This window comes from Nelumbo lutea, chromosome 8 (genome assembly GCF_056320005.1).
Source record: "Nelumbo lutea isolate HS-2025 chromosome 8, American lotus-T2T, whole genome shotgun sequence".
Taxonomy (NCBI): domain Eukaryota; kingdom Viridiplantae; phylum Streptophyta; class Magnoliopsida; order Proteales; family Nelumbonaceae; genus Nelumbo; species Nelumbo lutea.
Window position 1 is genome coordinate 25,511,322 of NC_142691.1, and position 72,089 is coordinate 25,583,410.

The following is a 72,089-nucleotide window of genomic DNA, read 5'->3' on the forward strand; positions in this document are numbered from 1 at the left end:
AACCCTATGTTGTATGTTTTCAATCGGTTTATTTCTTTTCTTTTCCTTTGGTGCGTGTATGTGGTTTTGGAATAAAACAATGTATTTTCAATTGTAAGTTGTCTTTTTTTTTTTTTTTTTTCTATTGTTTTCCTCCCCGAGTGTATATGCTCTTTATCTGAAAAAATAAATGGCTTGTATTTTGTGCTTACTTACCTGACAATTGACATATTCAAATGTTGTTTTAAACATCATCTGGTATAATGACGACAAGAATATGAGAAAACCCAGTGAGTTAGACGTTTATTTGGCTGTTGTATTTATAATGCTTAGAGATTGATGTATACATGGCTCTTGTAAGTGTTATAATAGAATACAATAGATAAGTGTAATCAACAGAGATGCAAAGAGATAAGGATGAAACATATCGACTGCCTTAATGAGGCAAACAACACTGACATTATCACACCAAATCAAAGGCAGTGTAAGCAATTGAACATCCAACTCATTAAGCAAGGAACAAAGCCACAATATCATTGTTGGTTGCTCGGTGTCGATAACTTAGTGTTCATATACTACAACAAATTTGGGAAAGAGCAGCAGTTGAGAAAGTGGCTATAGGGCGAATGTCACTATAAGGCTGCATTTGGAATCAATGTAAAACATTATCGGTGTACAAATACAGTGATGGCTATAGGGCAAATTATAACAATATCATTTGTAGGATCTTTAGATCCATTTATCTAGTTGTGACCGGTCACCGGACTCACCAGTAACAACTAGTCATTCTAATTTAAACATTCTATGACAAACTTACAATTTGTTAATTATGCAATTTTTTTTTCACTGTTATAATTAAATTTACATTACCGTATTTAAAGGACGCAAACCTTTTTCTACCTTTTCTACTTAATTAAAGTGGGGTTAAAACTTAAAGTTAAAACCCATGTCCACTGCACGCCTTAAAAAACTTGATGGAAATCCATTAATGGGCAGTCCCATCAATTCTTCTTTCTATTTTAACATCTGTTCAATCTTTTTGGACCCAAACCTCCTTTACCCCCTTCATCCAGTCCATCCTAACTCCTCTTATGGCTACCTAGATGCAATCCACCTAATATATATGGATAAATATTTATATGCATATTTAGCATGGACCTATTGACCAACCTGAGCCTCGTCTTGGCCCAGCCCATCCGACTTGCACCCCAAGATGCAAGTGGTTAGTGGTCAACAGTCTAGGTTTCATTGAGGTGACCTGTAAAGACCATGAGCCCACGAGCCAGTTGATCCAACTCAATGCCTTGTTTGATAGCAACTTGTTGACTATAAAGGAAAAAAAATAAAAATAAAATCAGAAAAAGGTTTATACATGTGATAGATTTATAACTTTGGCTCCGAAAATTTATTTAAAAGAATTTCAAGATACATGCCCCTACCAAATTATCAATTACTCATGAAATATTTCAATGGAGGCCAACATTTTAAAAAATGACCCGAAAATGAAACTGTTCTAGTCACTGATTTTTGGATTGACGGTCTGATCGTTCAGTTCGAATAAATAATTCGTTCTAATAAACAAATTAAAAAAAATAAAAAAAGTCAAAAACTATTGAATAGGTCAATGGATCAATACTTTGATCGTCTAACTCAACGGATTATTGACTTTTTCAATTATTTTTGGCCAAAGACCAAATTTAGGATAAAACAGAACCGGTTGCCCAAACGATTCCTGGACAAAATGATCCAATCATCCAGGTCAAAAGTGGTTTAAAAACCTTAATGGAGACCAAGATATAAAAATGATGGTATCGTTGAATATTATATCAATCATATATGATCTTATTATAAAATTATACACATGCAAACATTGTAATTGTAAAGGATGCAAATTCGAGCCGTAGAAGTACATAATTGTCATAGCATTAATAACATTCAACTAAATTTTGTGGTTTTTTTTTTTTTTGTTACAAGCCAAATTTTGTGGTGTTGAGCCACTTCAGCTCTATCTCTCTATCGATAATCGTATGCAGGGCCCAAGGTTAATTATGAACTTGTGAAAATTATTGTATCTTATATACTATTTTTGTCAGTTTTTGTCATGGGGGATAATTTTAGGTATCTGTCAAATGGTGTCGTTGTTCAGTGAGAAAGGCTCCATGTTGCACAATATAAGAGGGCCTGGTTGCCCTGGTCTACCTGTAAGACGAAGGATTGACGGGAAACAAATGAAAAAGGAGAATGACGGTTCAGCCCAGGGTTAGAATTTATAGACTAAAAGTACTGCTGGATAGGTGTTAGATGGAATTGACGTTAATTCATGGGTGATGTAAATGTATAGAATGTGGGTTGTTGACATTTTAAATGTTTATAGCTTTGTAGTGGAAATCAAAAATTTGCAATGGGTCTGTCTGTTTTTTTTTTTGCAAATGAAAAAGGACAGGTGAGACTGTGATTTCCTTTTATTTATATAACTCCTTCTTACGTGGCCCATGGCCCTCATTATTGAGATCAGCTTCTATCAGAGAAAATCTGTGCCCACACCGATCTAACAGTCATTCCCAACCTTACATTAGGAATATCTCCCCATAAAATAAAGCACATCAGTATGGAGATATTCTCAATGCGAGGTAGTAAAAGTTATTGCATCCCTTCAGAGGTTTTTATAGGAGCTTCGATCCTAAGGGCCTAGAAGACTAAGAGTTGACGGGAAAACAAATGAGAAGGGAGAGATAAGAGGCAAATGTCACTTTCTTAGTCCCTGATTGGGTAGTGATGAATAATGAATTGCATTTTATGCGGATAATTAGAGAGTATTTATAGCCCCTTCTTAGGTGGCCCTCACTAGGGGCGTTCACGGTTCAGTTAATCGTGAGCATATTTTTTGAATCAAACTGAACCGTTCGGTTTTTTTAATTATTTGAACTGAAACCAAACCGATGCAACTAGTTAACCAATGGACCGATTAACCATGTTCAATTTTTTTTGATTTTTTTATTACTCAAAATTGAAAAAGGTGAAAAAGCTTTGGAGATGGGAATTTGAGAGAGATGAGTGATTGAGACTGAGTGAGTGTTGAGTGAGAGAGAGAGAGAGAGAGAGAGAGAGAGAGAGAGAGAGAGAGAGAGAGAGAGAGAGCTGAGAGATGAGAGTCAGAGAGTCAGAGAGATGATTGAGAGATGAGAGAATGAGAGCCGATGAACATAACTAAGAGAGATTAGAGTGAGAGACACCATCAGTCGGAGGCTGGAGGTCAGAGGACGTCGTCCGTCGGTAGGTTTGGCCCATTGGGGAAGAAGAAGATAGAAAATGTGACAAAGTCTGAGAGAGAGAACAAAGTGAGAGACACTGACTCATTGAGACAATTGGTTCGATGTTGGTCGGAGGCTCAGATCCAAGAGATCACCGGACGTCGGTGATTAAGTCAGAGGGCAGAGGCCGTCGATCCGTTGGAAAAGAAGAGAACTGAGAGTCTGAGAGAGAGAGAGGGGGGGGGGGAGGAAGGCAAAAGGCGGAGGAGGCCAATATTAGGTTAAATTCGATTTTAAAAATATAATATATAAATTATATACATTATATAATATATATTATTAGTATATACCGATCGATTCAGTTAACCATCGGTTTTTTAAAATGTTAACCAAAACCAAACCAAAATTAGCGGTTTTTAAATAATATCAAATCGAAACCGAAGCGACTGGTTCGATTAAGGTCATTTTTTCGATCGATTTGATTTTTTGGTCACCCCTAACCCTCACTATCCAGCAAACGTTGTTGTATCCCCAAACTTTATCAGGAGGGATCTTCAACATCTTTCCTGGACTTTCCATCATGGAAATCCGGATCTCTACATCTACTCATAGGATACTGGGATGGTCAGATCAGAAAAACTGGGAACCGATTACTTGATTGGTTTCGTTTTATCCAAAGGCTCAAAACTGTTTTTTTTTATGATAAAAAAATCGTTGATTTCGTCAATAAACTGCTGATGGAGGAGGTCAAACCATCAAACATCGATTCAAACAACCATTTAGGTCATTTTTCATTTTATGATTTCCTATCGAGTCCAGTTTTAAAAACCTAAGATGTTTTTAATGTACAGCTATAGTATCCTATCGATAGGTGTGGGTAGGAGATCCAAGCTCAGCTCAAAATGTCATTCATTAGAAGGACTTCAAAAGGGAAAGAACAAAATATATTAGGAATAGGAGAATTTACAAACGAGCAACCCAGAAGCCATGAGCATCTTGGGGTAGAGAATCCGGGAGAGTTCAACCATGAGAAACAAAGGGGGCAATTCAGCCTCATATGGAGTATCGAAAATTTTTGAGAGAAAATCAACTGCCTCACTCCCTTTTCTATAAACATGGACAAAAGATACAACTTCAAAATCAAGGTACCCCCAAACATTCGAAGGAGGGGAGCTCACCCCATTCAAACAACAGCTCGGCACAAAAGCAAGCCTAAGGCGTGACATGTGGTAAAAGCAACTGGCCTACCTTGCAACAGTTCAGGACATACTTCGCCGAACTGGCCCACCTTGTAATAGTTCGGGATACGCCTTGCCGCACTGGCCTGCCTTCTAACAGTTCGGGATACACTTTGCCGAACTGGCCTGCCTTGTAACAGCTCGGGATACACCTCGCCGAACTGGCCTGCCTTGTAACAGCTCGGGATACCCCTCGCCGAACTGACCTGCCCTATACATACGTTCGAACTCAGGACTTCGCCTCGCTCACCACTCCACATCACCTTCAGGGCACCAAAACCAAACAAACCGTACTATGCCTGACACTGAGGAAGTTCGTACCCAAGGGCGCCGCACCTGACTGACTTGGGATCTGACGCTTGACGGTCGCACTCTAAACGGCCACCTGCCGCCGCTACCTGACACCGCCATCTCTAGTTAGAGAGACAGTTAGGCAGTGACGGTTCTGTCCCATCAAAAGGACGACAGTCGAATTGATAGACGCAAGGGTAATCATACTCGACCTGACAAGGGCCTCGGACGAGTGGGCGAAGTGATTATAAGAGCCCCCTGCCCCCAACAAACAAGGTATGTGAACTTTGCGCTATCTGGTCTACACTTTGACTTTGAAAAATTACTGACTTGAGCTTTGGAGTTATCACACCGGGTTCCCCACAGATTTCTCTCATCTTTCCCGTTTCAGGCTCCCCGACGCTCCAGCTCAGAGGCGAGTTCATTGACAGCTAAGACCGGCCGGATTGCGCTCCATCAATTGGCGCCGTCCGTGGGAACGCTTCTAAAAGCCTCCCTCTAAATCTCTTTTACTTACCCTTCTTTCAAAAACTCCAACACCCACTCCAACACCGAAATGGCCTCCTCCAGCAGTGCCAGACGTGGAACCAAAACAGCCACTACCGGAGAACAACTTCATGTTCCGGCGGTGTGCATTGGGCAATTCACCATCCCCCTTTCAGTGGATGGGACCCCAAGTTTGAATGTGCCACATGCGGTGGCACCTCTGAACACTCCCTCGCTGAACATCCCTCTTCCACTCCCCATCGAAACGAACTTCGCGGAACCAACTGCTGTCCCACTGACAGCCCGCCAAAACCAGATAGATGATCTGATGCAATGCATGCGGGCAATGCAGGCCCAAATGCAGCAATTTCAGCAGAACCAACTCCAGCAACACCAGGTGTTGCACCACCTCTCCCATCACCATTATCAACAACAATTCCCTCAGCTACCCTTGAACCAGCCACTCCCCCCCGGCACCCTGTTTCAAAGCCGGTCAAGGCCTCCCCTCAAGGTGGACAACCTCACCAAGGAGAGGCTTCCCGACCGCAGAACCCCCCTAACAGTCAGGCCTGCCTCGCAGCCTGCGGGTGGGTCAAGAACCTCGCCAACAAAGTCACCTCGGCGCTCCAAGCCCGAGTTCCCACCCACGGAGAACCGCTTCAGCGCCTTAGCAACAGGCCAGCAATCCGGGCCCATTGAGCTCGACAACACGGAGGCAAACAGCGCCAGCACCAGGCCCACTCAAAGAAGGCGCCGACGAAGTCACCGAACTGCTACCCGCGTGCTACCCGAGCTCAGAGGCAAGGAAGAAACGAGCTCGGGCGAGGTAAAAACTGTCCCCATTCTCTCAGTTCCTTCCCCCCTTTCAAAAGAACTTTTGGCAGTCCCCTTGCCTAGAGATTTCAAACTCCCTTCTCTGGACAAGTATGATGGGTCCTTTGACCCCAACGACCACGTCGACGCGTTTCAGTCGCAAATGCACCTCGCTAGGGCAAGCGAGTTGTGCATGTGCGTGGCCTTCACCACCACCTTCAGAGGGGTGGTCCGCACCTGGTACTGGAACCTAGCTTCTGGGTCAATAAGAAGCTAGTCCCAGTTCGTGCAGATCTTCACTGCGCACTTTGTTACCAGCAAAAGGTGTCCCAGAACCGAGGAAAGTATCCTTGGGGTAATCTAAAGAGAGCGAGAACCCATCCGGAGCTACATCAAACGGTTCAATGAAGCATGTTTGCAGATCCCTCGGTTAGACCCAGCGGTATAGCTCGCCGCGGCCAAAAGAGGGGTGGCGCACAAAGAGTTCAAATGGCAGATGGTGGCCAGCCAGCCATCAACCGTGGCCGATTTCCTCAAGCTCGCGGACAAGTTTTTGAGAACAAAGGAAGAGATCAACCAGAGAAATGAAGGCAGGGTTGAAAAAAGAAAAAGAGAAGGCGAGCCCTCCAACCCGGCGACAGAAGAGGCCATAACCGAGAGGCGAAGCCAAGCCAGCCGTCCCGAGATCCCTTAGCAGTTCGGACTGATTACACGCCATTGAACACGAGGCGGACCAAGATCCTGATGACGATCAAGGACGCCCCTTACGTAAAGTGGCCACCTCGCCTGAAGAGCAACCCCAACGAGAAGAACAAAAATTTATATTGTAGTTTTCATAAAGATCACGGTCATAGCACCGAGCAATGTAATAATCTCCGCGATGAGATAGAAGGACTCATCCGTCGGGGGTACTTAAGAAATTTTGTACCTTATGACAATAGTAATAAAGCAGGTCGGCAAGGGCAACACGGGAAGGATGTCCCCGAGCCGAGCAACAGACCGTCTGAAGCCTTGCAGCAACCTCCCCCAGAAGAAAGGCCAGTCCGGGGAACCATCCACGTGATAGTGGGCGGTTCGGTGGTGGCAGGATGCACTTCGATGGCAGCAAGGACGTCAGTTCGCGAAGCAGCCTGAGAGGAGCAGAACCCCCCCAAGAGGCCAAAGAAGGAAGAACCGATTTTTTTTACAGAAGATGATGCGCAAGGTGTTCACTACCCCCACGACGACGGGCTCGTCATAAAGCTAAGGATCAGCCGAAGTCCGGCGCGTACTGGTAGACTCAGGCAGTTCGGCGGACATACTATTCAAATTGGCGTTCGACCAATTGCAGTTGCAGAAAAGCGATTTGAAACCCGCTCACACTCCTCTGGTAGGCTTCAACGGAGAGGAAGTTAGGTCGTTGGGAAAAATAACAGTACCTGTGGAAGTCAGCACATGGCTGTGCGCGGTAAGACTCAACCACGATTTCCTGGTGGTCGCGACCCCCTCCCCATACAACGCCATAATAGGGCGACCAATTATGCATATTTTGCGTGCAGTGGTCTCCACCTATTATCTGGCAATGAAGTTCCTCATGGACTTCGGTGTGGGGGTAGCACGGGGCGACCAACTTGAGTCCCGCAAATGCTATGTTGCCACCCTGAAGGGAAAAACCAAGGCAGCCAACGATCTCGAACTAGAGCGACCTGCAGAGCAGGGCGAGGAACGAGCTTCGCCCACTGAGGAAATAGTCGCAGTCCCGGCCTCGGCTACAGATCCGACGCGAACACTACAGGTTGGTGCCTCCGTCAACTAGCCTTTGCAAACTGAACTGGTGAGTTTCTTACTCCAAAATTTAGACATTTTTGCATGGTCCGTGACAGATATGCACGGTATTGACCCCGGCCTTATAACTCACAAGCTTAACACTGACCCTGTAGTCAGACCCATTAGATAGAAGAAATGCAACTTAGCCCCGAAGCACTGGAGGGCGGTCGACGAAAAAGTCGAAAAGCTCCTCGCAGCGGACTTCATAAGGGAAGTTCATTACCCGAGCTGGGTAGCCAACCTAGTGCTGGTGAAAAAAGCCAACGGCAAGTGGTGTATGTGCGTCGACTACACCGACCTGAACCGAGCTTGCCCAAAAGATTGCTTCCCCCTGCCCCAAATTGACCGCCTGGTGGATGCGACCTCGGGACACGAGCTGCTAAGCTTCCTGGACGCCTACTCAGGCTACAACCAGATTAAGATGGACCAGTCCGACCAAGAAAAAACCAGCTTCATTACTAAGTTCGGCTTGTACTGTTACAAGGTCATGCCCTTCGAGCTAAAGAATGCTGGTGAGACCTTTCAAAGACTTGTAAATAAACTTTTTCGGCCTTTAATTGGCACGGAAATCGAATGTTATGTAGATGACATGGTCGTCAAAACACAGTTTTCGCGAGAATTAATAAAAGACTTGGATTCTATCTTCCAAATTTTGTGTCAATATAACATGAGACTAAACCCAAACAAGTGTGTCTTCGGTGTCACCTCGGGTAAGTTTCTAGGGTACATTGTCAACCGGTGCGGTATTGAGGCCATCCTAGACAAAATAAAGGCCATCCTTGATATGAGACCACCTCGGAAAGTAAAAGAAGTTCAAAGGCTAAACGGTCGCATAGCCGCTCTGAGCCGCTTCATGTCCAAGTCGACAAACCGCTGCCTGCCTTTCTTCAAGGCAATCAAAGGCAAAGGGTTCGAATGGGCCCGAGATTGCCAGCTCGCGTTCGACGAGCTAAAGAGTTACCTCGCCACCATACCAACCTTAGCTAGACCCGAGGAGGGCGAGGTCTTAGAACTATACCTCTCGGCGAGCGACGAAGTGGTCTGTTTGGTATCAGTAAAACAAGTAGATCGGGTCCAGCGGCCCGTCTATTATGTTAGTAAAATTCTGCAGGGAGCAGAAACAAGGTACCCGCAGATAGAAAAATTTGCCTACGCACTGGTGATATAAGCTCGGAAACTTCGCCCGTACTTCCAAGCTCAAACCGTCATCGTCTTAACCGACAAACCCCTAAGACAAGTCTTATTGAAGCCCGAGGTCTCCGGTAGGCTGACGAAATGGGCCATCGAACTTAGCGAGTACGATCTCCAGTACAAACCACGGACCGCAATTAAGGCCCAAGCTTTGGCAGATTTTATCGCCGAGTGCACTTTCAACCACGAAGCCCTACAGGTTGAGCCCGAGGTCCCTAGTTCGGGCGAACCTGGAGCTCCCGAGCCAATAGAGTCTAAACCCTGTGAAGTAGCAGCCAATGTGGCATCTCTCCTGGTCAGGCGAAACGCGAACTGGGATGAGGAGCCCTGGATCCTTCACGTGGATGGTTCCTCGAACCAGCAAGGCAGCGGGGCTGGAATAGTCTTATGCGGCCCGGGCGGCACAAAATTAGAATACGCACTACGCTTTGAGTTCGCGACATACAACAACGAGGCAGAGTACGAAGCACTGATAGCTGGGCTGAACCTAGTGCGAAAGGTAAAGGCAAAGCACTTGGTCATCTGCAGCGATTCCCAGCTCGTGGTCAACCAAGTTATGGGCGAGTATGAAGCACGCGAGCTCTCCATGTTCGCATATTTGGTGAAAGTAAAAGAGGCCTTGCTCAACTTCCAGTCACACTTCATCAGGCAAATCCCGAGGTCAGAGAACACTAAGGCCGACGCTCTATCCCAGTTAGCCAGCGCAAGTCACAACAACATGAGAACCATGTACATAGAGAATTTACCTTGGCCTAGTATTCTCAGGGGGGCAGAGGAGGTCGCTCCCGTCCTCGAAGCAGAGCCGATCTGGATTGACCCACTCGCGAGCTTCTTGATAGATGGAACCCTCCCTGCAAAACGCAATGCGGCCAAGAGGGTGCAGCGCCAGGTAGCCAAATATGTCATAATAGACGAACGGTTATACCGACGGTCCTACACGCTCCCCTACTTGCATTGCCTGCGACCTGCCGAAGCCGAGTTCGTACTCCGCGACACTCATGAAGGCCTGTGCGGCAGACACTTGGGGGGCAGAGCACTCGCCCAAAAAGCACTTCGACAAGGATACTACTGGCCAATGATGAAGGCAGAAGCTGTCGAGCTCGTCAAAAAATGCGACAAGTGTCAGAAGCACGCCAATATCCACCATCAGCCTGCTTCCGACTTCAAATACCTCGCCAGCCCATGGCCCTTTGCACAATGGGGCATCGACCTCCTGGGGCCATTCCCGCCAGCAACAGGTGGAAGAAAATTCCTAGTTGTTGCAGTAGATTACTTCACGAAGTGGATAGAAGCCAAACCTCTGGCAACTGTTACAGTTCGAAACATACAGAACTTCTTTTGGAAGAACATAGTATGTCGTTTGGGGTTACCTCGGGTACTAATTTCTGACAACGGAAAGCAGTTCGAGGATATCAAGTTCCAAGAGTGGTGCCAGAACATGGGGATTCGGCAAAACTTTACATCAGTCGCACACCAGCATGCAAATGGTCAGACGGAAGTAATGAACAGAGCCATCCTGCGCGGACTGAAAGCACGTCTGGATCAAGCTAAGGGATTGTGGGATGAAGAGCTACCAAGTGTCTTGTGGGCTCACCGAACTATAGAAAAAACCGCCATGGGAGAAACCCCCTTCAACCTCACCTACGGCACTGAAGTAGTGATCCCGGTGGAAATCGAAGTACCAACATTGCGACTAGAAACATACGACAATCGAACAAATGGAGATGAGTTACGTACCAACCTTGACCTACTGGACGAGGTAAGGGGACCTCGCGCACATCCGGACAGCGGCCTACCAACAGCAGGTAGCTCGCTACTACAATGCCAGAGTAAAGCAACGAAGCTTCCGAGTCAGCGACCTGGTCCTTCGTAAGATTATGGTGCCTGAACCTGGCATGGGCATACTTGGACCAAACTGGGAAGGTTCCTATAAAGTAAAGAGAGCGCTCGGGGGGGCATACGAGCTTGAAACATTGGAAGGCAAACAAGTACCTCAAGCGTGGAACATCGTGAACTTAAGGCGATACTACCTATAAACCGCCAAGTGAAGTGGACGAAATAGCTATAAGGTCCTATGGGCCACGATGCAGATCCAAGAGGAACCTCGGTGTAAACAAGCAAAGAAAAGTCGGGCATATTATCAACTCGGCAAAAAAACAGTTCGCTGCAAAAGCCTTCGTGGCAAAACAGGTCACGGAAGTACAATAATCTGAACAAGAAAGTGGCATATTATCAGTTCGACAAAGAATCAGTTTGGGAAAGAGGAACACTTGGGAGAAAAGATTATCTATTCCATTGCAAGAAACAGGAGTGCATTGGCCATCAGAAGGCACTACAAAAAAAAAAGAAAAAAAAAGATTATCTTTACATGCCCGGAGCTACTTCTTCGCCATCAGATGGCACTTCAACAACACCCAAAGGCCCTGCCTCTCCTTCAGAGTCCGGCTCGCCATCGGTAGCATTGGTCATCTCCTGAGTTATCCATGAAGTGGATATGGCACTAACATCGAGGTCGGGGTACGTGTTCCGGATCATCCACTGGCTCAGCTTGAACCCCTTTTTGTAAGAATCCACCATCAGATCGTCAAAACGTGGAGAGGCAATATAGTCTTCAACGGCCTTCTTCTTGGTGTCTTCAATGCCTTGGGAAAAGATCTGCGTTTTCTCCCTGACATCCTCTTGAAGATATTCGACTTGATGCTGCAAGTCCAACTTCAAGTCTGCCATGTGCTTGACGACGACCCCTATGGCCTCGACATCACGCTGAGACCTCGTCTGCCTGGCCATGGCGACGCGAACGCCTCTTTAGCAGCATGGGCGGCAGCCTCAGCAGCTCGCGCCTGTCACGAGCTCCTCTCCACTTGGGTCTCTAAGGCGTGAATTGAAGAATTCACCTACCAAAAGAAACAAGTGAGCAGTAACAGCAAAAGCGATAGAAAATGAAAAAGGCAGACAAAATCTAACTTACCACCATAGCATGTGTTACGGCGCGGCAGGCGACCTGGTTCAAAGGAAGATCGGTCCACGTCGTGATCTCCTCGGGGAAAGTAGCCTACCTACTCTTCTGAAGAGCATAGTTCGGTGTCAACACGCTCCTGAACTCCCCTTGAGCTCCCGAACCCGAGGGCCCAACCCGCATATGAGCGGACCCAGAGTGAGCAAGAGCACTAGAGTATGCAGGAGCGCCCGTATAAGTGGTCTCAGCGTAAAGCGCCCCGACAGCTTCATGCATCGGTGGAGTCACCTCAGGTTCCCTGGGCAGATCCTCCGGCGTGTGGCCTGGAACTTGAGGCTCCTCATCCGGGGGCAGCTCGGTACAAGTTCACTTGGCGACTCGTTTCCTCCTCTTCATGCCTTGGAACAAATGCCCCCCACGAGTTCTCTCCACGTCCATCACACCTGCAGAAACAATTTCGACATCAGAAAAAATGAAGGAACAAAGCAAGCAAGAAACCGCAGAACTAGAAACCTACCCGAACTCAGGTCGGGCGCAATAAGCATGGCCTCCGTTAAGTAATGATGGCACTTTAAACCTTGCCGTGCCCACTGCCGGAGGCCCTTCACCGTCTCTTTGTCGAGAGTAACACCTGAATCAGGAGCGGCCTCACCCCACCCAGTCTGAAAGGGCCATCCTTGTGCACTTCGCACACTGAAGTAGTCCCGCTTCCACGCCGGGACCTTATTAGGAAGATCATGCAGAAGCTTAAAGCCCGGGCGAGGAGAAAGGTAATACGCTCGTCTTCCCCCAAGAAGAGAACCCGCATATCTCTTGAGCATCAAGGTGGAGGAGAATTTCTCCAAGTCTAAAGGGACATTCTGCTTGCAAAAAAGGGAGACTGTCCCCACCAAGTTCCGAATAGAGTTCGGATGAAGCTGGCCAATGGTGACACCGAAGTGGTTTATGACTTTGACGGGATGGGGGTGGAAAGGAAGTCGCAACCCACAGCGAGCTGCTATCAAAAAATCACGATCTCATCAGGACCGTGTTCCCAAGGAAAGCTACCCGAAGGAATGAAATATGTATACCCCTCAGGCAGATTGTAAGACATAAGTATAGATTGAAGCCCCTCGGGCGTCATGGTCGAGGGACCAAACCTGTCTAGCATCCGACCTCGGCGAGAGGTAGACGCCAAACTGTCCGAAGCGGCTCGGCCTACGACTTCATAGTCGTCATCGAGTTCCACCTCAGGATCACTAAGGCAGTCGGGGGATACGGCTCGGTTTGTAGAACCAACATCAGTCCTACTTGAAGAGTCATCTGATCTATCAAAGCTAGACATTGAGGAAAAGAGGTGGATTCAGGAAGGTACTCACCGAAAGAAAGTTTTGTAGGCTCCGGAGACAGAAACAAGCCAAAAAACCTTAGAGGCTATGTAACCAGCCTAGACGTGAGTTGAAAAAACTTGGATGCGAGCTGAAAAGTTGGACGCGAGCTCAATAGGCAAACCACAGAAGTGACAAATCGACTGGGGTCCCCCACTATTTATAGCTACAGTAACCAATAACCGATCGTGCAAATCAAAGACGATCCGATGGCCCACATTCGCGCTGACCGCACGTCCCCTGAGGTCGAGACATGATTGGCGCACGTCTTTCCAAAAAGAGCGAAACATCAGCGCACGCCTTTTTGAAACCGACGTCGCGCCGACGCATGTCTTTCTAAAACTGACCGCGCCGCACGTCTCCCTGACAACCGCCAGCGCACGTCCGACAGTGGCATGCTTTTTTTTTAATTTAAATGACCCGCTGTCACGTCCCAACGGCGCGAATTTTTGAAATTTAAACACGCGTTGTCATGACCATCAACATTTATGAGCAGTAGGCACGTTTCCCGCATTCTCGGAACCGAAGAACCCTGGAAAAAGCAACTCGCGCAGTCAAGATTCGAAGGACGGGACAAATCCACCTACCACCTCGCAAAACTCCCCACACCAGGGCAAGACACTTGGCGCGAGGAGTGGGGGGCAATTGATGAAGGAATATTTGGCCCGACCTCACAGTTATGCAACATGTGGCAAAAGCAATAGCTCGACACAAAAGCAAGTCTAAGGCGTGACACGTGGCAAAAGCAACTGGCATGTCTTGCAACAGTTCGGGACATACCTCGCCGAACTGGCCCACCTTGTAACAGTTCGGGATACGCCTCGTTGCACTGGCTTGCCTTGTAACGGTTCGGTATACACTTTACCGAACTGGCCTGCCTTGTAATAGCTCGGGATACACCTCGCCGAACTAGCCTGCCTTGTAACAGCTCGGGATACCCCTCGCCGAACTGACATGCCCTATACATACCTCCAAACTCAGGACTTTGCCTCGCTCACCACTCCACATCACCTTCAGAGCACCAAAACCAAACAAACTGTACTATGCCTGACATTGAGGAAGTCCGTACCCGAGGGTGCCGCACCAGACTGACTTGGGATCTGACGCTTGACGACCGCACTCTAAACGGCCACCTGCCACCGCCACATGACACCGCCATCTCCAGTTAGAGAGACAGTTAGGCAGTGACGGTTCTGTCCCAGCAAAAAGGATGATGGCCGAATTGACAGGCGCAAGGAAAATCATACCCGACCTGACAAGGGCCTCGAAGCGAGTGCGCGAAGTGATTATAAGAGCCCCTGCCCCCAACAAGCAAGATATGTGAACTTTGCGCTATCTGGTCTACACTTTGACTTTGAAAGATTACTGACTTGAGCTTTGGAGTTATCACACCGGGTTCCCCCCGGATTTCTCTCATCTTTCTCGTTTCAGGCTCCCCGATGCTCCAGCTCAGAGGCGAGTTCGTTGACAGCTAAGACCGGCTGGATTGCGCTCCATCAGATATCATAAGCAACTTGAGAGCAAACCAAATCCCAAGGAAGGGACTTTTTCAAAAAATAGTGCATGTTCCTTTTAATTTACCCCAAATATGTTAAACAAAAGCAGTTAGCACAAGTCTTAGTAAACATTCCAAAAGCTGACCCTACCCTTTTATTGAATGAGCCATTCAACCTCTTGACTCCATGGGTCAAGATGGATTATTTATATTATATATTTATAAATATAAATATATAATACATATATATGTTATTTATTTATTTATAAATATATTTTTTGTATTAAATTTTTATAATTTTGTTATATTATTTATTTTTTATAAAACACATGTATATATATGATGAAAATAATTAATAAATACTTGTATTTTTTATTTTTATTTTATTTAAATTAGTATATTTTACTATTCTCTTAATAATTTAATTTTTAAAGAAAACAAGTCAGATTGGATCGGATCAAATCCAAATATCCAACTTACTGATAGGATTCAAATTCAAATCGAGTCCTATCAAATCCAATTGGATCAGATCTAACATGAACAATGTCAGAAGATTGGATTCAACTTTACCTTGTATAAGAGCAATACTAGAACAATGAGAATGGAATGACTCTGTTCAAAATGATCGGTCTCTTGAATCGTTTAAATAGAGAAGCTACAAGAGAATAATTATGTATAAAAGATAACAATTACAAAGTTAGAGTTTATTTAGGAAATTACATGATAATGAGATAAGGTGATAAGTTATCTAGGATAACTATCCTAGGTAACCATGGTTAGTTATCTAGGATAGCTATCAGAGATAACCATCACAGTTAGAAGTCTATCATAACTATTGAGATACTCTAACATCCCCCCGCAAGCTTAGCGGTCTCTCGAAGACGGTAAGTTTGGATGTAAGGTCATCAAACCTTGTTGATGGTAGTGGTTTGATAAGAATGCCTGCAATCTGATCATGGCTGGGAATGTGATTGATTAGTAGAAGGCCGATCGTAGCTTTTTCCGTTATAAAGTAAACATCCAATTCTATGTACTTGGTGCAAGAATGGTGGATAGGATTGGAGGAGAGAAACTTGGCACTCAAATTGTCGCACCAGATGACAAGTGGGCGAGGGAGCTTGAAACCAAGCTCCATGAGTAACATCTAGAGTCAAAGAATTTCAGCGGCAATAAAGGCAAGACTATATCATATTCTGATTTTGTTTTGGAGCGAAAAACCATAGACTATTTATGAGAACTCCATCAAATCAGATTACGACCTAGGTAAACACAGAAATCCCCTTGGGAGCGACAATCAATAGGGCAACTAACCCAGTCAGCATCAAAAAAGACTTCAAGAGCCAATTCTGAATAAGTACGAAAAATAATGACATTATCAATTTTGGACTTGGATTTGGAGGGGGACCTTCCCTACCTTAAAAATGACAATTAGGGTTTATGATGTTACATCGTTGGCTCTTAGATGAAAGTCTGCATCGCTCAACTTTCCTAACTCTTCTTGGCTTCTGCCTTGTGCCAAATCACCATTGGTCGTTGATGTATAGGCAGCGGCTCTTGAGGTTACTGATGAGTCTTTTAGGCTTGCGACAGATTCTTCCACCTCCTTTGTCTTCTCATCAGGTGCCGATGGTTGAGAGCGAATAGAAGGTTGTAGAAGCTTCCACCATGACCTTGGATGAGGAGTTGTTCAACACCAGATTTTATTGACAACATGATGGAAGGGCTGCCTCTTTCTCTCTCTCCCTCTCAGATTTTCTGTCTTTCTTTTCAAGATTTTGAAACCCTTTTCAATTTATTGTCTTTGTGATTAGTAATTGGATAGAAAGGTTACCAAACTTGGCCAAAAAAACAGTGTTACAGAAACTAGATTGGAGCGAACCACAGATGTCTCATTCAAAATTTGGTTTGTATCGTCTAGATACTGACCACTTTTAGGCTTGTTTAACTCTCAACCGCTGCTGAGAGTTGCAGCGAAGGTGGCATGTGGAAAGCAGGTAGAAGATAGGAGGGAGATTCGGCCAAGAATGAGAGAGAGAGAGGTAGAGAGGAAATTTCAAGTAGGTCCCACCTATTGTTTTTCCATTCAAAGAGGAAATTCAAATGGAGCCCACCAACTATTTTTCTTCTAAATAGAGGAAAGTTCAAGTGGAACCCACTTATATTATTTTCAATATTTATTAATTCTACATTAAATAGTTCATTTTATTCAATGGAATTCATTTGTAATTTTTCAATTTTTTGATTTAACAATACACTATTTTGTAAATTGTGTCACTAACACCATGTATTTTTAGGCTAACGGTGTCTCTTTCAACTTAGTCCGAGGTCTAAATTAGCCCCTCAGATTATAAGTGGCTTTTTTGCGAAGTACAAGAGTTGTTAGAGCCGAAAATCCTTTATTAAATGTAAATAAAATTTTTACGAAGAAACTCTAAGCTAGATTTTTCATTTAGTTTCTTTCAACAATCGTTAACTACAATCCTAATCAACATTGCAAATCGAATAATTGGGAAACTGTATAAAGAAAATTAAAACTTCATTTATTTTTATAAACGGTGTCAATAAATCAATTTGGACAGATTGGATGGACCAACAAGGCATATTGGATTGGACCAATCCAGTCTAAAATATTTATTAAATTGGACTGGACCTGGTCCGTTCGTAACAAATTTATATTGGATTGGTTTGAATTAAGCGAATACGTGGTCCATTGATCTAAGATAAGAATACATGTGTCAATGGACTGCGTTTGGGTTGAAACCAATTTAAATAAAAAATGAATTTGAACAGACTAGATGGTCCAGGCATCGAATTGGACAGGTCCAGATTAATCCAAAGCATTTATTGGTTTGAATTGGACCCGATTCATTTATATTGGACCCACATTGGACTGGATCTGATTGGACCAAATCCAGTCCAACTGACACCCCTACCTATAATAGATGAGCCACACTTAAATAAACAAAGGAAAACATAAAAAACAATACAGAAAATTAATGTCAATACAACATAATTTATTAAAATATGACTTAGCGTGGGTACATGAGAGATATAGTATAAGAATTAGTAGAAGGGAACACAACATCAGATGAATTCGAATGATCACATGCATTAAATTGGGGGACACAATAAGTGGGTATCGGCATCTTAGGCGGGAGAGTGGGTAATGGAGCTTCAAAATTAAGAACCTGCATCGCTTGCTTTATGGAGGGTCGGAGGTTGGAATCTGGATGAGCACATCATAGCCCAACAACCATCAAACACTCCATTTGTTTTTCATCAAAACCCATATTTTTTAAGTCTAGATTCTGCTGCTTCAAATAGCATTCCTCTTCCGTAGAGCTCCCATACCCATTCCACCAATCTTACCTTACTCGATTCTAGCCTTGGTTCAACAGGCCGCCTTCCACAAGCAATCTCCAGAGCAACAATTCCATAGCTGTAGACATCTGATTCTTTGCTAGACTTGCCAGTTATAACACATTCTGGAGCCATGTAACCCATGGTGCCAGCCAACACAGTTGTCTGTGCTCGTTGGCCATGGTCCACAAGTCTGGCCAACCCGAAATCCCCAAGTTTTGCATTAAAGTTAGAGTCTAACATAACATTGCTTGATTTAATGTCTCTATGAAAAACACATTGTTCCCACTCTTCCTGCAAATAGAGAAGTGCAGAGGCCAAGTCAAGAGCAATATCATACCTTACCTTCCATGTTAGTGATTCCTTCTGTCCAAAAAGATGGGAATCAAGACTCCCATTGGGCAGGAACTCGTACACAAGGAGAAACTCCTTTCGTTGATGGCACCACCCTACAAGTTGGACCAAGTTTTTATGTCGTAATCGGCTAATGATCTTCACCTCAGATGTATACTCCTTTATCCCTTGTTTAGACCTTTTGGAGACCCTCTTGACGGCCACCTCCAAGTTGACATCACTCAGTAAACCTCTATAAACACCTCCAAACCCTCCTTCTCCAAGCTTTTGTTCTTCATGGAAGTCATTTGTCGCCCGAGCCAATTCACCATACAAGAACCTTTTAGGACCAGCTCCCTTTTCAAATTCATCATTCATAGAATCATCATCATCATCTTCCACTTCTTCTGTGTCCCTCTTTCTCTTCATACGCATGGTAAGCCATATAAATATAATGCTCAGAACCATCAAAGTACCTGCACCAACAAACAGTCCAACAAACAATCTTGTATTGTTTGTCTTCTTTTTCTCTACTTCCATACTCGAATTCGTCTTCTTTGTCTCTACTTCCATACTCGAATAGAATTCCCAGGAATGAATTTGATGGGTCTCTAAGCCCCCCAGACCAGTGGCAGCAGAAAACCCAATAGTCACCCATTCGGGTAAGAACTTCCTCATATCAACTTTATAAGAAAGGTCAGGGTCCCCATTGCTAATGGCTACTGGCTTTTCAGCATATGCCAAGACAACACTCAGATTTTGTGTGCTAGAATTATAGGTAATCCGAACATCAACTGTGCTTCCTATATTCGTAATAGTACCATACCATCGAGTAGTTTCCACAGACTTAATTGAATTGAGATCAATACCCACATGATTGTATAGTGGATCTACACGGTCGTCACAATAAGTATCGAACTCTACTGCAATGAGTTGATTGTCTGTGTTGTTGAGGCACACTTTATCGAGATAATCGTCATAAGTGAGAAGACCAAGACAGCTACCTGCTGAATTTGCAGGGTGCTCAGAACCGTTTGATGTGGCGAGGAAGAAAGCCAACCCATCAGCAGGAAGGGAGTTATTTATCGTCGCAATGGTTAACGAGAAACGGGTGGTGAAGTCCGTGAGATTTCGTGTTTCCTTGTCCCAGAGACGCACCGAATCTTTATATGTAGCTCGACCTCGGGAGTTCTGTTGGTTATTGGTGAGCTCAACGCCATTTTTGGAGAAGTTTGCATCTCCTGTCAACACTATGTCTCGTGGTTTTTGGTCAAAACTGGAAATGTTGAAGGATAATGAATTGGAACAAGGGATTAGCAATAAGAAAACCAAGGATAATTGAAATAGAACCAAAGGAAGTTTTGAGGGCTGAAGATACGAAGTTCCTGTGAAGAAGAGAACCATTACCCAAAGCTTGCTTGTTCAGATGCGTTGGAGTTTGGAGAGAGTCCACCGACAATTGATCTCTTTGCCGTCGGTATATACTGTTGGAGACCGGATCTCGTTTTATGCCTGAAAAGATACAGTATGGAAAGAGTTTTGACCAATCTAAATCCACCCACGATTTTTTTTTTTTTATCGTTTTCTTTGGGGCTTGGGCTTCATATTATATAAAATTGGGATTTTCTGTCTATAAAATACGATTTCAATCCTCGATGTGCGGTGTGGAATAATTTTAATAAAGGATTGAAACGTGATTTATTGGTAGGTTATCCCGTCTATACGAAATAAGAAACTGTCTTGTGGCAATTCAAATTCTTGGACTTTCAAACTCCATTCTATATTTTTTATTAATTATTCTTTATTGATCCTAATGAAAAGTAGCAAAAACCGAGCAAAATTACTATCAATTGGATGCTCGATTTGGTTGGCTTAAACCGAACAGGAATATCTCGTTTGGATTGGGTCGTTGATTCTTTTCTAGCTTTTGCCGTATTCTTGGGGCTACAGTACAATCGTTTTAATAGGTAAAAGTTTTCTTGTGATCGTTTGAATATGCTATTAAAAAATCTTAATAAAAAAACTAATAAAAAATATAATAATGGACAGGAGTATGAACACATGTCTAAGAATAGGGGCTGTACCCTCATTGGTTAATCGACAATTGACTAATTCTACTCGCGTGTATTCACATTCTGTCAAAATTCATACACATGTGACATCATATGACTTATAATTTTTTTTTTTTAAACTAATATTATGTGACATCATGTGACATCATATGACATCTCTCCAAAATTCATACACATGTGACATCAACCTCTCTCTCTCTTTCTCTCTTTTCTTATTAACTTATCTTCATTGTCATTATCTTTTCCTTTTCTTCTTTTATTTATTCTCTTCGCTTTTGTTCCTGAGAAAGGATTTGGAACAAGCTGTCGTTAACTATTTGTAGTAGTTCTCCTCTACTGAAGTCCACCCCTATCAGTTTTCTATATCTTCACATCGTCCACCTCTCGACATTGTAACCAAGAATGCCTGAAGACAATAGATTTGTAGGAACACCTCAACAACTGCCATTGTTCACTTTCTCCCATTTGCAGTAGTGATTTCTTTGAGTTCTAGGTAGGTGTGAAGCTTAAACTCCTTGGAATTTCCTCCCAAAACATAGGGGCACATCGAAACCTTCTGCTCCATTCTCCCTCTTAAACGTAGGTAAGGTCTGGTCCTCCCATTGGCATTTTGCTTTTACCAATCTCATTCCAACTTTGAGATAGGAAGAAGGGGCTTGGGTTAAACTCAATGCTGCCCCTTCTCCAAGTAGACAACTAGTTCCAAGAGAGGTGTGAAGGGGAGGAACACCAGTACCACCCCACTCATTGGAATTCGATCTAAAGAAGGGAAGAGCTTGATCAGACATGTGCCTAAACCTCTCTTTCTCATTTTGAGGAATTGTTGGTTCTTAGAGGAGTGTTAAGGGGGAACTCCGATACCACCAAACTCATTGGACTCCAACTCGAAGCATTTTAGACACCACAAACCATGTAAAATTCTTGATTATGAGCTATTTGATGGTTTGTCTAATCCAATGATGTAAGCATTGGATATCAATTGTAGATTCAGTTTTATCTAACTCTTTCACAAGAGAAACAAATCATGCCATTAGGGGTTCATCAGGTACAAGAGAGAGGTGCCACACCCCTTCCCTCTCCTAAGCTAAAACCCTAGAATTTGGGTTTGAACAAGCAAGGTACGTGGAGTCACTATAAAAAAAAATCAAGAGAAACCTTTTGTTTGGGGACTCACCACCCTGAGTTCACGGAGAGTGGTGACTCCAAGAGGCCTTTGGTCAAATTATGGGCCTAAGTAAAATTTTTATTTAATCATTTCAATGTGCTATTAAAAAATCCAAATACGAAGTAAGAAAAAAAAACTAAGGAAAAATATAATAATGGATAAGAGTATGAACATATGCCTAGGAATAGAGGTTGTACCCTTACTGTTTCGCTAATTTACAAACTATACCCTTACTGTTTACATATTGTCTTAGAGTACCCCCTAAGCTTTTTGACTATTGACTAGTTCTATCCCTACCATTGATGTCCGTTAATGCTCCCTCAAAATCTATACACATGTGACACCACATTACCTATACTTTTTTTAAAACCCAATATTACCCTCCATCCTTCTACCTAATTTTCGGTGCTGTGGTGATATTCTAACTAAACCCAAAATTCTAATTTCTTCTCCAATAGCATTTTGGCTGAGATAGGAAGATTACAATAGCTTTTAAAGAAGGATTTTGGCTACAATCTTAGGGCTTTTGTTTTCACTCCTCTACAAGCTTCTTTGGAGTCCAATGACACCCATCCTAAGCAAGAGCTTGGCTTCAACTTCTGTAGCCTCTCTTCCTTCGTCATCATCATTTTCCATGAAGAACCATAATAAAGTTTTGAATTGAGAACTTCTTTTATACCCCAGAATGTATTGAGACATGGGTTTCCTACTTGTGGATTGACATGGAAGCTCGATAGGAAAATGTCTGCTACGAGTGTTGTGACATGGGTGTGAGGACCAATTCAATGAATAGGGATGGAAATTTCTACCTACGTGATCAGCATCCACCCTTATGCACCTTAATAGGGATGGTCTTTTTTCCTTAAAAAATGGATTTTGGGGTAGGACGGTGATGCTGCTTGATCCGGGCACTCCTACCTGGCAGAAACCTAGCTCCTATCTATGACGGACGATAACTGAGACAAAAAGGAAGGTGAAGAATTCGCGGGGGGCTTGCCCAGCAGGAACACTCCGATGCTTAAGTTAGAACTTTGAGAGGATTAAAGAGAATACAAAGAGAGAGAACTAAGAGTGCATATGGCGCAAACACAATACCCTGGCTCCTTGGAGGTCGGGGTCTTTTTATATCGGAGATCTTATCAAATCAGGTGTAACCGCCTCTGCCACAACCGTTACTGCCAGAACCGAGGTGGCCGATGCGGGCAGTCGTTGCAGGGTACGGACTTGTCAGGCGTGCCACATCTGGCAGAAGTGGCAGGCACGACACCGCCTGACAAGAGACGTGGGCGCAGCCTCCAGATTCGGTAGGTACGGCTGTCGGGCGGATCTTTCCTGCAGGTTGCCGAGCTACTTTGCACCAAACTACCTTGGGTCGAACTATCTTACACTAAGGTGCCGGGGTACGCTGAGGTGCTTACACTTGAGGCGGGCCTTAGGCAAGTATGGACAGGAGTGTTAACATTGCTGACCCGAAGTGTTTCTACCTCGGGATACTTAGCCGAAGGTCGGGGTGTTCCCTTCTGAAGAAGGAAGACCTCGAGGTTCATTAGGAGAAGCTCGGGTCTCAAGAGGAGATCGGGACTCCTCGCATGGAGGGAGCTCGAGGCGCTCCACCCTTGGAGAGAATTCGGGGTAAGCTGGGTCTTGCTTCCCGACGAGTTGCCACATCCACCGAGTTGTCCGGCCGGGCTCCGACGAGTTTGTTACGCCGAGTTATGGCCAGGCTGTCACGCTGAGTTGTCACCTATGCCAGGTCATGTCCACGTGTCCCCATGCTACGAGGTCGGGCCAAATCACCCTCCACCAGACGGGTTTTGGGATTTCACAACCCATATGGGTATGAGTAGAGTATGATATTAGGCTATACATGACTCTACCTGACCTGCATATTGTTTGAAGGCATATGAACCAATGTAATAGGTGTTGGATATATAATATTTTGAAATTCATGTGAAGGATAATTAGTAGTTTATGTGTTTTGTACATGTTACTCAAATACTTGGAAATTTTGATATTTGTTCATGCTATTTTACTTGTTTATTACTTTTAATATAATTAAAAATAATAGGAAATTAAATACAGGTTCTAAACCCAACCTACCAATCTCACCCATTCCACCCGAGAGTAAGGTTGGAAAGGGTTTTACATTTTCATGTGCAAAGAGGGTTTGAGCTATGAAAATCCAATCTACCATGAATTTTGGAGAGGGTATGGATTAAGAGATCTAAAAAGGTAGGTAGAGTCTTGTGCCTACCCAATTACCATCCTTTATCTTTGAGGAGGAAATCTTGATTCCTTGGTGTGAGGTGTGCTCTATGATGAAATAGATCCAAATTCCCCTATCAAGGAGGTAAAAATTTTGGATGTTCAGTTATGCAAAAAAATTGTATGTTTGGTAGCTTCCTCCACATAAATACTCACACTTGGTTTCTTATTTATCATTTTATCGAAAAAAATATTGGTTATAAAAACTCTTTTACCCCATTCTCATTCTCATTTATGATGGATGATCTCTCGCTCTAATCATGCCTTGCCATTCTCTTGGCTATGCTTGTGGTAGGACCTCACTTGAAGGCACCTCGTTAGATCGACTTATGAAACCCGATTATCCTCCAACCTCCACTACAGGAAAATGGGGTTATAGCTACGGTACTTTAGTTACGGTCAAAAAAACGTAGCTAAAACATGGGATATAATCACGGATAATTTGATGTTTATGGTAAAATTTTGAGATTTAGCTATGGGCAATTTATCCGTAGTTAAAAGTTATTTTGTCCGTGGCTAAAAGATATTTATAACCACGGTTATAATGTATCCGTAGTTACGAAAGCAGAAGTTGAACTTTAGCTACGGATAATTTCTCTGTAGCTAAAAGTTGAGCTTTAGCTACGGACAAATTGTCCATGGCTAAAAGCTATTTATAGCCACGGTTATATTGTATCCATGGCTATAAGTTACAAAGCAGAAGTTGAGATTTAGCTACGGACACTAAGTCCGTGGTTAAAAGTTATTCTGTCCATGTAAAAGATATTTATAAGCACGGTCATAATGCATCCGTGGCTATAAGTTATAAAAGCAGACGTTGAGCTTTAGCTACGGACAATTTGTCTGTGGTTAAAAATTATTTTGTCCGTGGCTAAAGAACTATTTATCACTATAGCCACAAATAACTAAAATTCCATGGTTATAATTATGAAGTAAATATTTATTATTTATTAATTACTCTTTTAAAGTAAATTAAGAATTAAGAATTTATTAAAGTAAATGAATATAAAGAATTAATAATTGAGAAATTATTAACTCATTACTATTGCATAGAAATAATAATTAAAGTTTTCTTTTTAATAATAATTAAACTATAAAATAAATTATTAATAATTTCATAAGTACATTAATATAAAATTATTAATCATTAATATTAATTACTATTACTATTACTAACGTTATCCACCAACTAAAGCCCAAAGAACCACTGCTCGTTACTATTACTATTACTAACGTTATCCACCGACTAAAGGCCCAAAGAAACACTGCTCATATAACCAAACACCTCACCTTAATCTAAGACGACTCTAATGCCAAGTTAATGCGGGGCATATAACCTAAAAGCAATATATTTTTCATCCTTTCTCATGAGAAACTAGTCAGCACCAAACACATTTAATTAGAAATTTAATATATATCATTGACATACTATTTATTTTAATTACCTAGCTTCTTTCACTTATTTTTTCAGTGTATGTTGTATATTTAATTAGGTCATCAAAGTAATCCTTGTTTTAACCTTTCTTTCTTGTTTTCTTTGTAGGTTTTCATTCAACGAGTGACTCAAAGCATGGTTGGAGACAATGGATATTTCTTTTATATTTAGAATTTTTTATTTAAAGGTCATCTTGTCTTTAATATGTATTGAGAAAAATTTGACATTTGTAATATATTTTTGCTGGTAACAGAATGGATGTATCAAACTATACATGGCATGTAGTTTCTTATTACAATATATAATTTTCGTGTGATGTATGAATGAAATAAACATTGCTTTAAGGTGGCAGTATCAATTATTGCTATTTTACTATTTTAATTTGAATAATTAGTTATGGAATGTATGAATGGAACAGGTATTTTATCATTATTTAAAAAACAATTGGCTACATTTTTGGATTAAACCATGGCCATAGTCAGGTTTTAACCACGGTTTGTCCAAACTGTAGTTATAATATGATGTATATATCTTCAGTTTCGTACAAAACCATAATTAAAGGTTTGTACATTTAGCTACGGTTTTACAAAAAGCCATGGCTGTAGATTGCCTCTTTTAGCCACGGTTTTGACAAAATACTGTAGTTATAGGTTGCTACATTTAGTTACGATTTTATAATGAACCGTGGTTATAAATGAAAAACTGTAGTTACAAACCGTAAAAATATGCATCTTTTAGCTACGGTTCAGTCTGTGGCTAAAGGTTTGTATTGTTTAAATCCATCCTTTAGTTTTAGACAAAAATCATAGCTATAGATGAGCTATGGCTACGGATCAGTTGAACCGTAGTCATAGGCTATAGCCACGCGAACATAGGCTATGGTTTTCTGTCCGTAGCTGAATCCTGCCCTTTTCCTTCGCTACTAGGAACACATGCCTAATACAGTTTTAACATCTAACCTAGGCAGCTTGTAACCTAGAGACCTCGCCAATTTTAGTAAATCTCAGACTTACATGACAATCTCTTTCCCTTCCTCATTCACACGGAATAGTTAGCCCAAAATGTTTGTGAAAACGAAGCCCATCTAGCAAGAATAAGCTCCTCCACCCCGCTTCGTGGGGAAGATAAAGACACCCGCCATGCCTTGTAAACATTGGACATGTAGCCTTCTACTGTCCTAGTGAGCTGGCAACCTATCTCATCCCTTTTGCCACGTCTCAACTGAGTCTTGAGGTCTATATAAAGGTAAATCTCTAGCCTCCAAAGGTACACTCACATACACATACACATTGCTATCCAATTCCTATTTTGCTTTATTTATCACCTTGGAGAGTTCGGCATTCACTGACTTGGACTAGATTTGGTCTAATCCAATCCAGTCAGGAAAATGCCACTAAAAGCAAAAAACTGCTACTAAAACCTCATTAGCAGTAGTCATGGACATCTTTTGTGGTAGTCGCGACTGCCACTAAATCTATATATACATTTTTTATATAATTTGTATTTTCTTAATTTTATTTCTAATTTTCTTCAAATAACCTGTTTCTCTACACTCATCTAAATTCAAATGAAATGCAAAAATAAAAACATCAATTACAAATAAAATTTAAAAATCTATTCTCATTCAAAATATTTGATTTGAGTCACAAATACATTTTAGTTTCAAACTGATAGATTCTTGGTTTGTACAATAAATGTTCCCTTCACAATGCCATTTTGGGTGCTTTTCGAATCAAGACTCAACCCACCTGTTCTACTGCTGTGGCTGCTGTTCTATTCATCAACAAATAACTGCTATTTCGAGATGAGTACCACAAAGGTTCTGCACCATAGGGATCCTCACTCTGAGCAAACAACCTGTCCTGTGAAGCTGAAATACCACAAAGGTTCTTTGGATAGCTTTTTATCTTTCAACCTTCTATGCCAAAACCACCCAGATACCTACTTTTCCAACAATCCTATCTCCTCTACAAGTTGTAATTTCATTGACTTTGTGGGGTACTTGTGTTCTTGGTAAAATAAAGCTTTTGGTAAGAGACATTTCTTATAAGAGTTCAAGTGAACTTAGCATCAAGTCAGAACTATAAAATATGTTAAAAGGAGCAGCAATACAACAATACCATTATAAAATTTCTCCAAGGCCTCAACTTGGGATGGTGTCTTCAGCCTCCTTTTCTTGTCTTTTTAAGGAACAGCTTTGTCCTCTTCAGGATGAATATGACAAGATTCTGAAATGTTGACATATGAAAAAATAGCATTAATTTTATTAATGATGTCTTCGACAGGTGAAATGACATTGAGTATCAAGCAATATATGCTACCTCATCACTTGTTATAAGTGATTGTACTTCAAAGATATAAATAAGCAATGCATAGGAATAGGAATAGGAACATGAAGCTTTTCTTTAAATTAGGAAATAACATGCATAACAGAAATTGTGACAATAAAATAAAATAAATAGTAGCCAACAGAAAGATCTCACACTGAGTGATAATGTTTACCAGCCTTGATTATCCAACTTGAGAAATAATGCTCCACAAGCTTGGGATTATTGTGCTTTTCTTAGCAATGATATGGATCACCCTCAAATATTATTGTAAATAGTTACCAGCTAACCACATGCACAGAGAGATCCTTTGTCACAACATTAATGGTGAACGTTATTTTAAACCTCTTACCGAATGGTACAAGAAAATTGATTTTGATAGTTCAACAGCTTCTTCTAACGAAGTCCAAGAAGACCAATCAGCGCCATTGTTACCCTATGTACGAAGCCTCGGGAATCGAAGTGATGCCCCTGACAAGAAGTTTTGGAAGTGGCATGAGCATTAACTACACCAGCTCGTCTAGAAGCATCAGTCTGACCAAGCCCACAAACCTCATTGGTCCGTTCTGAAACACTGGTTCAATCGGGCCCACCATCCAAGCAAGACATGCTCGCGGCGGTCCCGGCTGGGCAGTCTGCATTGTAACCTAGCCGAGCAATCCATGAGATAGCTCAGCCAAGTAGTCTGCGCTACCCCCAACTGAGCACTCTCCTCTTCGACTTCGGAGTTGGGGGAGTCGTGCTCGGATTTTGAAAATTCAAGTTCCAAGTTCCTCAATCGAAGAACGAAGAGCCCTCCGCAGTGCAGTGTAGTCAAGCAACACGGAAGCTCGAACCCTAAAGATGAAATCTATTTGGCACCTGACTGAAGTAAACGACACACCAAGCCTCAGCCGAGCACTCCTCTCCTCGACTCTGGAACTAGAAGAGTGGTGTTCGGATTTCGAAGTTCTAATTGTCAAAGTTTCGTAGTCGACAATCGAAGCACTCTTCAGTCGCAACCCGCATTGTGCGGATTCCAAGCTCCGACAAGTGCCAAGCAATACTAAGTAGACTAGACGCTCAACCAGGACTTCAACTCAGAGTACCTCAACTGAAAACTAAAGCACCATGCCGCACGTACACCTCGGCCGAGCATTTCATTCATTGACTTCGAAACTGGGGGAGTGGTGTTCCGGTCATGGTTGAGCTTGCCTTGAATGACATGTGGCCACCTAGTCATCTTGGCTACGTCGGCCATGCTTGGCCAGTTCCATGGCATGCACCAATTCCACATCCATGGTCGTGTTGTGCTACCTCCGTAGCCCCAACCTTATCCTCTTGGCCACGTCAGCCTTACGTCACGCGGATAAGCACGACCAAGAAAAGGAGAGGACAACTCTGTTGGGGATTAGGACTCTATCCCAAAGACCTTGGCAATTAACCTCATCCCAGCAACCCCGGAAGCCTAACCCAACCATGGCAATAAAACAGTACCTCCTACTCAAGGTAGGGGATTCTAGACTTCTAACACCTATACTGTTACTCTACTCGGACCAGCAACCTTATTGCTTGGCCCAACCACTGACATCTTTCTACTAACTTGAGCATTGGAGTATCTACCTGTGGATAACTCCTTGGGCCTCTGACTTCCTTTCTTGTTCACAGGTCTTGAAGTGTGGCTCCATCCTTCCACCTCGGCTCTGCCCTATTGGCAAGGACTATCTGATTACCTCCCATGATTCGTGCACCACCTCAGATCAAGAAGCATCAGTTGTGGATTTATGTAGGCACTACAGTTATTATTATTATTATTATTGGTAATGAGCTATTGAGGTACAGTGCAGGGGATAAACCACCCCAAACTGGAGTTAAGGTAATACATTCAAAATTAATAAAATAAATAAAGGTAATTAAAATAATTTCTTACAATTAATAATAAATAGTAAACGATATTAGAATTGGGAATTATACAAATTTTAAAACAGTAACATAAATTAAAATTTATGAAAATTATTAAATAAAGATGCATTTAACGGAGTTTATATAAGGACATATAAATTAAAAAATGATGCTTGGGTTGGATTTGAACCAACTTCGCCAATTGGAAATGTCATCAGACTCTTTTGGCTTCAATTTCGATACACAAAACCCGTGCATCGCACGGGGTCCCGACTAGTTGGTCACTTAAACGGGAAAGCGTCACTAATTTATAAAGTTACGTTTTTGTGACGGTTTTCAACGAGTGTTTGTACACTTGTTACAGCCTATCAACCGGTATATCATAAAAAAGAGATCATCGGATGGTGTTCAACAAAATTCACGGGATGTTTTGATTGGTCAAATTTCTGCCGATTGAACAAAGATTCGATTCGAGCACTACTAGCCGTTGTGAGTTCTGGAGCAACGGCCAGTGACAGGCAGTGAAAGGAAAATCGTTTGGAAATTGTATATGGAGTTGTCCGAAGTTCCGAGTCGGTGGATTCTTATTCTCCAAAGTACCCTTTATTTTTTGTTGTTTTCTATTACCTATTGACTATATTACCCCCGAAGACTTCTACGTGCATTTCCCAATTTCATTCCCAAAGAACCGATTGCCGTGTTATTTGAAAGCGTAGTTAGAGAGAGTTAGAGTCGGTGCGGACAGTGAAACCTAATAAATACCCTGATTCTTGAACCCTGCTCGATTCCTGAGTCCATTTTACTTCTCCCGATCGTTCATTTTGATTTCTCTGTAAAAACCAACGTAAATTGTTCGATTGTTTGGTTCTTCTTCAGTGGGGTTCGCTGGTTTTGATTATCCGTTCGTACTTCACTATCATCCAAGGATTTGAACTGCGCGTTCCTTACTTCTGGTAAGTGTAATGTCTTTTGCTTTTCTTGATTGTCTGTTTTCAGTGATCAAAACCCTAAAGTGAGTTTTCATTTCTCTGCAGTTTGGTGGTGTAGAACAAAGCTTGGAAAGCGATGAAGCGGAAACAGCAAGAGAAGCCTCAGGACAAGAGAGACTACGAGAATAATGGTGAGTCATGGTTGAGAGGGAAGACGATTGGCCGAGGGGGGTTTTCCAGGGTTTCTCTGGCTATGACAAGGAGAGTCAACACACGTCGATGCAACTTGCCGCCGATTATGGCTGTGAAATGGGCGGAGATCCTTCAATCGGATACGCTCCAGGAGGAGAGAGAAGTTCTGGCCGACCTAGATGGATGCCCTCATATCGTTCACTGCTTTGGCGATGAAGTCACCTTTGGGAACAACGAGCTTTACTTTAACTTGCTACTGGAGTACGGTTCTGGAGGATCTCTAGCCCAACATATAAAGAGATCGAATGGTGGGTTACCTGAATCCGAAGTGAAGCGCTATACGAAGTCGATTCTTGAAGGGCTCGTTTACATTCATTCTCGTGGCTATGTCCACTGCGATATCAAGTCTGCCAATATCATTCTCGTTCCTTCCTCTACATTTTCCTTCTCTTTGTCTTCCCGAAAGCGAACGACCAGGAGCTATTGCTACGTTGTAAAGATTGCAGATTTTGGATTAGCGAAGAAGGTTCAGCAGAAGAAATTGAAGAGTGGTTGGAGAGGCACTCCTCTGTACTTGTCACCGGAAGTTGTTAGAGATGGTATACAGGAGGCTCCCGCTGATATATGGGCTCTAGGTTGCACTGTGGCAGAGATGATAACTGGGAAGCCGGCATTGAGTTGCAAAGTCGGTTCGGATGTTAATTGTATTCTGTTTGAGATAAGCTCTGGTTTTTCCTTGCCAGAGGTACCCAGTGAGATGTCAGACGAGGGCAAGGATTTTCTGAATATGTGTTTCATGAAGAATGCTGAGTTGAGATGGACAGCGAAGATGCTCTTGAATCACCCATTCATTGCAGGAGATGGTATTTAAGAATTATAGGAGGCTCAGTTTGTGCAGGAGATAGGTTTTTTTTGGTTTCTCCTGGGTTAAGAGGCTGAGCCGATGGTTTATTTTATGTGATTCATTTTTGTTCTTCATTTGGCACCATATTTTTTTTTTTTTTTTGTGAAGTGCAATTTTACAAAAGTCTATTTTATACATCAATACAAAATTATACTCTTTGCTCAATAAATTAAATTCTGAGAGAACTATCTCATCATTGTACCCTGAAACAAAAGGTTATCCATGTTATTGTTGATGTTAAATGAAAAAAGAAGGAAGGTGAATTTGAATTGTTACTTCGCTTATGCATAACCGGAAGCCTATTTAGAATGATAATTGTACTACTACTTTTACTTAATATTTTCTAAATCATTTTCTTCCTTTCTTCATTCCCAAATATTTTATAGTCTCAGGTTTTCTTTCCTTGTATTCAAATATTTATTAAGAAGAATTAATTGTCATACTTTTCTTTCAATTCTTTACTTTGTTTCTTTATTATTTTATACTTCATTTAGTTGCCATATTGTCAAGCAGAAGTGATAGCTTTAGTTCTTAATATCAACAAACTACCCATCATTATCTCAAAGAGTTTTTTTGTTTTTTTTTTTTTTGGTACAAATCTCAAAGAGCTGTTCAGGAATAATTAAACAGGGTACCATTTTCAGGTTTACTTTGTAAATGTACAACTTCTTTTTCTTTTTAAATGTCCCGATAATTCTTCCTTAAGATGTATTATAATGGTTTCTTTATTGCAAGTATATAATTGGAAATTTCTCATCTGAAAAATTTACAGTTCTTACAGAATTTCAGGCTTTAGTTTTACTATTGAGATTGTTTAATGAATTTAAGGAGGCTTGATTGAGTTCAATGCAACACCTCTGGGTGTCCTTGAGATTTTTAGTTTCAGCAGTAGTAAAGGCAACACCACATGTGAGTTTTTCAGGCAAAAATTGTTTGAGTAACTTTGGTTTCAGCGGTTTTATATGATATAATTTATTTGGATAAGGAGAACAACAGGAGGGAGAGACTGTTATTAGTGGGCGGGTAAGAAATTTTTCTATCATTTAAAAGGTATTATTTACCTAGGTATCCGATACTTTTAGAAAATTTACTTACTGTGGTACCCTGTATAACCTATACAGATAAAGAGATCGTAATCATTTATCTGATTGATCAATTTACCCCAAAGAAATACTGATAAATGAACAAAGCATTAATTTTTACTAAGGCTAAGTTTGGAAAGAGTACAAATACAAATATTTAGACTGCAAAACCTTGTGTTTTATATTATTTTATATATATTAGTAAACATGTACGTGTTTTTGCACATGACAGTATCTCCAAGACAAAATTATTTATAATTCATTGACAGTTTTTGAATATTTATAAGTGGACAGTTTCTTAACTGTTATTAGTGGGCAGTTTTTGGAGTAAGAGTAAAGGACATGTATGCCATTTTTATGCCCGTTGTATGTTGCTTAGATAATGGGTAAAAATGTTTAATGAAAAGTCCAAGAAATGGGGCTATTCATTCTTTTATTAGTAGTATAGATTTACACTGCTTCCAAACTGAGCCTAAACCAAATACATTATTAGGGTAATTGTGCAATTTTGTTTGTTATCATAGGTTGGGTGGGGGTGGGAGCAGTTCTAGGTTTCTTTTCTATGTCATGCACGCCAATCAATGCTGCTGATGTGTAGCTTGGATATGAAAATGACTCTAAATTAGTCATTGATGGTTTTAAAAACATTTGTGGCCACAAGGTGCCAACGAGTCGGTTGGTAAGGTTTCCTGCTGGTTGTAGCGGAGATTTGAGATTGAACCCGCCTGCACTTGGGTTGGGGGTTATGGGTCCAGGGATGGGCTACCCCTGTTGTGTAGCCCTTCAAAGGATATAAAAAACGTTTGTGGCATTTTTTAATTATTTTGATAATTAAAAGCTCTTTGAAGCTCAAGTCTGTTAATGAAAATTCGGAGGCTCAATGTTATTTGCTTGAGTCACACTACGCCAGGCTTGTGTAGCCCACTTATTTCTTGTTTTTGATCTCTATCAATAATAAAAAAATAAAATTGAAAGAAAAAAATACAGCCTTATATTTTTCTTATTTGTTTTTCTGAGAAAAAAGTTTTACAAACAATAGTTCTCTACTTTTTTTGATAATATCAATATATCATTTTTAAACCATACAACTTCAAAATATCATTTTTTATGCTGATGTTATAAAGCATTTTATCAGAGATATCATCTTGGAGTGGGTCTTAATGTTTTTCATTATTGTTTTCATAACCACATTAAATTCAGGGAAAAAACTCTTTTCAAATTTTTATGCATCAAAGCACAACACAACCACGCACCAACACTGTTGAATGGATTACACATCACACCATATTTCAATTAAACGCCGAATCATAGATTAATTTGAACTAAAAAACAAGAGAGAGAGAGAGAGAATTAATCAACTTTTGTGTTGAGGCTTTGATGGGCTTGTGCTTCATAACAAAGATTGATTCCATAACATTCTTGGGCCCATTTGAGTCTTTGACTTCTTCTCCCTCCCTCAATTGTAAAAGGGGTAAAGCCAAATTCATTCATTAACCTTCCATGTCTTGGTTTACAAACCTCTCTTGCATAAGAGCAAAAATCAAAAGCAATTAAGTCCCTAATACACGAGCGGTCTCACCAGACTAGAAAGAAAGACTAACCGTGCCTAATTTCACAAGATGCTGATCACCTGATTATGAGTCCTTGAGTGTTCACTGAGTGTGTTCACAATGATATGCCGACTAGATCCGGACTAGAAACCAGCCCAGATCAAGTGAGCACAGAAGATGGACACAATAAATAATTGCGTAGAAATTCTTTAGCCACCAGTTGCTTAAAATATTGAAAAAGTTCAAAAACAACTTTTAATACAGTTGTGAGAATATTTATTGTGTGGTTACAATGCTGTGCCTATTCGATATGGAAACTCTTGAAACATGATTAACCAACACAGAAGCAAAAGATGGGAAGAACCTCTAGAAATCAGGCACATACATATGGGAAAGGGGGAAGAGTCCTCGAACAGGATTTGGATTAGTTTTAAGAGCATCTTCCTTTGGAGTAATTTGCACCATGAGTGCATCTAGGCTCGTTTTCCCCAATGAGTGTGACCGCATTTTGAATCTAGGCCTGCTTTCAGCCCATCTTTTTTCTTAATAAATGAATATAAGATTAAAATTTTGATATGACACACCCCCTATATATATTATAGGGTGTCAGATACACCTCTGGCAAGGCATAATCATACTTTTGAACCATAAATGAAATCGATTTACTGCTAGCTAGAGCATTGGACTGTGCCATCAAAAATTCACAACATCATAGGACAATCTAGTGAATAGTCTTTTGCAAGAACATACATTGCTGAGAGCATTATTCAAAAAGGAAAAGACCAAGGGTCCATTTGGTTCCCCAAATAAGTGTTTAGAATCAAAATTGGAAAGACACGTTCCAATTCCAGTCGTTTTTTGGTGGGAGTGGTTTCTGATTGCCCATTCTTTGGGGAATGGGATCTCCCCATGGAGGAATGGGATGGGATTCCCATTATGGAGTCTACCAAGAAGTAAAAGCTCTTGCCAAAAAACCTCCCTAGCCTAATAACAATAAAATATTAGGCACCATTTGATTCATGGGAATAGGGGTCTGGAATCGGAATCGGAATGAATTATTTCGATTCCAACTGCTAGAATGGCATTCTCCCATTTGAGGGATTGGCCATTCCCTATCCCTCCCTTGGAAATGACATTTGTGCTGATTTTAATTCTCATTCTCATTCCTGTCTGAACCAAGCAAATTATGGGAATGGACCATTTCGATTCCAATTCCAGTGGGTTTCAATTCCTATTCCAACTGCAAACCAAACAGACCCTTAGAAGAATAATAAAATATCAATAAATTAATAATAAAAATAAAAAAAAATTAAATTATAACAATTTTGTATTGATTTCGGTTACAACTCCAAATAAACCAAACAGTTATGAATAGAATTCAACTCCAATTCCCGTTTGAACCAAACAGGCATTGGGAATAAGCAATTGGAATTCCAGTTTAAAGAGAGATTCTAGTCATTCTAATTTAAACATTCTATGACAAACTTACAATTTGTTAATTATGCGATTTTTTTCACTGTTATAATTAAATTTACATTACTGTATTTAAAGGACGCAAACCTTTTTCTACCTTTTCTACTTAATTAAAGTGGGGTTAAAACTTAAAGTTAAAACCCATGTCCACTGCACGCCCTAAAAAACTTGATGGAAATCCATTAATTGGCAGTCCCATCAATGCTTCTTTCTATTTTAACATCTGTTCAATCTTTTTGTACCCAAACCTCCTTTACCCCCTCCATCCAGTCCATCCTAACTCCTCTTATGGCTACCTAGATGCAATCCACCTAATATATATGGATAAATATTTATATGCATATTTAGCATGGACCTATTGACCAACCTGAGCCTCGTCTTGGCCCAGCCCATCCGACTTGCACCCCAAGATGCAAGTGGTTACTGGTCAAGAGTCTAGGTTTCACTGAGGTGACCTGTAAAGACCATGAGCCCACGAGCCAGTTGATCCAACTCAATGCCTTGTTTGACAGTAACTTGTTGACACTAAAGGAAAAAAAATAAAAATAAAAACAGAAGAAGGTTTATACATGTGATAGATTTATAACTTTGGTTCCGAAAATTTGTTTAAAAGAATTTCAAGATACATGCCCCTACCAAATGTGCAACTTACACATAGGTGGAATTGAATTCAAATTATAATTCCTGATTGTTTCACCATTAACCTTCTAAAACAGAAGGATAATTAAAATAAAATAAGTCATTATTCATAGCACCTTTAAGTAAACTAATGATAGAATTCCAATGGGTATTATTAGTTAAAAATCCTATCTACTTTACCTATCTATTGCATAAGCAATAAGGACAATTCTTTAACAATACAACAAATTGTCAATTACTCATGAAATATTTCAATGGAGGCCAACATTTTAAAAAATGATCCGGAAATGAAACTGTTCTAGTCACTGATTTTTGGATTGATGGTCTGACCGTTCGGTTCGAATGAATAATTCATTCTAATAAATAAATTAAAAAAAAATAGGTCAAAAACTTTTGAATATGTCAATGAATCAATGGTTCGATTGCCTAACTTAATGGATTATTGACTTTTTCAATTATTTTTGACTAAAGAACGAATTTAAGATAAAACAGAACCGGTTGCCCAAACGATTCCCAGACAAAATAATCCAACCATCCAGGTCAACAGTGGTTTAAAAACTTTAATGGAGACCAAGATATAAAAATGATGCGTGGTTTAAAAACATGAATGGAAATTATTGTATCTTATATACTATTTTTGTCGGTTTTTGTCATGGGGAACAATTTTAGGTATCTGTCAAATGGTGTCGTTGTTATGTGAGAAAGGCTCCACGTTGTACAATATAAGAGGGCCTGGTGGCCCTGGTCTACCTGGAAGACGAAGGGTTGACGGGAAACAAATGAAAAGAAGAATGACGGTTCAGCCCAGGATTAGAATTTATAGAAAAGTACTGTTGGATAGGTGTTAGATCGGAATTTATGTCAATTCGTGGGCGAAGTTAATGTATAGAATGTGGGTTTTTGACATTTTAAATATTTATAGCTTTATAGTGGAAATCAGAAATTTGCATTGGGCCTGTCTGTTCTTTTTCGCAAATAAAAAGAGACAGGTGAGACTGTGATTTCCTTTTATTTATATAACCCCTTCTTAGGTAGCCCATGCCCTCATTATTGAGATCGGCTTTTATCAGGAAAAATCTGTGCCCACACCGATCTAACAACCTTTCCCAACCTTACATTAGGAATATCTCTCCATAAAATAAAGCACATCAGTATGGAGATATTCTCAATGCGAGGCAGTAAACGTCATTGCATCCTTTCAGAGGTTTTCATAGGAGCTTCGATCCTAAGGGCCTGGAAGACTGAGTTGACGGGAAAACAAATAAAAAGGGAGAGATAAGAGGCAAAGGTCACTTTCTTAGTCCCTGATTGAGTAGTGATTTGGTAGTAGGTGAATAATGAATTAAGTGTATATTATTTTTAAGATAGGGATGCAAATGAATCAAGGCAAAAAGGTTGGATTGGAGGTTCTTCAGTTCACAAAACCCTGCAGAGCAGTAGTGAATTAAGTGTATATTATTTTTAAGATAGGGCTGCAAATGAATCAAGGCAAAAAGGTTGGATTGGAGGTGGCATTGAACACACACAAGATGCATATGCATAGTACTCGCACACTAATTTGGAGCAAATCCAAATTCAAATAAAGCAATTTCAATTCTACAAATAAGTTTGCTAAGATTGTAAATTAAGCCTATGAGGTTTATAATTAAGCATAGACTTTTCACCTTAGGCATAAATAAAATTAATCAAAACTAAGGCTCGGTTTGCAAGGAGTAGAACTACAAATTTGTAGAGTCAAAACCTTGTATTTTGTATTATTTTTTATGTATTTGTGCTGTATATGTTTGTAGTTGTACTCTTTCCAAACTTAGCCTAAATTGTTTGTTTTTGAAAATGATGTCTACAACAGGCTTAGAATTGTGTTGCAATCTTTTTATAAATATATAGGGGTGAATTACATGAATCTCCCTTATTTTTTCTGACAAATGCTTTCAAATTCCACCCTTGACATTTTGGAGGTCATACAGCAAGCAGATTCCTTTTTTTGGTTTGACTTAACATTTTAAATTTCCTCATCTGCCCATTTGCCTATAAGGCTCAGTTTGGAAGGAGTACCAATACAAATATGTAGAGTGCAAATACATACAAAATACAAGGTTTTACACTTTACATATTTGTATTTGCACTCCTTCCAAACTTAGCCTAAATGACAATATTGGAGTGTCTATCAATTGGTAAGTGTTTAATCACCAAAAATACCACAAAAGTCTCTTTTACATATTTCAATAAACAATAAAATTTAAAGTTCCTTTTTATGGTATTTTGTTTATAAATACTCCAATATTATCAAATTATCATTTAAGGGACAATTGGAAAATTTAAAGTGGTTAAAAATATGACATACATCATCATTTTTTGGTTAGGTTGTTAGCATTAAATTAGTGAAAATGGAAGGGATCTGTTTCTGTAATTTCTTTGAAATGTCAAAGGTGGACTTTGAAGAGATCAAAGTATACAAGGGAGGTTAATGCAGGTATCAGAAAATTGATACAAAAGGGAGATGAGTAATTTTCCTCTCTCTCTCTCTCTCTCTCTCTCTCTCTCTATATATATATATATATATATAGGTGGCCTTTAAAAGTAGGGTAAAATACAAAAAACCCCCCTGAAGTTTCTGATAATTATAAAAACCTCCCCTATAGTTTCATTTTAACAAATACCTCCCCTGAACTTTTGAGAAATTCAACAAAAACCTCCCTTCCGTCATTGTTCCAGACGGAAAACGTTAGATTGATGCACCAGTTTTTTCCAAATACCCATTCTACCATTTTATAAATTATTTTACATATAAAATTACTGAAATAACACCACTTTAACTCAACAAAAAAACATATTTCAGTAATTTTGTATGTAAAATTACTGAAATAATCATTAAAAGAGGTTTTTGTTGATGCCTGGGAGGTTTTTATGATTGTCGGAAACTTCAGGGGAGGTTTTTGTATTTTACCCTCAAAAGTATTAGGTCATGCCTCTATTAGATCTACTTTGGAGATTAATCTCTTTTCTTGCATATGTAAAGTATTTTAATTTTGAAAATGGAGTATGCATCAATGCATCATCATTTATATACCCAACAAAAAAAGAGTTTTTCATATACCTTGCAATAAATTCGAGCCACTAAGCTGCTGATTCACACTCAAATCAAGAACCTCCAAATTGATCAGATTCACCAGTTCTGAATTAATTAGCAAAACAAATTTAAAAGAATAAGAGGACCAGAATTTGAATATTAAAAGGCTTAATGTAACAAATTATGAGTAGATGTACCAAGTATACATTAAAATGCATCCAAAATCAAGGGGAAAAAATGCTTTCACTTCTAAAAAAGGAGAGAAAGTAACCTCCACAATTATATATATATTATAATTGAGCCTAAGTCGATTAGGCTCGTAAGCCTTGTAAGCCGAATTATATTAGGCTTGAGCTTTGCTCGATTAAAAATGAGCCTATAAATTAAACTTGGCTTGAGACTTGATTTAGGCCAAGCTTAATCAAAATTTTCATGAGCCGAACTCAAATAGCTTGTGAAAGGCTGAATTCATTTCTACCCCTATAAGTAGGATATCTGGAATGATATACTTAGCCCTTACGTCTTGATTTCCTCTCAAATCCTGTATATATGGACTTACGTGGCCACTGCAAATCAATGAGGATCGCAGGAATCCCATTGAGAAATTTAAAATTTTAAAAAGAAAATAGAAACCAACATCTACATACCTTGCGCAAGAAAGGAATCCATCAGGTCGTTGAACTTAAAAGAGAGTTTCTTAAGGGATGTGAGAGCACCCAAAGACGGCAGCATGCTGTTATTGAATCTATTCAAACTCAAGTCCAAGACCTCAAGCTTTTTCAGTCGAGCCAACTCTTCAAAGCCTGCAGGGGGGTATTACAGAAAAAAAAACATACACGCTTAGTAGTTAATAAATCTACATGCATTAAACTAGAGAAATATTGGTTATTGGAAATCCTGGTCTCTGCAAATTATTGGTGCTAAATTAAAACTCCGTCGATTTCTTGATCCATTGTTGAGCTGGTTAGAATCGACCAAACTTTCCGAAACGTATCCGAACGGCATGATCAAGATATAGAGAGCAGGTTGGACTTATGGGAAAGATAGAAGTGATCAAAAACAAAAAGATGAAATGTTGAATCAGAAGAAGTGAAATAATGAATGACCTGTTGCTGAAGCACTACAAGGCCCATTAGTCTTCTCAATGTTTCATACAAAGTGATTGTTAAAATAATCGTCAATCAAATGAAGTTGTTGCTATCTAAGATTATTGGTCCAATCCAGAATGTCTTTTCATTGGATCCCCAAATTATATACAACATTATTACCCAAAAGGTTGTACGTTGTTTCTATGAAAAAAACGAAGGAAACATTTTCAATTCTTATTACTGTAACCTGATCAATCAAAAGCTTATTATCGAGTAGAATGAGACTTTCTACTTCTGGACACTTCTCTCGCTGGTTTCTCACAATCATTTTGTACACACATCGAGAATTGTATAGTTGCTATCCTTATGAATGGAGAACCTGAAACAAGTGAACAAGGCACAAGGGTGTCTTTTATCTCCATTTCTCAAGCTAAACCATCTCTTTTTTGTGTATTGGCATGCTTGTATTTGGACGGTGTACAACCAAAGAGGTTACTTGTTTGAATGCACTATTGAACTTATTTTCAGTGGTCCAATCAAGCTGTAAATTTAATCCCACATCTATTGTATAGCCGGGATCCAATGGCCAACGAATGCATTACTACTTTCACCTGACCCAATTAGATGCTATGCTAATTAGATGTCATACACCTTAAGTTTATGTTTGGTTTGAAGAAAAAAAAATAAAGAAAGAAAAGGAAAGGAAAGAAAAGAATATCTTTTTAAATCTTGTATATGTTTTTCTGTATTTCTCTTTCTTTTTCTATTCTTTTTCTTTAAATCAAACATAGCCTAAAATTCTAGTGGTGACAAGTGAACAGTCTTTATTTCATTGATGGCACCCTTAAGAGACCATGAGCCCATGACCTAATTGATCCAACTCAAAACTTTGTTTGACTCAGTAGCACGAATCAAAAAGGAAAAAAACAAAAAAAAAAAAGTGATCAAGAAAATTAATACATGTATTGTCTGATGATTGGACTGTAATTAATATGCAAAAATATAGAATACCATTTCATAGTACAGGAATTGGATTGGACAGGGAGTTGGAATATGAACGAATTAAATTAAATTCGAACCGTAGAAGCACGTACAGAATTATAATAGCATTAATAGTATTCAAACAAGTTTTGTGGTGTTGACCGCACTTCAGCTCCATCTCTCCACCGAAAATTGCACTTCAGCTCCATTTTTATTTTTATAAAAGTACTTTCGTAAAAATGGTTAAGTACTTTTGTAAAAGTGTTTTTATAAAAGTACTTCCATAAAAGTGCCTTTATAAAAGTATTTCCGTAAAAGTGCTTTCATAAATGTACTTTCATAAAAGTGTTTTCATGTAAAAATGCTTTCATAAAAGTATTTCTGTAAAAGTGCTTTCATAAATGTATTTCCATAAAAGTGTTTTCATGTAAAAGTGCCTTTATAAAAGTATTTCCGTAAAAGTGTTTTCATGTAAAAGTACTTTAATAAAAGTGCATTCACAAAAGAGCTTTCATGCAAAAGTAGTTTTATAAAAGTGATTTCATAAAAGTAATTTTGTTTTAAACAAGTGCTTTCATAAAAGTACTTTCGTAAAAGTGTTTTCGCAAAAGTAAACATCTTTGACAATAATTTTATAGGTAGAGTTTCCTCAAAGAATGAAATGAGCAAGATGGGGCATGATTATTTTTCATGTTGTAGGCTAGTCAATTTTTATGCTATGGGGTTGTTTTTTAATTCTAAAAAGAATGTGGCCATTGGCAAGAATTTTGTAACGAAACACTCTAATGTTATTCGTTCTTGTCCATTCTTACCTAGAATGAAAATGAATTAAGAGAATGAGGCTTAGGTGGTGTTTGATAAATCTGAAAATTCAGATATGAAAAGTTAAAAATATATTAAATGTGTCTGAAATTTGAAAAGAGGCATAGTTGCTTTTCTACATTTTAGAGGATCTGAATCCATAAGTTTATTTGTGTTGGATCAACCCTTTACCATCTGAAATTTACTAATTTTACTATTTTACCCCTAAAACATACAACTTGAAAATGTTGAATTCAATTTACATTATCTCGTAAAAAATAATTTTCAATCTCAAAATAATATTGAAACAATACAAATAAAAAATAAAAAATTAATAACTATTAATTAATAAATGAAATGATTAAAATTAAAAAAAAATTAATGATTATAAAAATATTAAAATAATTAATAATTAATAATTTACACAAATAAAAATTAAAATAATTTTTAAAAATTAGTGAAATAATTAAAAATTACTAGTTAATAAAAATAATTAGTAATTAATAAATAACACAAATAAATTTAATAAAAAATAATTAATGTTTAATAAAAATATTAAAATAATTAATAAAATAATTTTTAATTAATAATTAATAAAAGCATTCTTATTATTATTCACCGAAGTACCGAACCACCACTGCTGCTTGTTGCAGTGGCGGTGGCGGTGGTGGGAAGACAGGGGAGGGAGAGAGAGGGAGAGGGAGAGAGCAAGACGAGAGTGAGAAGATAGGGTGAGAGAGAGAGAGAGCCGCCACTGGGGGGAGAAAGAGAAGACAACGACAGTGGCGGTGGTGGAAAGATAGGGGAGAGAGAGAGCGAGAGAAGACAGGTAGAGAGAGAGAGAGAGAGAGACAGGGGATAGAGAATCGCCGCTACAAGGAAGGTTCTTCAATTGCTCCAGAAACATGGTTTCTTCCAAGGCCCGGATAGGAGGTTGGGTAGAAGGTTTTTGGATATTCTTGAAGGTTTGGGGGTTGCAGGGGCGGTGGCAGGAAGATAGGGCAGAGAGAGAGAGACCGAGAGAGAGATTGAGAGAGAGAGAGAGAGCCATAGAGAAAGAGAGGTTGATTGTTTGTTTTCTAGGTTTGGGGGTATCAGGGGTAACTCGAATCATTTACGAAAAATTATAAGGATATTTTGGACATTGGATTAGCTCTCAAATGTGTCTGAACATGTTAAGAGCTGGCCCAAGGTCTATGATTTTCAGATCTGAAAATCAGTTTCAGACCCAATTTAAGAGGTACAACAAAACAAGGGGTGAGGTCTGAAAAGTAATATTTTCAAATTCAGACCTCTAAAAAGTACAATCAAACGGCACCTTAAAACAATAAACCAAATTAAACATGAACTTAAAAACAAATGAAAGCAAAAATTTTCATGTTATACAACGCCTCGTCGGTATTGAGGCTTATCGAGGTATATAATTAGTAAATAAGGGTATACTTAATTGGTTAAGTTTTTTTCTACAGTTTAGCTTTGCTTTAATTTGACTTTATTTGGCCGCATGGCTTTGACATTTGGGTTTAATTTATTGAATCGTGTGACATCATTTAACAATTCTAGCGAAATGTTTATTTAAACTTGAATTAGACATTTTCTGTATATAATTAGTCAGTGGTTAATTGAAAAAGATGTAGATCAGTAAATTATACTCAATTTCAGCAAAGGGCCTAATGCAACTTTGTTCCCCAAACTTTAAAATATGACAATTTAATATGAAACTTTCAAAGCATGTCAATTCAGTATGCAGCTGTTAATCAATTATTAATTAGCTATTAAGTGGCATTTGAAATGATACAAATGTATTTTGAGTGTTATCTAATTTTCTGTATCAATTATTCAAATGTTGACAAAGCAAAAGGGTCACATCTCAATGCGCATTCTAAACCCCCAACTTTTTTTAATAGAAGAGGCAAGGATTTGGGACTGTTAATTTTTTTATCAACATTTGGATGGTTAATAAAGATAGTTAGATGACACTTGAAATGCATTTATGTCTTTTCAAATGCCACTTAGCAGTTAGTTAACGGTGTACTAATTAAATTGGCATGTTTTAAAAGTTCGAGTATTGAATTATCGCATTTTAAAGTTCGAGAGCCAAAGTGGCACTAAACCCAAAGTACAGAATACTAATTGAGAATTTTCTCCTTTAAAAAAGTTAATCAATTCAACTTGCAAAATAACCGACAAACACAATCCCAATAATGAAAAATTGCAAACAGAATTTCCAGCATCGTTGTAAAGTATCATGTATTCCACTTCATTAATCCCAAAAATTTCAATGGTCTAATCTTCAAATTAAATAGGAAATAAAGAAAAAAAAATAGAAGTTACACTCAAAGTGGAAATCTAGGATGACAGGGACCGAGGGTGTTAGAGAGTGTGGAACGGTGGAAGAGGAAAGAAGTGCTATTAGTAGAGAGTTTAAAGCTGGGCATGGCTTTGATGAATTGGACTTAATTTCGTCAAAGGAGTGATGAAGAAAATGAACTTTCCAATAAAGTGATGTAATTTACCAATCAAGTGCTGGCTGGTTGGTGTGTTAATTGGTTTTTTCCAATTAGGGTTGTTCATAAGAAGACCCAATCCGACCAAACCGATCAATTCAGACCGACCCAATCTGAGTCGATCAGGTTTTCTTCAGCGCCGGTTGGTTTTGGTTTTCATGCGTGAAAACTGAAACTGACCCGAACCGAACCAATTTTGTAGTTAGTTCCTAGTTATTAGTTACAACCTACTTAGTTCCTACTTAACTAAGTTGTCTCTATCCTAGTTACAGCATAACTTAACTTCTAGTCTTCTAGTTAGAAATGACATTAATGGCAAGTATTGTAAGACAACTAGACAAGGATTTCTTTTGGAAAAGTTTAAAGAAAATAGCTAAAGGATCCTACTTTCTATGGTCTTTTACACCAAATAGACAACCAATTACAATTAGAATTAGATGTCATTTTTTACTTATATTAAAAGGTTTCTTGAAATATACAAATTCCAGTCTTCTTTCTCTAATACAGTTTGACTTTTTATTTTCTTGATAACTTCTATTCTAACTTGGTCCGCCCCCCTAAGCCCTTCAACTCAAGCACAATCTCTAATACAATTTGACTCTCAAGAATCAAAATTTTGAAATTTCAATTTATTTTCATGGTTGAACTTAGAGCCAAAACCGACCCAAATCGACCCAAATCGACCCAACCCGACTCAAACCGACTAGATCGGTTTTGCTCAACACAGGGTCGGTTTCGGTTTCAATTTCAAGTAACTCGATCAGATCGGGTCAATTGGAAAAATCTCAGTAAACCGACCCAACCCGATTCGTGAACAGCCCTATTTCCAATGTTGACGCATAATTGATTCCTATAACCAGCAATTTGGGGAAAAAGGAAAGGAAAAGTTATTGAATGGTGCATGTAATTTGCCTATCTCTCATTCTCTCTCTCCCTCTCTCTCTCTATTTCTCTTTCCCCCTCCTCTACCGTTTTAGGCTCCTGGGTTTCTGCGTGGCCATCGTGTTTTGAATTCGTAGACTTGGCTGTTTTCTGTAGGAGTTTTCTTTAATAGCTGGCAAAGGTTAAGTCGCCTAGTTGTTTGGGTTGAATGGTTGTTTGTAGGCTGCTCAGTTCTCTCGTTGTATCTATTTCACTTTTTTCTTCTTTTGACTATAATTTCATTTATCTTAAAAAAGTGGTAAGAGACCTAAAAATTCCCTGAGTCTCATAAAATGACTTAAGCTAGCGTATCAAAAATATAACTTGGGGGGGAATCCAATGGACTTAAACATCATCAATCAAAAATTATATATGAGTTCATTTAAAAATTTTACTTCCAGACAGGAAACACGAGAAGTGAGGTGGAAGAAGAAGAAAAATCTGAGAGAGAAGAAAAAAAAAAAGAATACTGAATACTGCTAAAAAAACAAGTAGTTAGGTGCAGACTATTCCCTGGTTTCAGAAAACCTTGATACATAAATATTTAGAAGAACAAGAAAAAACAAAAGCCAAAGTTAGAGATAAGATGGAGTTACAGTAATAATTTAACAAAATTTGAATCGTTATTTCCTTTTGTCAGAACAGCCACATTTCTTTCTTTATTTCTGTATTTCCTTTTCATCTTATTGTTAGGGGTTGGAGACTTGTTGTGTTTTAAAGCCATTGCTTATATGAATTTGATAAATTCAAAATATATTTTGAAATTTTGAAAGAAAATGATGGATGACAGAGCCAAAAAATATATTTAAATATTTTTTTGAAAAATTCAAAATGTGTTTAAGTTAATTTATGAAAACTTGGGGGGCATGTTTAAACCCACAGACTTACATTATGTTGTGTGATTGATCCGCCCGGCATATTTTAATTTTAAGAAAGTCAATGATATTGTGTCTCCAGGCTCTGGGTTTTGGGAATCACTCGAGATTTCACGCATCTCTATTATGAATCGAGAGATATATAAATGTATTTCAGTACGGACGGATAGAGAGAGTGGGTGAGTCGTGTTGTCTAATTAATCGTCTTAGTATTCAATCCAGCCGGACCCGGTACGTAACTGCTGTTTGAAAATCTCAGATCCACATTCCGATTAAAATGGTTTTTTAAGTTAGGGCTGTTCATGGGTCGGGTTGGGTGGGTTTACTGGGTTTTTTCCAACCGACCCGACCTGGTTGGGTTATCTGAGGTGGAAACCGAAACTGACCCACTAATAGGAAAAACCGACTTAGTCGGTTTGAATCGGGTTGGATCGGTTTCGGTTTTGCTCCTATACAAAAAGGACAGAAAAGCCTAGAACTAGAAGGAGATTTATTTGAGAAGATGAGAGAGTTGGGAGAGCCAAGTTCAAAAATCAAATGATGTCTTGAATTGAGGACTTGAGGGGGGTGGAGCAAGTTAGAGAATAGAAGAGAAGACAAAAGTTATCAATAAAATAGAAAGTCAAACTATTTTATAGAAAGAATACTGAAATATTTATATTTCAAGAAACTTTCTAAATTCTAATTTAGATAAAAAATGACACCTAATTCCAATTGTAATTGCCTAATGGGTTGCTTATTTGGTATAAAAGACTATAGAAACTAGGATATATTCAATTTAGATAAAAAATGACACTTAATTCTAATAGAAGACAAAAGTTATCAATAAAATAGAAAATCAAACTGTTTTATAAAAAGAAGGCTGAAATATTTATATTTCAATAAACTTTCTAAATTCTAATTTACGTAAAAAATGACACCTAATTCTAATTGTAAATGCCTAATGGGTTGCCTATTTGGTGTAAAAGACTATAAAACTATGATAGATACAATTTAAGTAAAAAATGACACATAATTCTAATTGTAATTGCCTAATGGGTTGCTTATTTGGTGTAAAAGACTATAAAAACTAAGATAAATACAATTTAGTTAAGTAGGAACTAGAAGACTAGTTAAGTAAAAACTATCGAACTAGAAGACTAATTGGTTCGGGTCGGTTTTGATTTTCACACAAGAAAACCGAAACCGACCCGATATATCAGTTTATGAATTTTCCCAACCCAAAACCGACCGGTGCTGATGAAAACCCGGCCGACTCAGATTAGTTCGGTCCGGATTGATCGATTTGGTCGGATTGGGCCTTCTTATGAACAGCCCTATTCTAAGTAAGGTGAGATTCTGTAGTTATTGATATTCGGTTTAGAAAATATCCAATTTATTTCGGTAAACGAAGATATCCACTTCAAATTATTAAAATGGGCGAGCAGAGTACGTGGTCGGGTCAATGTTAGATATATATAGTCATTTCTCGGTGACCTCCATCTAAAGCTTCTAAACAAGCAGGCTTCGGATAATGGCTCTCTGCTGTCTAAGAAGTTTGCGTCTCCAAGCCCCAAAGCTTCGTTTGGCTTTATTTCAATTTTTCTTCATTTCCTTTTTATTGCTAATCCCTTCTTCAGGTTCATTATACTTCAATTTTTCCGGTTCTGACAATAAGTCCCGAAACATCTTAAAGTTGGATGGCAATGCATCCTTCAACGGAAATGGGGTTACACTGACCGTTGACCAACCGAGTCTCGGAGGTCGAGCTGCATATAAAGATGAAGTGCGCGTCTGGGACAAACAGACAAAAAACCTGGCAGACTTCACCACCCGTTTCAACGTTACCATTGCATCGGCTTCTGGCTGCACCGGTGATGGGTTCGCTTTCTTCCTCCTCGCGCCGAATAATGATTTGGCCTATCAAAGTGAAGCAGGTAGGTGTCTTGGTCTTGTCAGTAACAACCGTTTCGCCCCCGGATGGTGCGACAATAGAACAGAAAATCAACTCATTGCAGTGGAGTTCGACACTTATAATAACGCAAATTGGGATCCGCTAGACAATCATGTAGGTATTGATGTTCACTCTGTGGAGTCTGTGGCAACTGCTAGATGGTACAGTAATATTAACAACAACGGAAGTACAATCGATGCTCGGATTACCTATAATTCTAGTACATATAATCTGAGTGTGTTCTTGACATATGACAAAAAGCCTGCATCTAGTACCCCTGACCTTTCGTATATAGTTGATATGAGGAACATCTTACCAGAATCGGTGACTATTGGATTTTCTGCTTCTACTGGTGGGTGCACGGAACAACATGAGCTTCTTTACTGGGAGTTCAATTCGAGTTTGGAGGTAGAGGTGTCCAACGGGGGGGCAAATTCGACTTTGCTCGTTGGACTGCTTGTTGGTGCGGGGAGCTTGATGGGTTTGTTGGGCATGACATGGTTTATCATTCGTATGAAGACGAAGGGGGATACAGAAGAAATGGAGGATGCACTTTTTGATGATGATTCTATGAATGATGAATTCGAAAAGGGAGCCGGTCCTAAAAGATTCTTGTTTGGTGAATTGTCTCGGGCAACAAATAACTTCGATGCGGAACGGAAGCTTGGAGAAGGAGGCTTTGGAGGTGTTTATAGAGGTTTTCTGAGTGATGTCAACTTGGAAGTGGCCATCAAGAGGGTCTCCAAACGGTCTCAACAAGGGATAAAGGAGTATATGTCTGAGGTGAAGATCATTAGTCGATTACGGCACAAAAATTTGGTCCAACTTGTGGGTTGGTGTCATCAACGAAATGAGTTCCTCCTTGTGTACGAGTTCATGACCAATGGGAGTCTCGATTCCCATCTCTTCGGACAGAAGGAATCATTGACATGGCAGCTAAGGTACAATATCGCTCTTGGCTTGGCCTCTGCATTGCTCTATTTGCATGAAGAGTGGGAACAATGTGTCATGCATAGAGATATTAAATCAAGCAATGTGATGTTAGACTCCAGTTTTAATGCGAAACTTGGAGATTTCGGGTTGGCTAGACTCGTAGACCATGGCCAACAAGCACAAACAACTGTGTTAGCTGGCACCATGGGTTACATGGCTCCCGAATGTGTTGCAACTGGGAAATCCAGCAAGGAGTCAGATGTCTATAGCTTTGGAATTGTTGCTTTGGAAATTGCTTGTGGAAGGCGGCCTGTTGAACCATGGCTAGAAACAAATAAGGTAAGGTTGATAGAATGGGTATGGGAGCTCTACGGAAGAGAAATGCTTGTTGAAGGAATAGATCCTAGACTTACAAATATGGGTTTTGATGAAAAGCAGATGGAGTGTTTGATGGTTGTTGGGCTATGGTGTGCTCATCCAGATTCCAACCTTCGACCCTCCATAAAGCAGGCGATGCAGGTTCTTAGTTTCGAAGCTCCATTACCCAATCTCCCACCTAAGATGCCGATACCCATTTATTGTGTCCCTCAATTTAATGTGCGTGATCATTCAAATTCATCATCCAATGCTGTGTTTTCTAATAATTCTTGTACTGCATCTCTCTTGTACCCACGCTAAGCTGAAATCTTAATTTTTGTTGTATTGTCATTAATTTTCTGTAATTTTCTTTCTATGCTTTCCTTTGTCTATATAAGTGTATGTGGCTCTTTTATTATATGTTAATGAAAATAAATTATGTTTTTTTTTATAGTTTTCCAATTATTCATGTTGCAAGGTTGACTAGGATTGTTGTAAAGGATTATTAAAAGAAAATAACACAGCCTAAGGGTGTTTGTCCGGCCAGGTTGAGGGAGCTTATATCAGGTGGACCCTTCACTCCACCACTTACATGTACCCTCCAATAGTTTTTCGCGATGCAGTGCATTTCGTCCAATTCAACATTTAACGGCAGTGACTGCCTGACCGGATCGCAAAACTAGTTCATTTTCATTTTAAAATGTTCTCTTTCTCCCAAGTACAAACCCTCTTTTTCTCTCTCCCCTCTTCTTCTTCAATGTTTTTCGTTCCCAAGGCTCTTTTGGAAGGAGTACAAACGCAAATATGTAGAACCTTATATTTTTGTATTATTTTGTATGCATTTGAACTGTCCAAATGCAAGTAATAACCCCAGTGAAATCAGAACCCTTCATGTGATGGTAAACCTTGTTGGCAAGAGACAGGTCTCCTACCGTCCTACTACTAATGCAATTAATTGAAATAAAAATCAACAAGTTGTATATACAAAGCCTCTTTAGATAAATGAACAAACTTAAGAGTATTAACACCCCCTGAGGCTGCCAACTTGGGTGGGCTAGAATTGAGCATTTGCTAAAATTTGAATGATCATGTGCATGATGCTGTGTACGTTGCGCCTGAATTTTCTGTCGTATGGAAACTTATATTCACTAGGTCTTCTTTGCATTAGGAGTGCAATTTGGGCGGGATTGGGTCATGTTAAAGGTCAACCTAGGCCTTACCCTAAAAGTGCAAAACTCAGTCTCAAACCTCAAGCTCTATTCGTCTTCATGTGTGTTTTAGGATTTGGCCTCGGGGAAGACGATTGATAAAGGATGTATGGTAGATGGCCTCTACGTGTTGGAGAATAAAGTTGGTACTGTGGCTACAGAGTTTTTTAGTTCGTCTAGTGAGAGTCAAGCCTATTTATGACATAATCGTGTTGATAATCTTTCTTTTGATTCGTTAAAAGTTATGTTTCCGAAGTTGTTTGAGTCTTTGTCAGTGAGTCAGTTGTAGTGTCAGACATGTCAATTGAGTAAACATTGTAGAAGCTCTTTTCCTTTAAGAAATAAAAGATCCCAATTTCCGTTTCATATTGTTTATTCTGATGTTTGGGACCCTGTTACTCTACCTACTGAGGTTGGATATAAGTACTTCATTACCTTGATTGATAATTACTCTAGATACACTTGGGTTTACCCTATGCGATCTAGAGAGGAAGTGCCTAAAATTGCGAAAGACTTTCAACGCATGATCTTCACTCAGTTCCAAGCTGAAATCCATATTTTTCAGTCGGACAATGCAAAGGAATACTTCCATAGTGATCTCATAGAATTCTTTGCTTCGAGTGGATCACTTCAATGAAACTCTTATGTTATGACACCTCAATAAAATTGTATTGCAGAAAGAAAAAATTGTCATCTTCTTGAAGTAGCTCGTTGCTTGTTATTCATATGAATATTTTAAAGCACTTTTGGATGGATGTTCTTCTATGTGCTATGTACATCATCAACCGTATGCCCTCTCGGTTACTAGAGTATAAGGCCCCACATCAGTTTTTGTTTACTACAGCTCCGTTGTCCCCATTCTAATGCATGTTTTGGGGTGTCGTTGCTTTGTTCATAACTTGTCACCTATTCGGGGTAAACTTGATCCTCGTGCTATTCCTTATGTCTTCCTTGGTTACCCTCTATTTCAAAAGGGGTACCATTGCTATGATCTCGTCTCTCGTAAGTACTATGTCTCAATAGATGTGTCATTCTTTGAGAATCAACCTTTCTTCTCGGTTTTTCCTTAGGGGGAGAGTAGGGTTGAGGAAAAACATGCTCATACTCAATTACCTCCTCTACCTAACCCTCCTCCATTCCGCGTCTTTCTTAGCCGCCACAAAAGCCAACAGAGTTCAAGAGCCATGGAACTTGACACTATGCAACCAACATCATTGGCTTCACCGAAGGTTAATCCTTCTCATCAACCAAATACACTTGCTTCTATTGATATGCCTGCTTCTCTCAATGTTAATTCTCCTGTCACTAATGATCTTGATGTTCTTATTGCTCAGAGAAAGGGTGTTAGATCTTGTACCACTAACCATTCTATCTCTCGCTTTGTGTCTTATAATCATATTTCATCTTCATATCGTGCAGTCCTCTCCTCTGTTGATAGTATCCCCATTTCTAAGAATGTGGAATAAGCTTTATCCAAACCTGAATGGATAGATGCAATGAAATAAGAGATTAATGCATTATACAAAAATGGCACTTGGGAGTTGGTGGATCTTCTTGAAGGAAATGAACTAATGGGGTGCAAGTGGGTGTTTATAGTGAAACACAAGGCTAATGGAACTATTGAAAGGTACAAGATCAGACTGGTGGCAAAAGGTTTTACACAAGTATATGGAGTGGACTATGCAGAGACTTTTGCCCTAATAGCCAAGATGAACTCTATCAGAATTCCCCTTTCACTAGCGGCAAATCTTGACTAGGAACTTCACCAATTGGACATCAAAAATTCTTTTTTGAATGGTGACTTAGAAGTGGAAGTGTACATGAACCAACCTCCAGGTTTTTGTGCTAAAGGCAATGAACAAAAAGTATGCAAGTTAAAAAAATCTTTATATGGGCTGAAACAATCTCCTTGGGCTTGGTTTAATAAGTTCCACTCAGCAGTGTAGCAGATGGGGTTCAAGCAATGTCAGCCAGTCATACACTATTTGTAAAGAAAGGCGAAGGGAAAATTGCATCTCTAATTGTGTATGTTGATGACATAATGATCACAGGAGATTGGGAGGTTGAAATACATAGACTATAAAAGTTCTTAGCCACTCAATTTGAGGTGAAAGATTTAGGCCCCTTACATTATTTTCTTGGAATTGAAGTTGCCCGTTCTCACAAGGGCATTTTTATTTCCCAACAGAAATATGTACTAGATCTACCAAACGATACAAGCAAGATAGGGGTGAGACCAATTGACTCACCGATTGAATCTAACCATCATCTATGAGACAATCAAGGAAAGTTCTTAAAAGACGTGAAAAAGTTTCAGAAACTTGTAGGGAGACTCTTGTATTTGTCTATGACTAAGCTTGATATTGCTTATGCAGTGGGTGTCCTTAGTCAATTCATGCACAATCTTAAGACAAGTCACCTTGAAGCTGCAGAGAGGATCCTCAGATACCTCAAGAGGTTTATTGGAGCTGGTTTACTATTCCAAAAACCTGGACATTTAACAGTGGAGGTATATACTGATGCTGATTGGGTAGGGGCAGTTGATGACCGGAAGTGTACCAGTGGATATTGTGCCTTTGTAGGGGAAAACCTATTCACATGGAGAAATAAGAAGAAAAGTGTGGTGGCTAGGTCTGTTAGGAGAACTGGGTTTTACAGTTAGCAACCCTATGTCACTTCATTGTGATAATAAGGCAGCTATCAACATTGCAGCTAATCCAGTCCTCCATGATAGGATGAAACACATTGAAGTGTGTACCCTATATGTCAGCTCAGAAGAATAACTTGCAGACATCTTCGCCAAAGGCTTTCATCATGTGCAAAGTAATGATTTGTGTGACAAATTGGGCATGATTGACATCTATGCTCCAAATTGAGGGGGAGTGTTGAAGGTGTTAAAATAATTGATTATGTTTATTAGGGTCTGTTTGGCTAATTATATCATTTTCATTTTAATCTATTATTGTAGTATCACTTAGTAGGGGCACAAGGGTCATTTCCCTTCTTATTTTTTCGCCCTATATATTATAATGAAATTTCCGCCGCCAAGAGCCTCAACACTTCTTCTTCCTTCCTTCTTCTCTTCTCTTCTCTTCTCTTCTCTTTACTATAACCTTCAATTAGATTTATTATCAATAGCCTTCCAACTGAAATGAATGAGAGGTTTTGGTTTGCTGAAAAATAGGTACATGACTTACATATTGTATGGTCACGTCTCTAAGTAGGAAACTGAATAAAATCTCTCCTAACTTAATATTCTATGTATAACAGTACAGGTGTCTGAATGGAGGAGAGCCACATGTCTGACTAGGGGAGGCTTTGACCTAAAATCATTCCTATATATATATATATATATATATATATATATATATATATATATATATATATATATATATTTAGGTTTGAGGGGGTGTTGCATGTATTACAAGAAATAGTAAATCAATGAACTTTAGAACAATTGACTCCCTACCACTGCATCTAGGGGTGTCAATTGCACTAGATTTGGTCCAATCCAATCCAATGTGAGTCCAAGGTCCAATCCAATGATAATGCAAGAAGCGGGCTGGGTGTTTGCGTCTTTGGAATGGAGGGTGAATCAGGTTGTATAACAATCATTTTAGTATTTAATCCAAGCAGACCCAGTCTAAACCGGTGAACTTTAGAACAATTGACTCCCTACTGCTGCATCTAGGGGTGTCAATTGGACTAGATTTGGTCCAATCCAATCTAATCCAATCTGAGTCCAAGGTCTAATCCAATGATAATGCAGGAAGCGGACTGGGTGTCTAGGTCTTCGGAATGGAGGGTGAGTCGGGTTGTATAACAATCATTTTAGTATTCAATCCAAGCGGACCCAATATGTAACTGCTTTTTGAAATTCCCATATCCACAATTAGATTAAAATGGTATTTTAACCAAATCCCTCTTCCTCTTCATATACATGATAATTAACCATATCATGCCCAATAAGCCCATCAAACCACCAACACCAACTAGCAATGCAATGAGAAATCTTGTCTTATCTGTTTTCTTTTCCACTACAGCCTCTGAAGTAGTGGAAATATACTCCTTTACCTCCAAAGTCCAATAGATTTCCCAAGAATGAAGTTGATGTGTCTCCAACCCTGAACTACCAGTAGCATCAAAAACCCCAACAGTCACCCATGGTAAGAACTTGCACATAGGGTTGGCAATCTTGACCCCAACCCATTTGACCCACCCATACCCACCCATTCTATTGGTGGGTCAATATGGGTCGAGCAACCCATTAAGGTCAGTGAAAAAGGGTTTGGGTGCGTTGAGTCGAGGTACCCATTAAGGTCAGGATGTGTTGGGTCGACGATTTCACCAAGCTTCACAACAAAGATGCATTTAAGGAGACTCAAACTCGAGTCCACATAGGGCGTTAACATTCTCCTTCCATTTAAAGACACCAAGCCAAATGCAATTCTGTGATTATAAGTGATATACAAATGATTTTATTAACTTTTGTGTTCATATGCAATTTAAACAAAAAACAAATATTTATATTTAACAAACTCTAACTAAAAATTCAAAAATAATATTAAAAATATTATTTTATAAACTAAAGAATAAATAATCTATCAAATCTACAATTATATAAAAAGATAATTTTTAATATCAAAATATTTATACAAATAGAATATTAATTATAGAATAGTTATTTTACTACTTAAAATTTATAAATTCACATGTGCTATAAATCTTAAAATTTTTATATATTTTTATAAATTATTAACTAATATTTTAATTTACATTAAGAAGTAAAAAATATTTATTATTTACAATTTTTATTATAAACAAAAGTATTGATGAACATAATATTAAATTGAATCTATCAAATTCAACTAGTCCACATTTATTTCAAAAAATGATTTTTATTTCACAAAATTTATAGAAATAAAAATATGAATAATAGAATAATTAATTTAGTAATTAAAAACTATGAATTTACTACTTATTATCCACGAAGCCTACCAAGACACAAGACATGTTATTCTCATTGATTCGTTCTAGAAGAAGAAATTAAAAGCCCCTTGCTTTTCAATGAAATTAAAAGCTGTGCATCTGTTCAGGTAAGGATTCCAGCCCTTCACAATTTTTTATGGATAAACTCTGCAAGGAAGTAAGGGGATAGGAAATTGTCAATGCCCTTAGCTTGGGACAGTCTTCTATAGAAAACCACCGTAGAGAAGGAAACATTAATTGACGCGGTTTTACAGAAGTAGATGATTCTTCTTGGCCATGATCATCATCTTCCACTTGGTCCATGTTTGTTTTATTCACACTTGAGGCTAAGGCTGAGGCTGAGGACCATTCTCCTCCTTCCCATTATCCAGTCCATTTATACTCAGTACCCAGAGAAAGGGTAGCTTTCCAAGAGGGTGAAATGGAATTACCTTACATCTACATCTGTTGAGTACTAGCTTAGTTAGATTGGACATCTCTACCATCCAACCAGGGAACCTTTCACCATGATACCCCTTGATCCTCAGTTTCCTCAAATTAGTATGAGGTGGTTGAAGACATTGAATTGCTTGGTGAGCCACATCTGTTTCTTTTTGCCCAACTCTAATGGTGCTATCCCATTCTAACTCTAACACCTCAAGGTCCTGATGATTGTTTATCTTGAAAACCTTGGCATATGCAATAATGTGAGCAAAGACAGCAGATATATAGATTTGTTCTGCGTAACTGAAACTTAAAATGCAGATTTGAGTCACAAGATGGAGAATCCAAAGCACAATCCAGCCCTTTAATATCTTCCCATCAATTTTGTATAAAGTTTTCTTAATTAATAAATTGGAGCAAAGACAGCATATTGCAATTCAAAACTAAAGTTTGTTTAAAGTAGCATGGCTTTCTATCTTTTGAAGTAGCATGTGGTCATTAAGACTTGGAGAGAGCAAATATTTTGGGCTTGGTGTAACAACTTGTATAAAGTTTGTTTAAAAAAATCGGAGCAAAGACAACAGATTCCGGTTCAAAACACAGAAACTCTTTATTTTCCACCGGCATGGCGGCATTATTTAGAAGATAACCACCGGCATTATTCACAGACAACTTGTATGGCTCCTCCCGTTTCATATAAAAAAATAAAAAATAAAAAATAGAAGTTTGGATTTTCAGATGCCGATGACTTTTTATCTTTCAGAGAAGCATGTAATGGTTTAATAGAAAACTTTCAATAATTATCAGAGATTAAACTACTATTATTGAAATTTTTAAATTTAATTTATTGTACCTATTGCATTTTTGTTATAACTTATTGATTAATATTAATTAGAGATTAAACTATTATTTGAGATTATATTATTTATTAACTAATTTAATATATTTTTAGTACTTATTTTATTTTGTAATTATTGTATTTTTTATTATCAATATATTTTCATTAATTATGTATTTTCACTATAAATTTTCAATAATTATTGGAGATTAAACTATTGTTATTTATCACAGATGAGACTATTAATTTAGCTGAAATTATGAGTATTCATGAGTTGTTTCGGTTCAGTCGTAGGCTATTTGGCCTACCAAATTGACACGATCAAGTTGGGGAGTTGGTAAGCTAAAACCAACTGACATTTTGTGGTTTGGTCAATCGATTCAAAATATTTGAACTTAATAATTTAATTTAATTTTAAAAGTTATAGTACAATTATTAAAAAATAAATTTAAAATTAGATTTATGATATAAAACATTTTAGACTAAGAAATATGAGAAATTTCCAACTTTTCCATATTAAAAATTATATTTAAAATATAAAATATTAATATAAATCCATGGTTAGGTCGTTCAATTTTGGTTGGTTTACAAATGGCCAAAGTGAAACCAATCCAACTTGGTCAAATTGGGAAATTTTTTAACCAAAGCCAACCCAAACTACTAGAAAATCAACCAACTTAGGTCGAGTTGATCGGATTGGTCGGTTTCATTAGTTTGATGAATAAACCTAACTGAAATTAATTGTTGTTATTTTTTTATTACAAAAAAATTATTAAAAGTAGTATATAAAATATGAATATTTATTAATTATTTAAAAATCTGAAAACATAAAACAATTGTATACTCTTATGTGTTTCTATTAGGGTCATTTACTAGAACACATCTTATAGTTTTACATATTTACTTAAACCTACCTTATAGTTTTCATTTTACTAAAATATCTCATATATTTTACAACTTATTTACTTAATCAACCATTCATTAAGGAGTGTTTGTTTTGCCATTAGGCCCATGATTTTTTATTCCAAAAATACCCTTAACACTTTTTTGTACATAAAACAAAATTGACCAATTATAGACAATAGAGTGGTTGCCCGTGTCTTATTAAGGGCAAAAATGGTATTTTTATTTTTATTTTCTTTTGATTAAATTTATTTAAATGAACATTAGGGTCAACATTATCATTTTCCACTATCATCTAATGGAAGATTGATTAAATCTATTGCAAAATATAAGTGGTGTTTTAGTAAAATGCTAACTATAGAGTAGATTTTAGTAAATCCATGAAACTATATGGGGTATTTTAGTAAATGACCATTTCTATTATTTAGCTTTCGCTTAATAATATACTTTTGCAAGGTATCACCGCCCTCTCTTTACACATCCTTCGAATATTGAACCATTGAATATTTCAAATTCTTATCAGTTATATGCCCCTATTTGAATCCAAAGGGAGGGTGGTTTTTTATTTGATTTTTAAAACCCGAAAGCAAATTTGCATTCTTCAATCAAAATATTACATCTCATTCAACACCTGGCCCTAAAAAAAAAGATTAGAGTAGATGAGCCAAGTCATGGAGAACCCAGGAACCAAACATAAAAAAAAAAAGATTGGCAAAGGAGAAAAACAAATGAAAGAAACATAAGATAGAGCAAGTCAAGAAACACAGAGATTTACATAGTTCAGCTTATAGACTTTGTATGCAAGCGTAAAAGGAGAATAAATTCAATATGTAACAATAGAGATTATAGCCAAAATGTTTATAACCTCCCCCACCAAAACCTTGCTCCTAATATACCTTGCCCTGTTCAACTATGTCACACACTCCTGCCTTATTTCTTTCTTGAGGACTCTCTAAATAAAAGATATTTAGGCAAGAAAAATTGCATAGTTAGGGTCCGTGCACGGTACCTAGCAGAGATTTTATTCTTCGAAGAGAGGACGAGAAAGAAAAATGGCATATGTTAGGGTTTGTGCAAGGTAGCTAGCAGAGCTTTTATTCTACGAAGAGGAAAATTTTCATAGTTCAATTCGTTTGAGAAGGGGAATCCCTTTGTGTTTGAGGAGGAAATTTCAAGCAAGCACCACCAATCTTTGTTCGTTGGAGCAAGCACCCTCTGTCGTTCTCTCCATTTTCCCTCGTCTTTTTTTTCTCATCATATCCCCCATTTCCCTTCATCTTCTTCGTTGGTAGTTAGTGAGTCCTGAATCCTATTAGATTTCCCCTTTGATCGTTTCATTACATTAGTATGATTATGTTGATGTCTAGCATAATAACTAACGTGGTAAGATTGATTTGTTGGATTGATTTACCTAAAAGTAAAAAAAAAAAAAATACTAGCATGAAAATATATAAAAAAGAGAAATGAGAAGGAGAAAAGAGAATGATGAAAAATACTTAGCAAAATAGAGATGATTTTTCCATTTGCAGAATAAACTCAAATAATAATAAGGGTGAAATAGGTTGATCAGCCATCATGATGAAGTAAAATGGAGGAAAAACGGAAGTTTTTCCAATCTAAAAGTGTATTGGCCGTTTCAACTTAATTTCATAAAATCTAAACTAAGATATCAAATTTTCCGAGTTGCACCCCTAGACTTAAATGGGTTCTCTGCTAACTACTGGTGCCATTTTTCTTTCTATCTAATCTTCAGGGGTCAAAACTTGTCCATTTTACCTGATTTTGGTGTCAGTCATCAGATATGTTATTCAGTTATCTATCCAATGAGACCAACATCTTGTAAATCTGATTTATTCTGGGAGTGAAGGCTTTTTTATACATAACAGCATGGGGTCATGGTGCTATAGACACACCTCGAGCTAAGTAAGATGTCTAGCAAGGAAATTAAGAACTATTTTCACATGGTACAAAGATCAGCAGCAAATGGCATGGCAGATGCATAGAAGACGGGTTAACAGGGATCAACTGTATTAGGGGTCTGCCCATAGCGAATCATAACAAGACATGCCTCAATGAAGTCATCTTCATGAATAATTAACTTGCATGATTATTGTTTCTCCACAAGGATGGTCCATCGAAGTTGTAATGCATGGGCCAACTGCGATTCGAGTTGTTTGGAACAGAGCGCCAGAATTCTATTTCGCCAAAACCATCTTCTACTGCTAGCCGCAGCAAGTAGCTGGTACCCAGAACATCCAGTACCAGGAATTTTGGAATAGCTCTCACGGACCTACTCCAAAATGGCGATTCGTTGCGAGTCGATCTTGTTCCAGGATAGGTTGTCTGGGTCCACCTCGATGAAACCTCCGGCAGCATCCTCTATTTCTTTAAAGACTGATGGACACCAAAGAGTACAGGGGAACCCCAAACACTCTGATCCACCAATGCCCGTAGCCGAACTCTCGACTTTCACTGCACCCTGCAGAGCTTCATTTGGACAAGGTTATGTAGGATCCGTTGAATAAGGTCTTACCAGAGTGTAGCACTCCGATCGCTTCAATCTTCGAAGGAAAGATTATGAGCATTTTGTTCCCCTGCATTTGCCTTGCTTGCAACTTATCCGGCCTCCCCCACAAACAGGAGGCCCAGCTCTCCATTTCCTTCGGAGAGGGACTTCTACCTTGATCGAACTCTCTGAAGGAAAGATTTTGCAGGTGGTACATATCAGATGTTGGTTCTGACCCCAAGTAGTGTGCATCATATTTACCAATAGTACATCCTCTGATCTATTTCTCACATATTGCTTTTTCACATTACTTTGATTATTGTTTAGCATATATTAGATTCTTGTAGCATGATTTAATATATCCTTCCAAGAGAGGACAATTTACTGGGGTTGTTCACAAGTAAGAAGTGATAAGCTAGCTATACAGAAACTCTTTCAAGTGATTTTGGCTTTAATCTGGTTCTTGGCCTTCTCTTTCGGTAAAAGCTGTTTAGAATGATACAATCAAATGGCTAAAACAGTTGCTTGTAAGTAAAAAACTGAACTAGTGAATATTAAATATAAAACCTAATAGTACCTTGGAATGTCATTTTGACTTCAATTTTGCCAATTGGATTACAAATTAGCCAGGTTTATAAGCCTACACCACTGAAATGTGGAAGAAACTATATTTAGATACCACTGAAATGTGGAAGAAACTATATTTAGATACCCCTATATAGGTCTTTGCTGTGACACATGTATGGAGTTGGTTATCTGGATAACCTTTTCTTTGTTTTCATTCTTTTTTCTACTTTACCCCTCTTTGTATACTTGTAGCTAGCCTGGTAGGATCGGATCAAATCCAAATATCCAACTTACTGATAGGATTCAAATTCAAATCGAGTCCTATCAAATCCAATTGGATCGGATCTAACATGAACAATGTCAGAAGATTGGATTCAATTTTACCCTGTATAAGAGCAATACTAGAACAATGAGAATGGAATGACTCAGTCCAAAATGACCGGTCTCTTGAATCATTTAAATAGAGAAGCTACAAGAGGATAATTATGTATAAAAGATAACAATTACAAAGTTAGAGTTTATTTAGGAAATTACATGATAATGAGATAAGGTGATTAGTTATCTAGGATAACTATCCTAGATAACCATGGTTAGTTATCTAGGATAGCTATCAGAGATAACCATCCCAGTTACAAATTTATCATAACTATTGAGATACCCTAACATCTCCCCACAAGCTTAGCGGTCTGTCAAAGACGGTAAGCTTGGATGTAAGGTCATCAAACCTTGTTGATGGCAGTGGTTTGGTAAGAATGCCTGCAATCTGATCATGGCTGAGAATGTGATTGATTAGTAGAAGGCCGACCATAACTTTTTCCCGTATAAAGTGAACATCCAATTCTATGTGCTTGGTGCAAGAATGGTGGATAGGATTGGAGGAGAAAAACTTGGCACTCAAATTGTCGCACCAGATAACATGTGGGTGAGGGAGCTTCAAACCAAGATCCATGAGTAACATCTAGAGCCAAAGAATTTCAGCGGCAATAGAGACAAGACTACGGTACTCAGATTTTGTTCTGGAGATAGAAACCATAGACTATTTATGAAAACTCCATGAAATCAGATTACGAGCCAGGTAAACACAGAAACTCCATTGGGAGCGACAATCAATAGGGCAACTAACCCAATCAACATCAAAAAAGACTTCAAGAGCCAATTCTGAGTAAATACGAAAAGTAATGACATGATCAATTTTGGACTTGGGTTACCATCGGTGACTACTATGGAAAAGAATGGCGCACTTTGTAGCATTCCAAATGCAGATGAAGTGAGGGCTTCCCTATTCGTCTGTATTGGCCCATATAATGCACCCGGGCCAGATGGGGTGCAAGCAGCTGTCCCGAAAAGGCTGGCCTTTTGTAGGGGTGTAACTAATTCAACTGATTCAATATTATTTTCACAATCCAAAACAAAATGCTGAATTCAATCATGTTCATATTTTCCTAATACCTAAATTTGCCTGTTGCTGAAGCACTACAAGGCCCATTAGTCTTCTCAATGTTTCATACAAAGTGATTGTTAAAATAATTGTCAATCAAATGAAGTTGTTGCTATCTAAGATTATTGGTCCAATCCAGAATGTCTTTTCATTGGATCCCCAAATTATATACAACATTATTACCCAAAAGGTTGTACGTTGTTTCTATGAAAAAAACGAAGGAAACATTTTCAATTCTTATTACTGTAACCTGATCAATCAAAAGCTTATTATCGAGTAGAATGAGACTTTCTACTTCTGGACACTTCTCTCGCTGGTTTCTCACAATCATTTTGTACACACATCGAGAATTGTATAGTTGCTATCCTTATGAATGGAGAACCTGAAACAAGTGAACAAGGCACAAGGGTGTCTTTTATCTCCATTTCTCAAGCTAAACCATCTCTTTTTTGTGTATTGGCATGCTTGTATTTGGACGGTGTACAACCAAAGAGGTTACTTGTTTGAATGCACTATTGAACTTATTTTCAGTGGTCCAATCAAGCTGTAAATTTAATCCCACATCTATTGTATAGCCGGGATCCAATGGCCAACGAATGCATTACTACTTTCACCTGACCCAATTAGATGCTATGCTAATTAGATGTCATACACCTTAAGTTTATGTTTGGTTTGAAGAAAAAAATAGAGAAAGAAAAGGAAAGGAAAGAAAAGAATATCTTTTTAAATCTTGTATATGTTTTTCTGTATTTCTCTTTCTTTTTCTTTTTTTTTTCTTTAAATCAAACATAGCCTAAAATTCTAGTGGTGACAAGTGAACAGTCTTTAATTCATTGATGACACCCTTAAGAGACCATGAGCCCATGACCTAATTGATCCAACTCAAAACTTTGTTTGATTCAGTAGCACGAATCAAAAAGGAAAAAAAAAAAAAGTGATCAAGAAAATTAATACATGTATTGTCTGATGATTGGACTGTAATTAATATGCAAAAATATAGAATACCATTTCATAGTACATGAATTGGATTGGACAGGGAGTTGGAATATGAACGAATTAAATTAAATTCGAACCGTAGAAGCACGTACAGAATTGTAATAGCATTAATAATATTCAAACAAGTTTTGTGGTGTTGACCGCACTTCAGCTCCATCTCTCCACCGAAAATTGCACTGGGGGGCCACGGTAATGACATTTTGTGGTCTTACGCACGGTTATAATGACATTATTGTATATTGTGTATTTGTCATGTTTCATTGACTTCAAAGTCGATGGAAATAACATTATTGTGACTTGTGTATTTGTTATGTTTTATTGACTAAGGGCTTCGCACGGGCTTCCGGCTGTTTATAAGGTCAGAAGTTCGAATTTTGAGCTTTTTCTGTTTGATAAATGATAGATTTATTCGAAAAAAGATGTAGTCCGCAAAAGACAAGAAAAGCCCGAATTTGGAATTTTTCGGGAAACTTGAAATGAAACTTTTGTGATCTTCTGTCTTCTTCAAACGTGTGGCACAATGTATACACTTGTGAGAAAATTCAAATCCTTTGATAAAAACTTTTAGAAGTTTCAAGCCTAACTCTCAGCTCCACCATTGTCGACCTGCCTAATCTTCTCTTCCTCTTCTTCTTCCCACAGACTAATCTTTCTCTCCTTTTTGTAAGTATACCATCGAGGGTAACTTACTAGGATCGGGGGTTTGAAAACTTGCTAACAAGACAGGTACAACCCCATTTCCCCTCTTCATCTCTTATTGCTGTTGTTATAGTATAAACCCTTCTTCGTTTGGAACCCCTTAAGCCGACCTACGACTTCCAGTCCGACCAAAACTGTTGCCCTATTATCCTCCCTGATTTTCACCAAAACTGTTGCTTTGTCCCCAAGTTTTCACTGTGGCTCCCTGATTTTCAACAAATTTTGAGCATTTTCATTGTTGTCTAATGCCTGCCTACCTAAGTCCCTTCCGTATCAACACTCTTTTAATAATGTCAAAACTGATAAGGATTTTCCATTGCACAAAGAGATGGTGGATTTCCTGGGCTGTAATTAGAACCTAATGCCTCCTTGATTGATAAACCACTTTCTATGTGATTGTGGGTGTGGGTGTGGGTGTGGGTGGGTGGGGTTTTGAGTGGATGAGGAAGTTGATAGTTATCCTATCATTTCCACTTGCTTACTTTAGCATTTGGATGCTCTAGGTTTAGGAAAGGGAGACAATTCGAGATAGTTTCGAATTTGGTTAAGCTATAACATATTATTTATAGTCATCCTATTATTATTATTGTTATTATTGAAGAAGAAGAAGAACAAGAAGAAGAAGAATAAACTATATTTTTTTATGAGAACAGGAACAGTACATAATTTTTCTTTTATGAGAGCAAAACTTTGCTCTTGTTCTTCTCCCCATTGAAATTTACCATTTTTCAAACATTCAGTAATGGGAGCCATGATACTACTAAAATTCTTAATAAAACGCCTATAGAAGGTTGCCAATCCATGAAATCGCCTGACATCTGTGACAGTGGATGGGAGCCACTCCCTAATGGCTTTCACTTTTTCTTCATCTACTTTCACACCATCCTTGCTTATAATAAATCACAGGAATAATAAATTGTCATTCATAAAGATGCATTTCTTCAAATTAGCATATAATTTATTTTCCCTCAATGTTTTCAGGACCTCCCTAATATGTCTCACATGCTCAGTGATAGATTTGTTGTATATCAAAATATCATCAAAATAGACTACCACAAATTTACCAATGAAGGGACGCAATACCTGGTTCATCAACCTCATGAAAGTGGTAGGTGCATTGGTTAGTCCAAAGGGCATGACTAACCACTCGAACAAGCCATCTCTAGTCTTGAAGACTGTCTTTCATTCATCTCCGAGACGGATCCTGATTTGATGATATCCACTCTTGAGATCTATTTTTGAGAAAACTACAGGTCCGCTCCGTTGGTCCAGCATGTCGTCCAACCTAGGAATGAGAAATTCGTACCCAATAGTAATCTTGTTAATGGCCCTGTTGTCGACACACATTCTCCAACTGTCATCCTTCTTAGGTGTAAGTAAGGCAGATACTGCACAAGGGCTCATGCTGATTTGAATGTGTCCCTTTTTCAATAATTCTTCTACCTTTTCCCGTAAGATTTCATTCTCCTTATGACTCATCCTGTAATGTGGGAGGTTAGGTAGACTAGCACCTGGAACAAAATCAATATGGTGTTGTATATCTCTCATGGGAGGGGGTTCATTTAGTAACTCTTCTAGAACTACATCATTGAATTCATCCAGTAGTCCCTGTACTTCAGCTGGAATTTTATTTTCATCATTAACATCTTCTTCTTTTACTACTAACAAATGTATTTCATGAGTATCCTTACATTCTTTAACAAATTCAGCATGATGATGGGTGATGGTAAGGAAATTCTTCTCTTGTGTTTTTGGAACATTTATAATATTTTTTTCTGTTATGGGTAACAAAGCAGGAATTTTCTTTAGCAAGGATGTCCCTAGAATTGGAAAGTTCCTAACTAAGCAAACTGCTAAAAATAAATGTCTTGAATCAGAACAAGTACCATGGAACAAAATTTTGGGTAGGCAAAATTAAAAAAGAGGCACATAAAAATAGTGGAAAAACTAGAAAGAAGAATTGAGTTGTGGCAAGCATGAGCATTCTCACAAGTAGGTCAATCTAATTTGATTAAATCTGTAGCACAACCTATACCATAGTACCAAATGATGGTTTCTTCTCCCACATAAAATTCACAAGAAAATAGAAGGTTTATTCTCCCACATAAAATTCACAAGAAAATATAACAATTGCAAAGATCATTTTGGTAACCTTGTGGTCAATTCAATCCATTAAAGCTATTGGATACCATTAAATTTGGATCAGTCCAATTCAAACCCAATCCATTGACAATCCTAAATATAGGGGTGTCAATGGACCGGTTTTAGATTGGACCCCGTCCAAACCAAAACCATTTTAGACGGATTGGATGGTCCAACAAAACATATTGAATTGAACTAGTCCTGACTTAATGGTCCAAAGTATTTATTGGATTGGACCTAGTCTATCCATAATGAATTTATATTGGATTGGGTTGGATTGAACCAATATAGATTTTCAATGGACCAAGTTTGGGTTAGAATTAGTCTAAATTAAAACAAATCTGAACAGATTGGACAATCTAGACATTGAATTGGACCGGTCCAAAATGGTCCAAAATATTCATTGGATTGGACATGGTCCATTTGTATTGGACTCACATTGGACGGGATCGGATTGGACCAAATCCAATCCAATTGACACCCCTACCTAAATAAACCTAGGCTGAATCTCAAGCTGTCATACATTGTAAATTCTTTAAATTAGGTAACTAGCGCCCATAAAAAGAGTACTGGCCATAACTTTGTCTCTCAAGTATACTAATTTACAAGGAGGCATTTGCAAAGTCTTTTTGTGTGGTCTTTTGAGCTTTTCAAAGCTTAGACAACCAAAATTTGGTCTTTCCTTATTTGGTAATGAAAGATAGAAGCCAGAAAGACCTATGTCTTAGAAAGTTCATGGAATCTCAAAATGGCCAAAAACCTTCTTGTCTTTCTACTTCTAAAATCTTTTATTTAACAGCTCTATAGACCATGCACTGCAAAACACAAAAACAAGTTTTTATTGGCAATTTGTGATGGCCACCGACATAAAATACATGATCACTGGTATTTACATATATTGTATACCAATGGTCTTTCTTTCTTGGCATAGCCACTGTCAGGGAAAATCATGACTGTCGAGAAAGCCTTACAAACCATTGGTGTAGGTGTCATGAAATTGGCCCATTAAATTAAGCATTGTCGGTGGTTTGTCAGAATTAGCGGCTTATGCTTTATTATACCAACAGTCATAAACCACAGGGAAAATAAGAATTTTTTTCTAAAATGTATTATAAACAATGTTTTTGAACCGTCATTGACCCAAACGGTTGGACCGTTCAGCATGGAAACTGTCCAAGCAACCGGTTCCGTTTCACCCCTAACCTGTTCTTGGGTAAAAAACCATTGACTTTGTCATAAAACCGCTGACCCGGGCGGTCAAACTGTTGACTCATTTGACCTGGCCAGCGGTTCGCAATATAAAGTTGCAGAGAGGAGAACTCAGATCTGAGATCCAGTCTGAGACACGAACTTAGATCTGGGATCTAGCACAAAGAGAAGAAGAACTCAGATTTGAGATCCAATCCAAGGCACGAACTCAGATATGGGATCTAGCACAAAGAGAAGAAGAACTTAGATCTGAGATCCAGTCTAAGACACGAACTCAGATCTGAGATCTAGCACAAAGAGAAGAAGAAGAAGAAGAAGACTATAGGTGTTTTAGAAAAATCGATATTAGATCTGAGATCTGAGAACTCAAATCTCAGATCTGAGATCCAAGAACTCAGATCTCAGATTTGCATTTGTTGCCACCACCTCACCGTCGCTAGTGAGCATCGAATCCTCCTCCTCCTCTTCCTTCTTCTTCCCTCCTTCTCTCCTTTTTTTTTCTTTTTCAGCCTCTAGCTTTCTCAACCACATCTCTCTTTTCTTTCTCCTTTCTCAAATCTGAAATTTCATATAAATTTGCCCTAATATGCAAACCATCCAAACTGTTTGACCCAAATGGTTGAACCACTGACCGAAAACTGGTAGCTAGAGCGGTTCTGTTTCTGGGTCAGTTTTTAAAACCTTGATTATAAATACCAAGATTCCAAAATGCTTTTACAAATAAAAGCAAACCGCCAGCATATCATGAAATTGGCATCTACTTTAGCAGTTCTAAATGTCGGTATAAGTTAAAATTATAAAATGGGTAAATTTCTTAAACTACTCTTATGGTATAGCAAATTAACTAAGTGTACCCTTACTATTTGAAAATTGACTAATGCTACCCCTACTATTTCTGACAATTGACTAATACTTCCCTTACTGTTAACACCCCTTAATTTCTTGTTAACAAAATGATAAAAGGGCTATTTTACCCTTTAGATATGTTTCTCTCTCAACCCTTATTTCTCTCTCTCTCTCTCCTTTTCCCCATCGGCCTCTCCCTCTTTTTCTCTCCTTTTCCCCATCATTGTTGGGTTCACGGTCAGAGCAGCAAAACACACAAGAAATCTGCCACTGCTTTGTTGTGTGTTTTGGTCAGACCATGCGACGGAGAGCAGCGGTGGATCTATCGGCTTTCGAAGAGCTTTAGCAAGACGGATAGGGGAGATCCGTCGCTTGGTCTGGCCAAAGCACACAAGTAATAAAAAGGAGAAGGGGAGATTCACCATTGCTCGATTTGTCGTTTGATCCAACCAAAACACATAGGAAAAAAAGGAGAAGGGGGGATTCGCCGCTGTTCTCCACCGATGGTTGCTGCTATTTCCGATGTTTTTAGTGAGCATGTTGCCAAAACTGCCATTTTGGGTATGTTGCCGAAACCAACGCTATTGACAAATAGAGGAGTAGAATAGAGAGAAGAGAGAGCTTGTAGCGACAATTGAAGAAACCGCAACTTGCCTTCTCCACTACACAAGCCACCTGCCTTGAAGAGAAAAACGATCTTTGATCTGGGTTCAGATCAGAAACAATACAAGGAGGTGACTTGCAGGTTGAAGAAATTGCAGGCAACAGAAACAATGACCACCATTGTCTCTCTGAAGCCCTTTTTAGCTTGTCCTCTCTAAATCCCATAGCCGGTGAAATGGGACTATTCATCGTCCCCTTCCTCTCGATGTGGCGACTAAACACCAGCACCCCCTTCACCCTCTACTTTGTTGAGGACAATTTGAAAAGTTGCTAACCAAAGATATGGATGATCTAGAGAACCTATTAGATTTGAATGGACAACCTCCATTCTTCTATCAGTAGGCTTTGGTAGTTGGATTTTGAGATTGGTGCGAACGCATGTCAAATCCCATTCTAGATTGGCATGAACTTTGTTGTCATCGATCTCTCCTGTCGAAACCAACGGCAATCTAGTGTTGACAGAGACGGTCAGAGGAAGATAGAGAGAGGTTGGAGGAAGAAGGGGATGAGGGTAACATTGGGTTTTTAAAAAATTTAAAAGTCACATGGTGTCATGCGTATATGGGTTTTGACGAAATATTAATGGATACTAACGGTAAGGGTAGAGCTAGACAATTGTCAGAAATAGTAGGGGTAGTGTTAGTTAATTTTCAAACAATAAGGGTATACTTAGTCAATTAGCTAAACCATATGGGTACACTTAGTCAATTAGCTAAACCATAAAAGTAATCAATTTTCGAACAATAGGGGTAGTCAATTTTCAACTATGGATCAAGGACACTTATTTCGTCAAGTCTAATAACAATGTGCCAAACAGCAAAATAACTTGAATGGTTTTAGGTAAGTGCCATTACACAATGTTGGTCCTTACTACATATATTCTTGGGGAGGGGTAGATTGGATGTAGACCTTAGCCCGAGCTTTTAGCACCGAGTGACCATTCTTAAACTCAAAGGTAACTAATGTAAGATAGCTAATAAAAGAACAATAATATCCCAAAGAGGCAAATTTTGTGAAATTTTGAGGTGGCCTGAAGTGCAAGGCTCTTAATTAAGCTAGAAGAGTCATGACCTCTTGATTTTGGTGCTCCAAAGCAATGCATGGCTTTGCATGACAATTAATTATAGATTTTGTTTAAAAGCTATAAAAACAAAAAACAAGGTCATTTCTCTTCCTTTAGGGATATTAACTTCCCATGTTGTATTCTATTTTATAGTTCTTGGAAGAAACACTTGTCAAATTCTCCCCCAAGAGAAGAAAAATGAACAATTGTAAGTTTATAATTAAATAAAACTTTATGGCTATACAATCTGCCACTACAACTAATTTGGTGCAAATTGTGGTTATTTGGATGACAAAAAATATATTTGAATTTTATTTGGTCAAAAAATGCTTTAGAAGTAATACTTTCAGGAGGACATAATTAATCATGAGCATGGAGGGGGTAGGCCCATAAATGGTTCTAGGCTTCTAAGGCTCTCATAACTTGCCATATCCCATGGTTCTAGGATCATGATCCACGATTAGACAAATCTTAGCCAAGACATGGATCATTCCAGAATTCATCATAATCGCATGATTATAATATGTTTAGCCATTATATGTGAAGGTTTTATTTTTTCGAATTAGATACAACAAAATCACATGGCTAACTTCTTCTCTTCAAGTTGGATTTGTCATAACTAATCTATAAGATCAAAATCCGTCTGATGATGGGCCATGATCTCTAGATCATGGAACACTTGGAATGTTATAAGGGTTTCATATCCATCTACAAGTCTTATGCCCCTTGTCCAAAGACTTGGCCTTTTCACAATTGCCACATTGACAAAATAGACCTCATCGATATAGTAATATTTCTTCTTCCTTCTTCATGTGCTGTTTAGAAACAAAACCAACACACCAACACAAACCGTGTACTATTTAGGTCCAGTTCGTTTACCGGTAAATAAACTTGGGGAAGTTGGTCAATAGGTATCTTTTTCCTATTGTCCAACTTTACAATGTTCTTTTTGCATTTACTAATGGGCCCCATAGTAAAATAAGTTCCACTTTCACAAGTAATACTTACCCATTCCCTACGTGGGTAAGTAACTTTCCCACCTGGGGGGAATTTTATAAAGCATAATTGGACAATTTTGCCCATTTTTATATTAGTATTTTATAAAAAAATGTCATTCTATTACTTACCTAGGAATCCTGGAAATCAAAAGAACATGAACGAGGGTTTAAAGGGTAATTATATTAAAATAACAAAATAACCAAACATGCATGTTATGAGGCTTTAGGATAGAAGGCAAATTGTAAAGATGCTGACTATGTATAAAGTCTACAACTTTGCATATGTCTCCAAATGATGGAATATAAATAGGTAATCTCTTGTGGGAATCATCAAATGTTCAACACTATGGGGTTATGGGTTAGGGGATGGGCTACCCCTATTGTATAGCCCTTAAAAAAAACTCCATTGTGCGTATTGAATATGAGCAGAGCCAAATGTAGCAAAGGGGGCCCATGCCCCCCCATGCCTTGAAAATCCCCACAATACTCTCTTAAACCCACACCTATATTTTGGTGGCCCTATCCATGTTTACTAACTTTTCGTCCTCTATCCATGTTTATTAGTTTTTGGCCCCCCTCAAGAGAAAATCCTAGTTCTACCCTTGTATATATATAATAAAGGAAGAAGGGCCCAAGTGTGTCTTGTATGGGACCA

At 38.7% G+C, this 72,089-nt stretch overlaps 4 pseudogenes; 3 read left to right on the plus strand and 1 right to left on the minus strand.

Moving 5' to 3' along the window:
- Nucleotides 1–97, plus strand: part of LOC148843475 (L-type lectin-domain containing receptor kinase IX.1 pseudogene) — a 2,146-nt pseudogene extending 2,049 nt beyond the window's left edge.
- Nucleotides 98–17,902: 17,805 nt separating this feature from the next.
- On the minus strand, nucleotides 17,903–20,107 carry LOC148843476 (L-type lectin-domain containing receptor kinase IX.1 pseudogene; annotated as a pseudogene).
- Nucleotides 20,108–30,776: 10,669 nt separating this feature from the next.
- On the plus strand, nucleotides 30,777–31,703 carry LOC148843477 (mitogen-activated protein kinase kinase kinase 20 pseudogene; annotated as a pseudogene).
- A 16,533-nt stretch (nucleotides 31,704–48,236) lies between these two features.
- LOC148843478 (L-type lectin-domain containing receptor kinase IX.1 pseudogene) lies at nucleotides 48,237–50,267 on the plus strand (annotated as a pseudogene).
- Nucleotides 50,268–72,089: the final 21,822 nt, after the last annotated feature.